Raw genomic sequence first — 72,089 nt, forward strand, 5'->3', positions numbered from 1 at the left:
CACACTCCAAACTCCATTATGGCCAAGACCAAAGAGCTGTCAAAGGACACCAGAAACAAAAGTGTAGACCTGCACCAGGCTGGGAAGACTGAATCTGCAATAGGTAAGCAGCTTGGTTTGAAGAAATCAACTGTGGGAGCAATTATTAGGAAATGGAAGACATACAAGACCACTGATAATCTCCCTCGATCTGGGGCTCCACGCAAGATCTCACCCCGTGGGGTCAAAATGATCACAAGAACGGTGAGCAAAAATCCCAGAACCACACGGGGGGACCTAGTGAATGACCTGCAGAGAGCTGGGACCAAAGTAACAAAGCCTACCATCAGTAACACACTACGCCGCCAGGGACTCAAATCCTGCAGTGCCAGACGTGTCCCCCTGCTTAAGCCAGTGCATGTCCAGGCCCGTCTGAAGTTTGCTAGAGTGCATTTGGATGATCCAGAAGAGGATTGGGAGAATGTCATATGGTCAGATGAAACCAAAATAGAACTTTTTGGTAAAAACTCAACTCGTCGTGTTTGGAGGACAAAGAATGCTGAGTTGCATCCAAAGAACACCATACCTACTGTGAAGCATGGGGGTAGAAACATCATGCTTTGGGGCTGTTTTTCTGCAAAGGGACCAGGACGACTGATCCGTGTAAAGGAAAGAATGAATGGGGCCATGTATCGTGAGATTTTGAGTGAAAACCTCCTTCCATCAGCAAGGGCATTGAAGATGAAACGTGGCTGGGTCTTTCAGCATGACAATGATCCCAAACACACCGCCCGGGCAACGAAGGAGTGGCTTCGTAAGAAGCATTTCAAGGTCTTGGAGTGGCCTAGCCAGTCTCCAGATCTCAACCCCATAGAAAATCTTTGGAGGGAGTTGAAAGTCCGTGTTGCCCAGCGACAGCCCCAAAACATCACTGCTCTAGAGGAGATCTGCATGGAGGAATGGGCCAAAATACCAGCAACAGTGTGTGAAAACCTTGTGAAGACTTACAGAAAACCTTTGACCTGTGTCATTGCCAACAAAGGGTATATAACAAAGTATTGAGAAACTTTTGTTATTGACCAAATACTTATTTTCCACCATAATTTGCAAATAAATTCATAAAAAATCCTACAATGTGATTTTCTGGAATTTTTTTTCTCATTTTGTCTGTCATTGTTGACGTGTACCTATGATGAAAATTACAGGCCTCTCTCATCTTTTTAAGTGGGAGAACTTGCACAATTGGTGGCTGACTAAATACTTTTCCCCCCCACTGTACATTTAACATGAATTAATCGTAAAAGACTGATACTTGATGCATGCCAGAACCCAGTTGTCTTTGGTGTGACCACCTCATCTGTTCCTTCAGAGGGGTTGGGTTAAATGCGGAAGACACATTTCAGTTGAATTCAGTTGTACATCTGACTAGATATCCCCCTTTCCCTCCCCCTTTGCCTCCCCCTTTGCCTTCCCCTTTCCCTCCCCCTTTCCCTTCCCCTTTCCCTCCCCCTTTCCCTCCCCCTTTCCCTTCCCCTTTCCCTCCCCCTTTCCATCCCCTTTCCCTTCCCCTTTCCCTTGCCCTTTCCCTTTCCCTCCCCCTTTCCCTTCCCCTTCCCCTTTTACCTCCCCCTTTCCCTTCCCCTTTTACCTCCCCCTTTCCCTTCCCCTTTCCCTCCCCCTTTCCCTGTTGACTTCTGTTTATTTCCATTCCCATTCCTCACTCCTCCCAGCCTCGCTCTATCTCTCCCTCTCTCCTCTCTTTCCCCAGACTAAGCTTGGGGCTCTCCCTCCTGATCCTTTCCTTCCCATCTATCACTTCATCTCATCCCTCTCTGTCTGCCTCTGATATCCCCCTTCCTCCATCCCTCTCTTCCTGCCTCTGTGTGTAAGCAAGAGAGAGCAGGTTGTTAAACATTTTTCTTCCCCCTAATTGTTTTGACTGGGCTGATTGGCATCCCGATTAGTCCCATTGATTTCCTGGTGCTAAGTGCATTGATTTTTACATTTCTTATTGATCCCCGCTCTAAATCTCCCACACACTCACTCACACACAGTCTGGCTGCTCGCAGAGGGAACGAGGGAGTGAAGAAGAGAGGAGGAGAGAGGGGAAGAGAGAGAGGGTTAGGTAAACACACCGGCCAGAGACACTGCAGTGCATTAAAAGTGAGAGAAACAGAGTAGGCAGAACTATATGAGAGATAGATAGATAGATAGATAGATAGATCCTGGATAACTGGACACTGCAGATGGTGTGTGTGTGAATTTAATAGGAGACCTTTGTCTGTGAAGGTGCCTTATGTTCCGACTGTGGCCCTGTGTTATAGTGGAGCCGCTTACATTACATGGATATTACTGTGTCATTGTTAGTGAAGGTGGTGCCATTAATCAGCCGTGTGTGTGTGTGTGTGTGACTTTTACTTGGCTTTTATGCCTAGTCTCAAATCCTTCAGTTGATAGTGTTTCTTTATTTAGCTACGGTTAAAGTACTTGACCAAAATTGTGATAACCTTTTTCTAAAATAATTTGCTACTTTTCACATGGTGAAGTCGTTCCTGCATGGGCCTGAAAAGCATGTATGGCAGTCTGTCTTTATGGTATGGAGTCAGTCTGTCTTTATGGTATGGAGTCAGTCTGTCTTTATGGCACAGAGTCAGTCTGTCTTTATGGCATGGAGTCAGTATGTCTTTATGGCACAGAGTCAGTCTGTCTTTATGGCATGGAGTCAGTCTGTCTTTATGGCATGGAGTCAGTCTGTCTTTATGGCATGGAGTCAGTCTGTCTTTATGGTATGGAGTCTGTCTTTATGGCACGGAGTCAGTCTTTATGGCACGGAGTCAGTCTGTCTTTATGGCACGGAGTCAGTCTGTCTTTATGGCACAGAGTCAGTCTGTCTTTATGGTATGGAGTCAGTCTGTCTTTATGGCACAGAGTCAGTCTGTCTTTATGGCATGGAGTCAGTCTGTCTTTATGGTATGGAGTCAGTCTGTCTTTATGGCACAGAGTCAGTCTGTCTTTATGGCATGGAGTCAGTCTGTCTTTATGGCATGGAGTCAGTCTGTCTTTATGGTATGGAGTCAGTCTGTCTTTATGGCATTGAGTCAGTCTGTTTTTATGGCATGGAGTCAGTCTGTCTTTATGGTATGGAGTCAGTCTGTCTTTATGGTATGGAGTCAGTCTGTCTTTATGGTATGGAGTCAGTCCGTCTTTATGGCACAGAGTCAGTCTGTCTTTATGGCATGGAGTCAGTCTGTCTTTATGGCATGGAGTCAGTCTGTCTTTATGGTATGGAGTCAGTCTGTCTTTATGGCATTGAGTCAGTCTGTTTTTATGGCATGGAGTCAGTCTGTCTTTATGGCACGGAGTCAGTCTGTCTTTATGGTATGGAGTCAGTCTGTCTTTATGGCATGGAGTCAGTCTGTCTTTATGGCATGAAGTCAGTCTGTCTTTATGGTATGGAGTCAGTCTGTCTTTATGGCACAGAGTCAGTCTGTCTTTATGGCATGGAGTCAGTCTGTCTTTATGGCATGGAGTCAGTATGTCTTTATGGCACAGAGTCAGTCTGTCTTTATGGCATGGAGTCAGTCTGTCTTTATGGCATGGAGTCAGTCTGTCTTTATGGCATGGAGTCAGTCTGTCTTTATGGTATGGAGTCTGTCTTTATGGCACGGAGTCAGTCTGTCTTTATGGCACGGAGTCAGTCTGTCTTTATGGCACAGAGTCAGTCTGTCTTTATGGTATGGAGTCAGTCTGTCTTTATGGCACAGAGTCAGTCTGTCTTTATGGCATGGAGTCAGTCTGTCTTTATGGCATGGAGTCAGTCTGTCTTTATGGCATGGAGTCAGTCTGTCTTTATGGCACAGAGTCAGTCTGTCTTTATGGCATGGAGTCAGTCTGTCTTTATGGCATGGAGTCAGTCTGTCTTTATGGCATGGAGTCAGTCTGTCTTTATGGTATGGAGTCTGTCTTTATGGCACGGAGTCAGTCTGTCTTTATGGCACGGAGTCAGTCTGTCTTTATGGCACAGAGTCAGTCTGTCTTTATGGTATGGAGTCAGTCTGTCTTTATGGCACAGAGTCAGTCTGTCTTTATGGCATGGAGTCAGTCTGTCTTTATGGCATGGAGTCAGTCTGTCTTTATGGTATGGAGTCAGTCTGTCTTTATGGCATGGAGTCAGTCTGTTTTTATGGCATGGAGTCAGTCTGTCTTTATGGTATGGAGTCAGTCTGTCTTTATGGTATGGAGTCAGTCTGTCTTTATGGTATGGAGTCAGTCCGTCTTTATGGCACGGAGTCAGTCTGTCTTTATGGCACGGAGTCAGTCTGTCTTTATGGTATGGAGTCAGTCTTTATGTCATCAGAGGTGTGTAAAATGCTGTAGCTGCTGTTTACATTGTGGTGATGGTGACGGGACTTCTGTTTGCTCTGCTACCAAGATAAGATTAGAACATACACACACACAGACGATGAGACTAGACACCTACCTAATGGTCATTCTCCCTGACCGCTCTTCCAAGATGAGTATGGAAAATGTATGCACTCACTAACTGTAAGTCGCTCTGGATAAGAGCGTCTGCTAAATGACTAAAATGTAAATGTAAATGTAATGAGAACTGAGAACATGCAGACTCAGCACAAACACACACACACACACACACACACAACCTCATCACACTCATTTAAACAGCCTCAAAACACAAACACACTAATAAAGATGCTCATGGTAAAATACCTGTTTTTGCATAAATGCACTTACATACAGCACAATACGTTTTCATTCTGTGTAACAACAGCAAGACAAACAGTTCTACATTTCCCAACACAAATCTGTCGCCCCCTGAACTCTAGTGTCGCATTGGGATAATTTCCACCCCGGGGCAGATTCTTTATTTCGTTGCTTCCGATTGTTTCTATCTCTGTAAAGCGCTGGTTGCTTTGCTGATATACTGCAGTGTTTATTACGGCTCCCCGTCTCTCATCCTCTCATCTGTCTACCTTCTCTCCCTCTCCTCCTCTCTTCCCCCTTCTCTCCCTCTCTTTCCTCCTCTCTTCCCCCTTCTCTCCCTCTCTCTCCTCCTCTCTTCCCCCTTCTCTCCCTCTCTCTCCTCCTCTCTTACCCCTTCTCTCTCCTCTGTCTCCCTTCTCTCCCCTCCTTCTCCTCGTCTCTCCCCCATTTTGTCTCCTCTCTTCCCCCATCTCTTTCTGCTCTCCCCCTCTCTGTTTTGTCCAACGACACTGCCCTCTCCTCTCCCATCTCCATCTCCTCCTCCCTCTCCCCCTTCTTTCTCCCATTGCCTGGTTCCCGTGTGGATAGGTTAGGTTAGGGGGGGCTGGCTGGCTGGCTGGAGCAGCAGCCTGGGCCAATGACGTGGTGCGACATGTAATCGTGGTGCTGGAGAGGAAATCAATAACTGAAACGATGAGGGGCGCTGGGCTGGGCTGGATTAACGTCAGGGGGCCAAGCAGGCCAGGGGGGTTTGGGGGGGTGCTGTGGGGGCCTTGGACTGGAGATGGGGGTTTGGGGGGATCTATGGGAGGAGTTGGGGAGGGGGGAGGCAAATGGGGCAAGATGTACAGTCCTCAGCCTCAAGTCCTCAGACCAGGTCCCAATGTACAACGTGCCTCTCTCTGTGCTTTTCCTACCAGGACCGACTACACAGATGAACTGCAGGTCCCATATATGCCAATAGAGAAGTTCTACTGTATCTGGTTGGGCTAGAAACAGCTAGTGAACTACTAATATCTCCCTGCCTTCTCTGTCTAACTTTGCCCCAGAGAGGACAGTGTGTGTGGAGTCTGAGAGAGAGAGTGTGTGTGGAGTCAGAGAGAGAGAGTGTGTGGAGTCTGAGAAGAGAGAGAGAGTGAGTATGTAAGTCAGCGGCAGGGTGTGGCCCTCAGTACTGCCAAGATCCAGATAATAAATATCTGTAATAAATATCATTATTATTGGGCCAATCTCCCACGATAACGCAGCCTCAGTGAAAGATGACACCGGGGACTTGGCTGGATATTGGCAATATATCAGCATTGATTATTGAAAGTGCTGACAGAGAGAGGGAGGCAAAGTTAATAAAAACTAATAAAAAAAGACAAGGAAAACAGGAAGAACAAGGGCTTTAGATGGACTGGCTGCTTATTCACTATAGAAGGAGGAGGGGAGACAGACATGGGGATCAGGAGTGTGTGTGTGTGTGTGTGTGTACTTTCATTCTTGTGTCTCTACATGGAGTATGTAAGTCTGCTGTATGTTCACACAATATTTATTTCCCAGTGTTTGCTTTGTGTCTTCAGTTCGGCGTAGTAAAGTAACGCTAGATACTGCAGATCAGCACACACACACACACACACACACACACGCACACACACACACACACACACACACTATATAACACCATGCATCATGTCCATATTATCTTGACTAATCTATACATCAGGTCAGCATATGGATTTGTGTGAATTTTGCATCTTCTCTCTGTTATTGTATGTCCTACACAGCGGAGTGATAGATGACGTGAGAGGTCTGGGTTGGTGCTAGGTGGTATTGGGTTGAGACTTGGCAGTGTCACAGTGAGAGAGTATTGTTCATTGTAATGTGGTCTTGTTACCACTCTGATGGAGGCAGTAACACAACTGTTGCCTGATATTGATTTGGGGGCATGGGTGTTATTGATGAGTGAGAATTGAATTCAACCAGCTCATTTGTCAATGTGACATCACCATTTAACAATAACCATGACATAGTATGCACATGGACAGTATACACAGACAAGTACGTAGTCAAACACACACATCATGCACACATTCAGTACACACTCACACACAGCTCATACATAGTTACACACTTTTTTTGGAAGCCTCATGGGTTCTTTCCACCAAGCTTTCTGTTCCTTATTTCTGCCATAATTGCCAGAGCATTTTTTCGTGCCTTCTTTGAAGATTAAAATGACGTGCTATTACTACAAGCACAGTAATATACTAGACTAGAGGATAGACGGGGCAGGATGACCAGACTATATGTGCTGAATGTGTAACCGTTACGTCTAAGTGAATATGATTAAAATATACTGTGATATTTCAAGATGGATATACAAATATGACATTTTTAGGAACATTCTGCATTGTATGAATGACATTGGTGAATGATTGAATTTGCTGTCAATTTTGTTGGATGTTATTTGTTTTTCCTGTATGCATAGATGAAGCTTTTATTTATTGTTTAAAAACATCTCATTTATTTTTAGTAAATCAAAATCCCGATTATAAATAGCAATATATCGTTCTACAGAGAAAATGCCAAATGAAATAACCGTTAATGAAAACATGTTATCACACACAAAGTATGCAACATTTATTAAAAAACAACAACCTTGTAATCAGCCTGGGCATTTCTTTTCTATCCATTACTGCCAATTTAAATGGAGAGAAAATTATAGACTTTTGCACAAATTAAACAATCAAATCTATGTATTTGTAATAACAGTGTCATACAATTGTAATGAAATAAAACATATCTAAGATCCCATTTCTACCACAATGGGGCCAATAATCATGTAATCCCCAATATTGAAATTGGCTTCAGATGGTGAAACGTGTAACAGGAATACAGCCAATAAATGTACAGACAGGTTTGGAATAACCACAAGAAAGTGTGCTAATACTATTGTTTTACATAGATTGTACATTCATCTAAAATGAACTATACCTCAAAATATGCAACATATCATGTTAGGGGAAAATATGCCAATTTTATGTAATTATCTTCAGGTTATGAGTGAAATGCTTTCTTTAATCATGATCAAACAATCCTAAATGAAAACTATTTTATTGAGTATCAAGCATCCATATAGCCATTACCATACAGTACCATGCAATAACACCACAGTACAGAATAATAACACTGACAATGACTCCATTCCATTTCGATCTCAGAGGTACCCTGGCGGGTAGGAGCGTTGGACCAGTAACTAAAAGGTTGCTGGATCGAATCCCCGAATCCCCTTGAGCAAAGCAGTTAACCCACTGTTCCCCGGGCGCCGATGACGTGGATGTCGATTAAGGCAGCCCCCGCTGTTGGGTTAAATGCGGAAGACACATTTCAGTTGAATGCATTCAGTTGTACAACGGACTAGCTATCCCCCTTTCCTTCTTCATTAAAACAAGAGAAAATAAAGATAGAATGAGAAGTGCCTCTCTCTTTTCTCTGTGTGACGACGTATCAGTCCTATCAGTGGACAATCTGTCCCAGGCCGTCCGGGCCCTGGTGAGAATGGTCCAGAGCAGAAGGGGTTATTGGATAGTGAGGCCCCCCATGGGTATTCTCTCTGGGCTCCAGGGGTCCATGGAGGCCCCTTGGTAGGGGAGGTCTGGAGCAGCCTCCCTGCCTGGGCACTATCACATAGAGAGAGAGGAGGCACAAGGACTTACAGAGAGAGAAGCTTTGTATTTGGGCCAGGTGTAGTCCCGTGTAGCTCAGTTGGTAGAGCATGGCGTTTGCAACGCCAGGGTTGTGGGTTCGTTTCCCACGGGGGGCCTGTATGAAAAAAACCATGTATGCACTCACTAACTGTAAGTCGCTCTGGATAAGAGCGTTTTCTAAATGACTAAAATGTAAATGTAAATGTATATGCCTTAGGCTCGACTACTGTTTGCCATGGCAAGAACAATACACAGTATAGTTCTTAGATGTATTGCAAAGTATGAAATAAGTGTCTGTCTCTGTCTGGCTGGCTACTTACGTTTGTATAATTTTTTTGCAAAAGTTTGTTTGCAGGTAAATACTGAACAAGCAAGTGCCAAAATGTAATGAGAGAAATGTTTTAGTAAGGTGCATATGGGAGTGGGTATTTTGGGTATAGCTTTGGGTAGGACACAGAGTTTATTTTGTTGCGTGTCAGCTCCACATATGACAGATGACATCCGATGACATTTCCAGATAAAGGAAAGAGAAGAGTTGGATGGAGGAGTGCCAGGAGGAGGATTGGGGGGATGCTGAAGGTGTTCCCCCCCTCATCCTCCCATCCCCTCCAACACCATCTTATTTTCCCCTCCTTCAATCTCACACACCCTACCTCTATCCCTCTCTCGCACAGACGCGCACAACCACACTACATTCTACAAGAAATAATTGCTTTTGTCTGGAAGGAGTTCGGGGAGGAGGAGGGATCGGGGCGCGCGCGGCTACCTCTGTTCGAAAAGGGGGTGCGTGAAGGACAACTAGTCGCTTCTCTCTCCTTCCCTCCATCCTCTTCTCTACCACATCCCTACTTCCTCTCGTTGGACTTGCGGATGTCATCTGTCATACGTGGAGCAGAGAGAGAAGGACAATAAACCTTGTTGTATTGTGGTGTATTCGGAGGTAGAGATGACGGCTGGAAAGAGGACACATTTCTCATAGTTAGAAACTAGCACATATCCCAGGCCTGCCGTGAAACCAAAAGGTTGAAGGAATAATCATAATAATCATCATAATAATAAAAATAGTAATTGTAGTAATATTAATATTAATAATAAACATATTTTATGACTATATCGATAGGCCTATGTTTTTAAAAATTAATCAGTCATAAAGTTTAACATTTCATATTTAACTGGTAACAAGAGGCCTATAGACTGTGAGGTGTGTGGGGGGCAGAGGTCTTACTCAATGCTATTGATTTGCCCGTATTGACTTAGATGTTTGAATAGATTTTTCTGTTTAAAAATCTATATCGACAATAATCTAGTGCATAGCGTGGTAATTGACAACGTGTTAAATATCGGTCTGGCATGAGGGAGGTGAGGCGATGAAATAGAGAAAGAGGGCGCGCGCTACGTGCACGGCAATACTTCAAGATGTTGTGGGGAGGCCTGCGGGAGGTGAGATGTTGGTTGAACCGGTGCTCTTCCGCGTGCAGCCGGTAGCTATACGGCCTCTGCTGGCCTTACCGGAGTGGGATTTTGCTCATGGTCAAACACCTTACCTGTAGCAGATGACGTTTCTCCACATAGAATAGTCGCATCTTCTGAGTCACAGGAATTATGTTGATTAAGTTAGATCATGACACGTCAGTAATTTTGAAGTTGAATAAATTGTATTAGCCGAATGGAAGCCTTTTAAGAAGGCCCTGTGCGTAATGGTCATGGCTGCAGGGAGGAATTTAAGCAGCCATGCTTTGTTTTAAATGCTTATAGCTGGTCTCACAATGCCTTTGCCTAAACGTATAGGCTAGATGCATATGACTGTTATAATGATTGTAGAACATTGTATATGGGTGGCAGAAAGCACCAAGAAAGCATTTATAGTGCATTAGCCAACGAAGGTGGTTCATAACAAGTGTTAACTGTCTGAATTTTTAAGGCTGAAAGATTCCTTCATGAAAAGATTCCCTCACGCAATTCCATGAGAGAAAAATAAACATTTCAAACATGATTTGATTAAAATATAAATATTTATCATAGGTCTTATCATTCTAAACAAAATGCATTTCAATAGTTAACATTTGCAGTGATGGGAAAAAATGTAGGCTATCAACTTTTGTCGTATTATACACCGAACAAAAATATAAACACAACATGTAAAGTGTTGGTCCCATGTTTCATGAGCTGAAATAAAAGATCCCAGAGATGTTCCATACGCACAAAAAGCTTATTTCTCTCAAATGTTGTGCACAAATTTGTTTACATCCCTGTAAGTGAGCATTTCTCCTTTGCCAAGATAATCCATCCACCTGACAGGTGTGGCATATCAAGAAGCTGATTAAACCGCATGATCATTACACAGGTGCACCTCTAACATGTATTGTTTTGTCACACAACACAATGCCACAGATGTCTCAAGCTTTGATGGAGCGTGCAATTGGCATGCTGACTACTGGAATGTCCACCAGAGCTGTTGCCAGAGAATTGAATGTTCAACCGGCCTTACAACCGCAGACCATGTGTTTGGTGTTATGTGGGCGAGCGGTTTGCTGATGTCAACGTTGTGAACAAGAGTCCACCATGGCGGTGGTAGGGTTATGGTACGGGAAGGCATAAATTACGGACAACGAACACAATTTCATTTTATCGATGGCAATTTGAATGCTCAAAAATACCGTGACGAGATCCTGAGGCCCATTGTGAGGCCCATTTTTTAAAGGTATCAGTCATGTGAAATCCATAGATTAGGGCCTAATTGATTTATTTCAGTTGACTGATTTCCTCATATGAACTGTAACTCAGTAAACTCTTTAAAATTGTTGCATGTTGCGTTTATATTTTTGTTCTGTATAATAACATACTGTATGTGCCTATTGGTTGGCTTCTCCAGTTATGTGTGATCTCAGTCTCCCAGACAAGCAGTAATGTAATGATCACCATTCGCATCATTATAGCATGGTCTTATTAAGAGGAGTCAGAAATCAATACAGGATACCTTTAGCAGCGGTGGTGAAAACGAGGGAGAGGCGGTTGGGAGGAAGGATTGAGCGAGGGAGCAGAGACAGAGAGAGAGCGGAGGGGGGGGGGGGGGGGGGGGGGGGGGTAATGTGTGAGTAGCGGGTGCTCTCTCGCTTCAATGTTGCAGCCAGCGTAGTGGCAGATCACTAGAATACTGGAGGGAGCTGGGTCGAGTGAGCTATTGGGGTTCCCAAATATCTGGGACAAACAGGCAGACAGAAAGACACACAGGCGGATGGACGGAAAGATAGGCAAGTGCTCCGACAAGAACGAGAAACGTAACGGATATTCAGATTTATTTTTATGTTGTTTCCGTTCTTTATTTATTCATTTGGCTTTATTTATTTATTTATCGATTGATTGCGTTTTAATTACTTCCTTGTGACAGGGAGTGAGGGAGGAGGAGCGTAGGCCAAGCTCGCACGTTAGGTAGCCTTTCCAAATGTTTATTTATTTCAGTTGATTAGCGTAATGCAGCTATTTTACATATATTGTAAACACGCTTCGCTGCGTTGTAGCCTGCGTATGGGTGAATGTGTGTGTATATAGCCTACATTTTACATTTACATTTTCGTCATTTAGCAGACGCTCTTATCCAGAGCGACTTACAAATTGGACATGTGAGGGGCAGTGAGAGAGTGCGATCAGCTATAAACCAAATAAAGTAGATTAACCAAAAATAACAAATCCAAATAGACAACAATAATTGTTGGCCTTTACGCACACCAGCGTGGCTCGGGTTTCGTCTGTTTTTATTGTAATATTATCCATTTTATTTACCAGCGCAAACCAAAGCTAACCCCAGTGAGTGATGCTAAGAAATTAGCGACTGTTACGGTGTCTGTTCTCACGCCTGTCGATAGGAAAACAGTGGGCTAACATTGAGAGTATGCTAATATAAACGCATATAGGAGAAATAGAACGATTAGGCTATTGTATGGTTACTTACAGTTGCCACGGCATACGAGAGAGACAGAAGCAAAAATCTGGACATAACCACAGGCTTATAATAAAAGTATTATTACTATATTAGTCCTGATAGTTTTCTTCTTATATAGTAGTGGGAGTTCAGTTGTGGTTCTATCCGTCTGTGTGTTGGGTCTGGGCTGTTTCCTTAGCTGCACACTCAAGGGAGCACCATATATATGTTCTATGCACATCCAAAAATGTAAATAGAGCTATCCAGCATAGCCTACATGTGCACGCGCCATCAACTGGTAAGCCAAACAACGAATGTTCTAAGTGTTCGATACCAAATATATTTCAAACGGACGAAGATACACAGAAGAGGAAACATCTTGTCACAATATTACTGAAAAATTATATTAAACAAAACCAGAAGACGGAGGAAGATCATGTTTGTTCCCTTGCCGGTGCCGTTCATGTTTCAGAGAACTGCCCCTGACCTCAACGCCTGGCGTCTCAAGTCCGCTTTGGCTCTACGTTCCGACTCCGGTAAGACATTTTCCGTTATTCTTGCCATGTCGGTGAGGCTCAGTCATGCATACACGCCCCATCTTAACGACTCCCATGTAGCGCGCTTTTCGGTGCCGATTATCCACTTGGAACTGGAATGTGCTCTGGGCACTTCTGTGTTGAAGGCTGGAATATACTCCTCTTCTCTCCTTGTTTAAATGTGTAAATAAACATACACATAAGTCCATAGTTTAAAATTAGACTGCAAATAATTGCGCGCAGACGTCCTTTTCTCCATTCCCTTGAAAGAACACGTGCGCGTAATGCGCGACGGTTCCATCTTGTGTTTATTTACGTTCCTTTTCTCTTGGTGATGTATCCCTCTTCCCAGTGTGTTTTCTGTCCCCTCTCTCCATCCTTTCCCTCTCCTCGGCGCGGTACGCCTGTGCCTCAGCCTCCTTCTCTCCCGAACTACCCTCTCGGCAGGCAGGGAATATTCATGCAAACTTATCGATCCTGCGGAGATCGATTCCTGGGCCGGTGGAAGCAGGGAGAGGGGAGTGAGAGGCAAAAATACGGTGAAAGGAGAAGGACCGTGAACGAGGAGACGGAAGAATGCTGTCTTTATTTCGTTTTATTTCACTCATTTTCGACAGTGTGTGTTTATCTGTGTTGTGAATTAGACATTGGACTGGCATTCGTCGAATAGCCCTCCTCTGTCTCAATTCCATACAATGTTTATGTGTGTGTGGATAACGCCTTTATTTCAGTAGCCTAAACATAACAGACATTGATTTCTCAGGACCACGTTTGTCTGTCCCGATGCTTGTCTGCGTGCGGTGTCAGCGTGGCTGGTCGCTAAACCCGGCAGGGGAAGGCGGGACCATTGAGACTGGGCTGGGGAAGGGGAGGGCGGCTGGGGCGCCGTCTGCGTTTCATCTGCGCTGAAGCGGAATAAAAGGACGCATGGTGGGAGCAGCCAGCCCGGCTTCCGTGTGTCACTGCCGGTGTGTCACTGTGGCTTCCTCTAGCTCTGGAATTAGGCAGCCGCCCAGACGTGAAACAACAGCGGTATACAGCTTTTCTCTTCTCCTCAGTAGGGAGGGGAAGTATGCGTAATGTCCCTGATCTCGGTGTGTATGTATGTGTATAGGCAATAGGGAGGGGGTTGGTGGAAAATACCATATGACTGCACTGTGCGTTTATGTTTCACCTCCCCGCTGTATTAAAACGATTCAGAATGCATACACATAATGCCTGTCACGGTTTAATGGTGCATAAATACAGCTTGGTGTGCACCTTGGACGGTGGCTGCGTTCTTAAAGAGATAGGTACCCATTTATCTGTATAAGACTATATTTTTCTCTCTTTTTCCAATGTGTAATTTTCAGATCAGTTCAAATCCATTTGATTTCAGAAAGGCGAGTTTCTCTCCACCTTCATTTACTATCTGTCACTAGAAGAGTGTTTATACACCATGATGTAAAGATGAGGGGATGTGTGAGAGAGAGAGAGGGCAGAGGGGAGCGTAGAGGGACGAGAGCGACCTGTTACCTAGGTGTATCTCTAGAGATAGCACACAGAGGAGAGGGTGGGGGAGGAGAGGAAAGGAAGGACGGAGAAGCGAGAGCGGGAGCGGGTACTGGGAGGAGGAGTTTTCGAGCTCCACACATTGAAAAATGGCGAATCTTAGAGTGAGATAAAAAAAAATTGAGAAAGCGGGAGAGAGAAGCCGGTGAAAGTAAAAGCAGATTACAGAGTGAAAAATGAGGCTGGAGAGGAAAACCTAGTTTGAGACTGAGAGGTGAGGGTAATCTGTACCAGAGCCATTATGGTAGGAAAGGCATCTGCATTAGGGTGTACTCATGTGTTGTGTACAGTTTGTTGGCCTATAGTAGTCAATGTGACAATAGTGATGGATGATATGTTGCTAATTCTGTGCTCTCCCTCATATTTAGTTTATTCTCTATCGTATACAATTCAACATAACCTATTGCCACACACACACACCTGTACTTTTCATGTTCTTCCCACATTACATAGGCCTCATCTCAGACCCTCTGGGGCTTACCTACCAACACAACAAGTCACATAGCACACTAACCATCATGTAACATATTACACATGTGTTGGACTGTTGTCCAGCTGGGTAGCCATTCATTCCCAGTGATAGTGGTTTTGTTCTATATTTAATGGTATTGTGTCTGGGACAACAGTGTATAGTGGGAAAGGGGATACTTAGTCAGTTGTACAACTGAATGCATTAACCCAACCCCTGTGAATCAGAGCGGTACGATCGGCACCCGGGGAGCTGTTGTTGGGGATTAATTGCCTCGGGGATTCGAACCGGCGACATTTCGCTTACTGGCCCAACGCTCTTAACCGCTAGGCTACCTGCCACCCCTGTGTAGCGTAGTACAGAGTAAAGTGGTTTGTTAGACCATCACCATTAACCGCTGCATGAAACTTTAATGTGACCTGCACAAGGACTGGCAGGTTTGCTCTAGTAGGAATGGGCTTGATATGATGGAATAGGACTGAAACTGTAGCCTTACATTAGTTTCCTTTACACACACACACACACACACACACACACACACTTAATTCCACTATTTTAGCTTCATACACTTTGTGGCTGTAGAGCCATTAAGCCATGGGGACACAGATACTGCTGTAGTCAATATCTACTGTCTATGCTATGGTGTGTATGCATTTCTGTTTCATATGATGTATGTCAATAAACAAGCTATAGTTTTACATTGATATTTGTGTCAAGATCCTGTATGCCCAATGGTACAGTATATGTTTGTTTCTGTGCTTGTGTGTAGTGCCGGCACGTGTGCTTGCCTGTATGTCGTATGTATGCCTGTATGAGAAATTATTTGATTGTGCATGTAGGCCGGTGCATATGCTTACATGTGTTTTTGTGTGTCTGTGTCCGAACCTGCACGTGTGTGTGTATAGATCGGAGCGTGGTGGGGAGTGTGTGAGCCCCAGTGTTAACATGATTGCGAATGACAAAATGTCAACCTGGGTTTGTTAGGAACATAATGGGGAATCAATAGACACAAGAAAGATGTCAATACTACATGCTTTATAGCATTAAGGCCACTGCTCCCCCCCCCCCCCCCCCCTCTCTCTCTCTCCCCTATCTTTTCTTCCCTCCCTCCGTCTCTTCCTCTATCTGTCTGTGTGTGTGTGTGTGTCTGTGTGTGTGTGTGTGTACGTGTGTACGTGTGTGTTCTGTTATTAGATTGCAGTATGATGGGCCCACAGTCAGTCGTCAGTAATGCTGTGCTCTAGTCTGGTCTGGTGGCAGAATGCTGCTAGTCATAATGAAAACAGACATGTGGATGTTACAGAGCTCTCTATTATGGCATCACACAGATGCTCTTGACATGGATAACCTCCCTCACTGTCCCCAGTAGAGGATGTCTGAGTCAAGAGCTCTGTTCACGTGAAGAAAATGTGCAGTACACCATACACAGGGAATGCAGTGTGTGTGTGCTTGTGTGTGTGTGTGTGTGTGTGTGTGTGTTGTAGACTCAGACTAATGTAGTACCAATGCTGATGAAGTCCCCCATTAGCAGCAGTCAGTGGTATTGAGTTTCTCCCGCACACACACACACCCATATGCATGCCACCCCCCACACACACACACACACAATAACACACACACAGCGAGGTATTCTATGTATGGTGGGTCAGTGAGTGTGTCCAGTGAAATACATCCCAGCATTAGTTCTAATCAGAGACAGGGTGAGCAGGCCACTTAATCAGACATATCCCCCTGGGACCAGGGGAGAGAGGGGGGAGACAGGGGGGAGAGAGGGGGGGTCCAGGCTCTTAATCAACACATCACCACGAATACCCTCAGACATGCTGCTTTTACACCTCTCTCTCTCTCAGATTGAGGGTTGAGTGTGTGTGTTTCTGTGTGTTTGTGTGCGTGTGTGCGTTATGTGTGTGGTCGCGCGTCGTGTGTGTGTTGGTCAACCTCTGATAAGTGTGTGAGGTGAAGGAGAGGCATACACCACATGAGTCCAATCACACAAATCAGAGAAGTCCAGAAACTATTGGAAATCAATTTTCAGCGTGTTGACTTGATTGTATGTGGAACACACAGATTTGTTGACTGTTGCCTCTTTAAAATAAGTAGAAAAAGGAAGAAAGTCATACTAGAGCCTGTCCCTTATTCTCCCAAATAAATATTTACCCTGAATGAGATTTAGCCGGTTAGATGGATAAATGCAATCATTTTTAATTTTAAAAAATCAATAAGGCCCACTAGGCCAACCGAGATGACTGAACAAAGATATTGCTGTTTTTCCACTCCGCTGTCTGTTTTGTTGTTGATTGCTGGTGGTTTTCTCTCCTGCCACTGGCCCGTGTGCCGGTGCATTTAGATAATAAAAATACCAATAAAGTCCGGAGTTTTGATTGGGTCCCACCCCCCAGCCCGGCACGGCCTAAATCAGGGGTCCTCCTCTCCATTTCATTTAGCTGATAAGATTTATGATTATGAAGAGGTCCTATTAACCTCTGCGGTTCGTCTGCTGTCCTTCAGTCTATCTGCCTGTGTGTGTGTGTGTGTGTTGGGGGATACTGCTATGTAAGAATGTGTGAGGTGTTGTGGGGAAATTACATTGCTGTATCAGAGAGAGATCTTCGTCAACCATCACCAGCCAATGTTGGGCCTTCTCTCACACGCATACACACACACACACACACACACACACACACACACACACACACACACACACACACACACACACACACACACACACACACACACACACACACACACACACACACACACACACACAAACCTACATCCACACCCACACCCACACTGAATATACCAATAATTTACAAAAAGGGAAAATTCTCCAATTTTTTCTCTCCACATTTCCTTCTCTCCTTTATCCCCTCTGTCCTTCCTCTCCTCTGTCCTTCTCCCGACGGGAGTGCGCTGTCCTTGAATTAATCTGTTGTACGCTTCCCTCCTTTCTTTCGTTCTCTCTCTTTTTCCCCTCTCAAACTGTTGTAAGCCTTCCTTCTTCCCCCTCTCATGTCCTCCTAATAGAACATTATCTCCCACATGCTTTCTCTATTGTACTCATTTTCCTCTACCTATATTTCTATCTTTCTCTCTCTCTGAGTTATGGGGAGAGTTGTGGTATTCAGCCTATAGTAGATTCATACAGGTTTTTGAACTGGCCACACTTACATTCACCAGTTGGTTGCCAAGATTAGGAAGGAAAAAATGGGTGAGACCCCTCCTTTTTCTGTACAAGGGGTGCACCCCATGGTCCCTTTGTCTGTTTGTGAAGTGGGGCTGAGTCGCCGTGCATGGCACCATCTTTTTCACCCTTCTCAATGTCTCTCTCTCTCTCTCTCTCTCTCTCTCTCTCTCTCTCTCTCTCTCTCTCTCTCTCTCTCTCTCTCTCTCTCATCCCCCCTCACTCTCCTCTGTGGTGTGGGGAGCAACAGCCTGGTTGCCAAAGTGACTGCCGGACACATTAAGGCCTATAAAAGCACGGGCAGCGGTCGCACTCTTAACCGTGAGTCAGAGGTAGTGTATAAAAGTGTGTTTAAATGGTTCTGTGATTACACAGGGACAGCCAGAGATAGAGGTAAATAGCCAGGAAAGAGAGAGAGCGAGAGAGAGATGGGGGGGCTCCATCTTTTCTCTAATAAGAGTGGAAGAAATAAATAATAAAAGAAACGGAACAGATTTGAAAACAAAAATGGACAAAACAAAAATATCCCCTTCCACCACACCCCCCAGGCCCCTCCCCTCTCTTTCACCCCTCGTTCCTAATTGGCCACATGCTGCCTTGAGTGACAGGTGTAATCATCAGTCAAATTATGATGGAGGGAGAGAGGGGTGGAGGCCGGGGGGAGGAAGGAGGGAGAAGTGGAGGGAGAGGAGATTGAATGGAAGGTTCTTTGATCAGACGAAAGGAGGAACGGAGGAGAGGAGCAGAGGAAAAGAGGGGGAGACCAGAGGAACAAATGGAGTTACATGGAGACCTGCTGTCTACACCTGTTGCTCCATTAGACTGCCACACTAGCACATTCTACACAATAGTATGACACTTCATTAACCGGCGACTAGCACTACGATTCAATAGAGACTACAGCCATTATACACTAACAGCAAACACAGAGTTCTACCACCACTACTCAAACACGGCGCTGTACAATGTCACCATAGAAATCCACAATAGTAACCTGTAGTACATATCAAGCTTGGGCGTGGCGATACAGTATACCCAAACTCTTTGATTTCCATTAACCAAGTTAAATTAAAGATGTCAGAGTATTTCAGTAGTCTTAGTGAGCCCCAACCTGAGCTCATCCTAATGAGGTTTACAGTAATTAGGAGTTGTAGTGAGAGAGGACTTTGATCCCTGCTCTGTGCAGTGGTATTAGCGGTACTTATTAGCAGCTTATGAGCTAGTGTGGCCATGCTCTCTCTCTCTCTCTCTCTCTCTCTCTCTCTCTCTCTCTCTCTCTCTCTCTCTCTCTCTCTCTCTCTCTCTCTCTCTCTCTCTCTCTCTCTCTCTCTCTCTTGCTCTCTCGCTCACTCTCTCTCTGTCCTCTCTCTCTAGTCAGATCCTATTAGGCAGCTGAACATACACGCTGAATTGGGAACAGGGAGATTAGGAAACTACACACACACACATATTATTTTTTCTTCTGAGAAAATATTCCTCTAACTCTAACATTATCGCTGTAAATACCCCTCTCTCTCTCTTTCTTTAATTCTCTCTACATAACACTTCCTCTTCCCTCTCTTCCTCCGTTTCTCCCTGTCTTCTCCTCTCTCTCTCCCACGATGGAGTGATTATTGAGAAGATGTTGCAGTGTTCAGCGCTCGTTGATGAAGTCTGCCTTTGTCTGTCTGTATTGCCCTGTCGCAACCAGGACACCGCTTATAGCAAAATCAATACACAGAGTAGGAGAGAGAGAGCGAGAGAGAGAGACAGATAGAAAGTGAACGATTGATGGAGAGAGAACCCCCCTCACCTCCCATTATCCCACACATTGTTAGTATCAGTAGTCTACCATCAATGTTGATACAATTAGTATATCGAATAGAAAATCACTGTCAGTAGCACTGTTTTTATGGTCAATGTAATGTTAGCCTCTTGTGTCTAGATCAGTGTGTGTGTTACATACAGTTGAAGTCATTAAAACTCGTTTTTCAACCACTCCACACATTTCTTGTTAACAAACTATAGTTTTGGCAAGTCGGTTAGGACATCTACTTTGTGCATGACACAAGTAATTTTTCCAACAATTGTTTACAGACAGATTGTTTCACTTATCATTCACTGTATCACAATTCCAGTGGGTCAGAAGTTTACATACACTAAGTTGACTGTGCCTTTAAACAGCTTGGAAAATTCCAGAAAATAATGTCATGGCTTTAGAAGCTTCTGATATGCTAATTGACATCATTTGAGTCAATTGGAGGTGTACCTGTGGATGTATTTCAAGGCCTACCTTCAAACTCAGTGCCTCTTTGCTTGACATCATGGGAAAATGGTCCTCTGTAGCTCAGCTGGTAGAGCACGGCGCTTGTAATGCCAAGGTAGTGGGTTCGATCCCCGGGACCACCCATACACAAAAATGTATGCACGCACGACTGTATGTCGCTTTGGATAAAAGCGTCTGCTAAATGGCATATTATTATTATTATTATAAAATCAAAAGAAATCAGCCAAGACCTCAGAAAGAAAATTGTAGACCTCCACAAGTCTGGTTCATCCTTGGGGGCAATTTCCAAATGCCTGAAGGTGTTCATCTGAACAAACAATAGTACGCAAGTATAAACACCATGGGACCACGCAGCCATCATACCGCTCAGGAAGGAGACACGTTCTGTCTCCTAGAGATGAACGTACTTTGATGCGAAAAGTGCAAATCAATACCAGAACAACAGCAAAGCATCTTGTGAAGATGCTGGAGGAAACAGGTACAAAAGTATCTATATCCACAGTAAAACAAGTCATATATCTACATAACCTGTAAGGCCGCTCAGCAAGGAAGAAGCCAATGCTCCAAAACCGCCATAAAAAAGCCAGACTACGGTTTGCAACTGCACATGGGGACAAAGATCGTACTTTTTGGAGAAATGTCCTCTGGCTATAATGTTTGGCTATAATGACCATCGTTATGTTTGGAGGAAAAGTGGGGTAGCTTGCAAGCCAAAGAACACCTTCCCAACTGTGAAGCACAGGGGGTGGCAGCATCATGCTGTGGGGGTGCTTTACTGCAGGAGGGACTGGTGCACTTCACAAAATAGATGGCATCATGAGGAAGGAAAATGATGTGGATATATTGAGTCAGTCAGGAAGTTAAAGCTTGGTCGCAATTGGGTCTTCCAAATGGACAATGACCCCAAGCATACTTCCAAAGTTGTGGCAAAATGGCTTAAAGACAACAAAGTCAATGTATTGGAGTGGCCATCACAAAGCCCTGACCTCAATTCTATAGAAAATGTGTGGGCAGAACTGAAAAAGCGTGTGCGAGCAAGGAGGCCTACAAACCTGACTCAGTTACACCAGCTCTGTCAGGAGGAATGGGCCAAAATTAACCCAACTTATTGTGGGAAGCTTGTGGACGCCTACCCGAAACTTTTGACCCATGTTAAACAATTTAAAGGTAATGCTACCAAATACTAATTGAGTGTATGTAAACTTCTGACTCACTGGGAATGTGATGAAATAAATAAAAGCTGAAATAAATAATTCTCTCTACTATTATTCTGACATTTCACATTCTTAAAATAAAGTGGTGATCCTAACTGACCTAAGCCAAGGAATTTTACTAGGATTAAATGTCAGGAATTGTGAAAAACTGAGTTTAAATGTATTTGGCTAAGGTGTATGGAAACTTCCGACTTCAACTGTATCTGTCCGGTGTGGCCTTGGTGTTGTGGTGGTGTGGATGCTAGGAGGACAGGACTCTATCAGTGGGACGATCTGCCATGTGTATGTATGAGCTCACCTCTCCCTGCCTCCACTCCCCAGTGGGACCAAGTGTGCGGGGAGGAGGAGGGGAAGGAGGAATGGGGAGAATGGAGAGGAGGGGGCTGTTGTGTGAGAGAGGCACAGCTGGGAAATGAGAAATGCCCCCCCCCCACCTTAACTCACACATACGATACACGCACACAAACATACACATTCCTGATCCCCATCTCTTTATCCTCCCCTCAGGAAGAAGAAGGGAGAGGGGGATGAAGGGAAGGGAGGGAGAAGGGAGAGGGGGATGAAGGGAATGGAGGGAGAAGGGACAGATACAGGCATTAAAATTCATGGCTTTTTTTTCTTTTTCTGCTGAAAATCAATAGTGTTTACTATGAATGAGAGGAACAGTGGACAACAGCAGTGCCCGGGGTAGAGGGAGGGAGAGGGAAAAGGAGGAGGAGGAAGGGGGGATAGAGGGAGAGGTAGGGAGGAGGAGGGTTGACTTTATTACTATAAGCAGAGTCACCAAAGGCCAAGGTTAAAGACCGGTGTGCGCAGGGAGAGATAGAGGGATAGAGAGAGAGAGAGAGAGAGAAAGGCATTGACTATAAATATGGATACAGAGAGAGATACTCTAATACATATTTACAGTGTTCTCTCACTAACTCACTCATGCAAAAATATGTCACACAATACTAAAGTGACTTCTGATTCAGTCGGTCTCCCACTTTCTTTTCAACGTTTTCTCTCCCTCTTGAATGCTTCTTCTCTCCTATTTTTTAGCCTGCATCTTTCTCAAATCAAATCAAATTGTATTTGTCACATGTGCCGAATATAACGGGTGTAGACTTTACCCTGAAATGCTTGCTTACGAGCTCTTCCCACTGATGGCGAACAGGGAAACTGGACATGTTTTGCTGAATGATAGATTTGTGTTGGGTGGTTGCACATTGTGGATGGTGGGGGAATGTTTTGTGTTGTGCTGGGTAGGTGCTCTGCACGGGGATAGGGTGTGCGTGCATGCATGAGTGTGATGAAATAACGTTGAGTAAATTCATGCATTATGGAGGGAGCAGGCGGGTGACAGAGAGCGGCTGAATGTGAATGGCTGCCTGCCATGCACTAAGAGTTCAGGGCCAATCTCACCGTGCTGCTCCGACATTACCATAGATCTACATTACCACAGATCTACATTACCATAGATCTACATTACCAGTCTCACCCTGAAAGGCAATATATGTATTATTCAGCATTTGATATTGATCAGATATTATATTATGCATACCAAATATATATTGCATATATATACAGTAGGCAGGCTATTTGATAGGTACAGTATATGATGGAGCTTTGATAGTGTGTTGCTTTGTTTTGAAGGTGGAGGGAGTTTGAGTTTTAGAGAGTTGGAGACTTCATAAGTGTGGGTACAGATATAGGTGAAAAGAGTTGTGTATGTCTGCGTCTGAACTGGCAGGGTGAACTGAAGTTTACTCAGGTCAAAAAGGCACACAGTACTTGTCTGTGTGCATGACTGGATGTCAGCAGCTCTGTGTGTGTGTGTGTTTGGCCTCGCTCCAGTGCATCAATAAACCAGAGCGTAGTTTGAGAGTCAGTGAGTGATGTTTAACTACCGTTCCTCAAGGAACCTCGCAGCACTTTCAGGCGCCACAAGGGGGCCACAGGCCAGGGGGATCTGGGGAGACAGTGACCAGTACAGGGGAGGGAGGGCCAGCACACAGGAGAGACCAGTATTTGGGTTCATAGAGGTATACAGGTATGCTTTATTTCCCCTCTCCTCTCCCACTTTCTCTGTTCTCTCTTTCTTCTTTATTCATGTATCCTCTATTCATATGCCAACTTTCCATTTCCATCTTTCTTCCGCTCGAATTTTTCACCTCCCCTTTTTTCTTTGCCCCCTCCACTTCTTACTAATGTATCCTAATCTCTCTCTCTCTCTCTCTCTCTCTCTCTCTCTCTCTCTCTCTCTCTCTCTCTCTCAGTAGTCTGTTCCCTTAGCGACCGTTTCCAAGGTGCCCATTCCCAAGGGCTGTGGGAGGGATTCTGTGATGACAGGCATGCATAACTATACACCTGTAATCCCTGCAGCTCTCTCTCTCCTCCTTTCTCTCTATTCTACCATTCTTCTTCTTTCTTTCTTTCTTTCTTTCTTTCTTTCTTTCTTTCTTTCTTTCTTTCTTTCTTTCTTTCTTTCTTTCTTTCTTTCTTTCTTTCTTTCTTACAGTATTATTATTTACCACTGCTTCAATCTACCCTTTTTGAACTGTCTTGACAGAATGGAATTAAATTGCCAGTAGGAAAATTCCTCCAATTTGTCTGAAAATACAATATTGCTTTATTGTTACAACCAGACTTGTAATGTTTTTACAATATCTTTTCAATAGCTATTGGGAGGGAGGACAGTTGAAATGGCCTCTATTCACAATGTACAGAACCCCTACATCTGCACCATGTTTAAAAGGTCATTTGTCAAACCTGACATTTTGTGCCCTTACCTAAAGGTCGGCTCAAGAATCCTTCTCGCTTTCTGATCCATTGTTTTATCTATGTGTGTTTTTGTGTTTTAGTATAAAGTTGGCTGATAACTTGTTTTCAGTAGTAAGTGATCTGCCAAAAGCACTCTTCTCCAACCTCAGTCAGTGTATCACTTAAAAATGTTGAAGGACAGCAGCCTCATCCAAACCAAGCCCGTTGCATTTCAACTTGCATGTCTGTGTGCGTGTGTGTTGGTGAGCATACTTCTGATGCCATGCCGAGGGTCGGGGTTGCCTGGTGATGGGATCGGCATCTGTAGAAATGTGAGGGTTAACAGGAAGTGTGTGCATGTGTGTAGTAGGATGATGTGTGTGGTAGGAGGAGGTTTTCACTCAGCGTTGGTTGTCGCCCCTCTGTTCTCCTTTTGTTCTTCTGACATTCCTCCATTTTGTTTTTGTGTCGCGGAGGATTGAACCAAAAGAGGCCCCACAGCAACACCCCCACTTCCACAACCCCTGTCATGTTCAAATCTCTCTCTCTCTCTCTCTCTCTCTCTCTCTCTCTCTCTCTCTCTCTCTCTCTCTCTCTCTCTCTCTCTCTCTCTCTCTCTCTCTCTCTCTCGCTCTCTCACTCTGTCATACTTTCTCTCAGGGAAGGTGACCAAAAGCTTGCTCAATTAACTTAGAGGGACATTTTTATAGCCTTGACTTTCTCAACTCTCTCTGTCTCTATTGATCTAGTCATAGTTTTCTCAGACTCTCTCAGTACGGCCCCCGCTCTAATCAATACAGATAATTGTCTGCTCTCTCTCTCTCTCGATGCCAAACATAGACCGCTTCCTCCTCCTCTCTCTCTCTCTCTTTTTTATCAATGAACCCTGGTCTTCCCTCGTTCCCACCCCCCCAGTCGGGGATTCCCTAGCCTAATTACAGGAGATAACCTGCTTTCTTAACCGATTTTGCCCACCCTCCCTCCCTCCCTCCCTCTCCCTCTTTCATCGATTACTGTGAGAGTTTGCCCTGCCCGCCCCGCCTGCCCTACAGATGTTAACATACTATACGGTGGTGTTGTGGTTTAGTTCCGTTCTATCCATTTCGACCGCGCCTGTGTGGGTGGGGTTGTTCACCATGGTTCTCTGGTGGGTCTCAGTCAGGAATCCACTTTATACACAACAGGAAGACCAGTGACCCCTGTAACAACCACACAATCTGCAAAGTTCTACCCAGGCCTACCCAGGCCTATTGATGATGATAGTCACCTAGGAGAGATCTTATTCAGTAGCTTCATGCACTCAGGCCATACCATAGAGCCGGGTTGTCAAACTCATTTTGCCCGGGGGTCGTATCGTTCTTCAACGAGGTCCGGGGCGGCCGCACTGAACATTTGTTATTTTTATGTTTTATTTATTTAACCTTTATTTAACCAGGAAGGGCTCATTGAGATTTAAAATCTCTTTTTCAAGAGCGTCCTGGCCAAGATAGGCAGCACCAAGTCATTACAAAAAATTACAGACAGACAACATGAAAAACTACAAGTAATCTAGTAAAAAACCATTCATGAATTCACAAGAGTATAACAATATCAAAAACAGCAAATTAAAAACATTGACAGGTCAGGGAATCAGCCTCAAAATCCTTCATCAAAGATTTAAAAACACCAATCGGGACAAGTTCTTCCAGTTTAAAATTATTTTGTAAGGAAGAACTTGTCCCGATTGGTGTTTTTAAATTTTATATATCCTGGCAGTCAAAATGTGTCAAATATTTTCCTCTATCCATAGTTTTTTACTCCCTTACTGCCTAGCTTCCATTTAGGTGATTATTAGTGAGCTGGACACAGTCAAGTGTGAATGTAGGTCCATTATCATTTCTACACAGTTTCCATTTGGTTTTAGTCATTTAAAATTATATTGAGTTCTTAAAAAAACATAATACTCAAACCACCCACGGGCCAGATTGGACCCCCTCAGGCCGTATGTTTGACACACCCCTGCCTTAGAGGTTCCCATGGCCAGAGTTTGGTGCTATAATAATAACATTACTATAATGCTATAACATTGGATTGTCCTTTGTAGCGGTCTTCTGGTGCCAACACAGAACCCCTTTAAAAATCTAACTCTCAAACCAACATTTAAATTTCAGCTTCAGGAATTTTACTTTCAAAATGTTGCCTTCCCAACCAGTGAATTTATCTTGACAGGGAAGTCACTACTAACTGATGAATCATTCACAGATACAAGTGAAAAAGAGTTGGACTTGGTGCTGCATATATTCTCACCCCCCCCCCCCCACACACACAAAATAGACTAGTGTATGTTCAATAAAACATTCAGTCACCAGACAGACACCAGAGCAGGGCTGTATTAGGTCTAGGTCTACATGTGTGAATGTATTCATGTCAGTAGCAGACATCTACTCCCCTAGTGTGTGTGTGCTTGTGTGTGTGTGTGTGTGGATACACTTATCACTGAACACAAAGACATACATCCACCACACAGCTAGGACTTAATATAAAAGCTGGAGGAAATCTAGGCTTACTGTTTATTCAAATAGCACATATATCTTTTCATATTTTCCACACAGAGATTGCTCAGGTGATAGTGTGTGTTGGTCATGTCAACCAAGCAGCAAGTGTGATGATGAATTTGAACTGGATGAAAACACTGCAGACTTCTTCACATTGTAAAACTAAAAACTGTTATATTGTGAGAATAGTGAATAGAAAGCGGTAGCTAGCTAAGTTGATTGACAGTGATTATACTGTACCATTTCAAACAGTTCCATTAAGTCTGGAGGCTAGGCTCAGGTTTACATATGTGTGTGTGATCAGTCAGCCTAAGTAGGGCTTAGAGAGAGCCAGCAGGACAGGAGAGGTGAGGAGCATCGCTCTGGGGGGAGACAGCAGAGGACTCTCCCCCCCGGGGAATAGTGGACCCTCACCCCCTCACCCTCCAGCCCTCTGGTCATGGACTTGAACCCGGTGGCCCTAAAGGCAATCTGTTCCGCTCCTCAGTGACATGTGAAGCGCCACGCATGTCCTTAATGGATAAACAGACTGGAGCTGTCCCTCTGTTTGACAGGTTGGTTCTGACTAGTTGGTTCTGACCAGTTGGTTCTGACCGGTTGGTTCTGACTGGTTGGTTGGTTCTGACCGGTTGATTCTGACTAGTTGGTTGGTTCTTTCCATACGGAGGAAAGAAAATAGGGATTTGGAATCTGTTGGTTTATAATGGTATTCTGGAGTTGAATTGTAGAAGGATACTGCATGAAAATGAATAAAGCATCTCAATGGGCTTTAGAGAGACATACCGTACCCAGGGTCATTATGTAGTGTCTGTGTGTGTGTGTGTCTGTGTGTGTGTGTCTGTGTGTGCGTGTGTGTGTGAATTATGCATGTTAGGGCCTGCTCATTCTTCACGTTTGAAATAAATAATTCTCACCTGCCTCAGAGAGAAATAAAGGTATTGAAGGAGTATGGAAACATGGAGAGGAGAGGAGAGGAGGAGGCAAGGACCATTATATAGAAAGATTGAGGAGAGGAGGAAGGGATGAGTGGGTGATATATTCTCCTGTCTTTTTAAAAATATTTATGCATCTTTCTTTTGGTTGTTTGTGTTTGTGGAGGATGACTTATCAGATTGAAGCTCCATTCAGGCCTTCAGTCAGCCAGGGGAAGCAGGCAGACGCCTTTCTCTCCTACCCTTTGGAGAATAGGAGCCTTGAATTTGAATTTCAGAGTCAGGGAGCGAGAGAGAGGGAGGAGGGGGTTGAGGTGGGATTTGAAGCAGGCGTCGTTGAGAAAGGGCCAGCAGTGTGCGTCCCTCCCCCTCCCCCCTACTAGGGGCCCGATCGATACCAACTCAGAGCAATAAAGCTTTCCCCCTGTCATCTCAGCAGAATACAAAGCAGAATGGAGAGAGAGGGAGAGAGAGAGAGAGAGGGAGTGAGTGAGGGAGGGAGAGAGTGAGGGAGGGAGAGAGAGAGGGGTGAAAAGCTGTTCCGCTAGCCAGACCAATTTCCTACCCCCCTCAACCCACAACCACCACTCCCGCCCTCCTTCGTTCAATCGCTCTTTCTCTCCTCTCCCAAATGCACACCATGTCCCTGTGCTCAGACTGTAGAAGGCTGATATCTCTCCATTATAACTAGAACAGAATATATCAAGACTACAATAAGACACATTATTCCTCTGATTATCACAGGGAGAGATGGAGAGATGGAGGGAAAGGAGAGGTAAAACATCCAGAGAATTGGATGCATGAATGGTGAGCAAAGAACATGATAGTGGTAGGATAGAATAAAGGGAGGGAGAAAAGATGGGACAGAAGGTAAAGGAAGAGGGGGAATAGGGGATGGGGATACATGAGGAAGGATTACACTGAGAGAAAGATGGATGTACTGATAGAGGTAGAGGGGAAAGAGGTATATTGATGAGGAAAAGCGGGGGGGGGGGGGGTCAAACAGCAATCCCTTGAATTGAGAGCCAATTACAGTAATTGTAATCTAGATTCAAAGCAGACAGCTACAGCAGTGATACACACACACACACACACACTACACATTATGTGTAGACACTTAGGCAGACAGACAAAAGACAGGGAGAATGCGTTCTGTTTCCGTATACCTCTGTTGTGTGGATGCTTGTGTGTGAGAGAGGGTCGAGGTGTAAGTGTATTGTTTGTATACCTGTGAATGTGTGTGTGTGTGGCTGTGTTTTCAGTGCGGCACATTCTCTCTCTATTCTTCTCCATTGAATGGCAGCACAGGAGTCAGCCGCCAATCAGCCCTTGTGCTGCAGACAATTTAATAACATTTCTCTATGCTGACCCCCACAACGCTACTGCGTGTGTGTGTGTGTGTGTTTCACCTCAATCCGGCACCCAACGCCCCTCTCTCGCCCCCTCTACCTTTCCCTCTTTCTTTTCCCCTCTGTCTCATTCTCTCCTTTATTGGAAGAATATAGTGTAAATCCTTCATCTCTCATGTTTCTCTACCTTTATTGTCCCCTCTCTCCATCTCCTCCTCTCTGTCTCGCTGCACCCGTTCACCGGGATACCTGCTCTCTTCCCTTCTTTCTGTCCTCTTCTCTTTCAGCCCTCTTTTCTGCTAGAACTCACCACTCAATCTATATGTTCTTACATCCCTCTACCATCCTAACCCATCCATAACTCCTGAGTGGCGCAGTGGTCTAAGGCACTGCATCGCAGTGCTAACTGTGCCACTAGAGATCCTGGTTCGAATCCAGGCTCTGTCGCAGCCGGCCGTGACCGGGAGACTCATGGGCGGCGCACAATTGGTCCAGGGGAGGGAATGGCCGGCAGGGATGTAGCTCAGTTGATAGAGCATGGCGTTTGCAACGCCAGGGTTGTGGGTTCGATTCCCACGGGGGGCCAGTATAAAAAAAATATATATATGTATTCACTAACTGTAAGTCGCTCTGGATAAGAGCGTCTGCTAAATGACTAAAATGTAAATGTAATCCTCTCTGCTTCCTGTTTGTTTTCGCCTTCCTTTTTCTAGACCATTTTCTTTGCCTCATTTCTTTACCTCCTCTCTGTCTCTGTCTCTGTCTCTGTCTCTGTCTCTGTCTCTGTCTCTGTCTCTGTCTCTGTCTCTCTCTCTCTCTCTCTCTCTCTGTCTCTCTCTCTCTCCCTCCTTCCTGCATTTTTCTACTGTTATAGCCTCATTTTGCCAACTCTCTCTTTCATCATCTCTCTCCAAATCCCTCTTTCTCTTTCTTTCTTTCTCTCTCTCTCTCCCTCTTTCTTTCTCTCTCTCTCTCTCCCTCATCCCGCTCTCCCACCCTCCGCCCTGTGCGTTCCCTGGGGAGGTCAGTAATAATGGTAGTGATGGAGTGAGAGAGGGAGGTGCGATTATTGTCTTGTCGGGAGTCAGACGAATCGATCGGCCCAGAAATATGAGGCGCGAGAAAGAGCCGCTGTGTCAGATACAATAACCACCAGCTCCCGGGGGCTTAGACACACACACACACACACGTTCACTGACGCAAACACACACATTTCATACACTGACCAAACACACACATTCATTTATACAGACAAAAACACATGCATACACATAAACACATACACACCGACATCCTCTCTCTTTCATTAACACACAAATGTATATATACTCGTTTCTCTCTGAGAACTGACAGGCAGGCAGACAGGATGATCATTCATATGGCTTGATATCAGATATACAGTGACACTTCTTTATTCATAAGTTTTCCTCCACACATGTAGACAAGGACATGATGATAAAATCTCTCACACACTGCTCACACACGCATGTATAAACAGAAGTAAACACACGGGCGTGCACACATACACACCGAGACCTTTCGCTGCTGTTGCCTGGCAACGTGTGTCCAATCAAGGTGCAGAGCAGTGTCCAGTGATGTCAGACCTGCTGCTGACCAGCAGAGAGAGAGAGGGAGAGAGAGGTTGTTAGTGTATGTAGTGTAGATGTGGATGCATACAGTGAGGGAAAAAAGTATTTGATCCCCTGCTGATTTTGTACGTTTGCCCACTGACAAGAAATGATCAGTCTATAATTTTAATGGTAGGTTTATTTGAACAGTGAGAGACAGAATAACAACAAAAAAATCCAGAAAAACGCATGTCAAAAATGTTATAAATTGATTTGCATTTTAATGAGGGAAATAAGTATTTGACCCCTCTGCAAAACATGACTTAGTACTTGGTGGCAAAACCCTTGTTGGCAATCACAGAGGTCAGACGTTTCTTGTAGTTGGCCACCAGGTTTGCACACATCTCAGGAGGGATTTGTCCCACTCCTCTTTGCAGATCTTCTCCAAGTCATTAAGGTTTCGAGGCTGACGTTTGGCAACTCGAACCTTCAGCTCCCTCCACAGATTTTCTATTGGATTAAGGTCTGGAGACTGGCTAGGCCACTTCAGGACCTTAATGTGCTTCTTCTTGAGCCACTCCTTTGTTGCCTTGGCCGTGTGTTTTGGGTCATTGTCATGCTGGAATACCCATCCACGACCCATTTTCAATGCCCTGGCTGAGGGAAGGAGGTTCTCACCCAAGATTTGACGGTACTTGGCCCTGTCCATCGTCCCTTTGATGCGGTGAAGTTGTCCTGTCCCCTTAGCAGAAAAACACCCCCAAAGCATAATGTTTCCACCTCCATGTTTGACGGTGGGGATGGTGTTCTTGGGGTCATAGGCAGCATTCCTCCTCCTCCAAACACGGCGAGTTGAGTTGATGCCAAATAGCTCCATTTTGGTCTCATCTGACCACAACACTTTCAACCAGTTCTCCTCTAAATCATTCAGATGTTCATTGGCAAACTTCAGACCATAGTCACCAAGAAAACAATTGGTAACACACTACGCCGTGAAGGACTGAAATCCTGCAGCGCCCGCAAGGTCCCCCTGCTCAAGAAAGCACATATACATGGTGCTTTCTTGAGCAGGGGGACCTTGCGGGCGCTGCAGGATTTCAGTCCTTCACGGCGTAGTGTGTTACCAATTGTTTTCTTGGTGACTATGGTCCCAGCTGCCTTGAGATCATTGACAACATCCTCCCGTGTAGTTCTGGGCTGATTCCTCACCGTTCTCATGATCATTGCAACTCCACGAGGTGAGATCTTGCATGGAGCCCCAGGCCAAGGGAGATTGACAGTTATTTTGTGCTTCTTCCATTTGCGAATAATCGCACCAACTGTTGTCACCTTCTCACCAAGCTGCTTGGCGATGGTCTTGTAGCCCATTCCAGCCTTGTGTAGGTCTACAATCTTGTCCCTGACATCCTTGGAGAGCTCTTTGGTCTTGGCCATGGTGGAGAGTTTGGAATCTGATTGATTGATTGCTTCTGTGGACAGGTGTCTTTTATACAGGTAACAAGCTGAGATTAGGAGCACTCCCTTCAAGAGTGTGGTCCTAATCTCAGCTTGTTACCTGTATAAAAGACACCTGGGAGACAGAAATCTTTCTGATTGAGAGGGGGTCAAATACTTATTTCCCTCATTAAAATGCAAATCAATTTATAACATTTTTGACATGCGTTTTTCTGGATTCTGTTGATGTTATTCTGTCTCTCACTGTTCAAATAAACCTACCATTAAAATTATAGACTGATCATTTCTTTGTCAGCGGGCAAACGTACAAAATCAGCAGGGGATCAAATACTTTTTTCCCTCACTGTATGTGTGAAATAGAAAGTTTGAATTTAAAGGAGATTGAAGCTGGTTGGAAAAAAAAAGTGGTGTGATGAGAGGAAGAGAGAGAGGGAGATAGAGGTGGGCCTGGTGAAAGAGGAGGAGGATGGAGAGGAAGAGAGAGGTAGAGGTGGGCCTGGTGAAGGTGAAAGAGGAGGAGGATGGAGAGGAAGAGAGAGGTAGAGGTGGGCCTGGTGAAGGTGAAAGAGGAGGAGGATAGAGAGGAAGAGAGAGGTAGAGGTGGGCCTGGTGAAGGTGAAAGAGGGGGAGGATGGAGAGGAAGAGAGGTAGAGGTGGGCCTGGTGAAGGTGAAAGAGGAGGAGGATGGAGAGGAAGAGAGAGGTAGAGGTGGGCCTGGTGAAGGTGAAAGAGGAGGAGGATGGAGAGGAAGAGAGAGGTAGAGGTGGGCCTGGTGAAGGTGAAAGAGGAGGAGGATGGAGAGGAAGAGAGAGGTAGAGGTGGGCCTGGTGAAGGTGAAAGAGGAGGAGGATGGAGAGGAAGAGAGAGGTAGAGGTGGGCCTGGTGAAGGTGAAAGAGGAGGAGGATGGAGAGGAAGAGAGAGGTAGAGGTGGGCCTGGTGAAGGTGAAAGAGGAGGAGGATGTAGAGGAAGAGAGAGGTAGAGGTGGGCCTGGTGAAGGTGAAAGAGGAGGAGGATGGAGAGGAAGAGAGAGGTAGAGGTGGGCCTGGTGAAGGTGAAAGAGGAGGATGGAGAGGAAGAGAGAGGTAGAGGTGGGCCTGGTGAAGGTGAAAGAGGAGGAGGACAGAGAGAATGACAGAGAAAGATACTGCACCATCATTTACATTCTTACATGTTAATTAATACAGATGATTTACTATCCAACTGACCATGATATCTCCTCATCCTATAGCCAAGTAATGATAACACTTTCTCTTTCAGTCTACCATTACAGTGATGCTCTGACAGAGTTCTGTCTGTCTAAACTAGCTGGACTGTGTGTGTTATTATCTGAGTCTTGGTAGAGACAGATGTTATCTTGTTTTCACCCCCGCTGGTTTCCATACACCCCCTAAACCTCTTACACTCCTACCAGTACAGTTTATAATCCTGGAGCTCCACACGCACACACACACACACGCATACACACACACACACACGCACACGCACACACACACACACAGTGGTGAGACAAACACACATTGTTGGTCCAACACCAGGGTAAAGATGAGGGATGTGTGTATCTGCTCTGGGCTCCCCCTGTGGTGGCTGTACAATAGAGCTCCAGAGAGATGTTGAATGGTCCCTGTACTGACCCATTCTGGACACCTCTCCTTCCCTCTCTCTTTATCGCTTTTCCTCTCTCCCCCTCCCTCCCTCCCTCCCTCCCTCCCTCCATCCCTCTCTCTCTCAGTGACAGCAGAGTGATTGATGTTACTCAGAAGGCCCCAGCCTCCCCATCCTCCTCCCTGGGGTCCCACTATCAGATTGTGTCTGTCTGATTTTGTTTTTATTTCTGTGTATGTGTTTTTATACCGTATTAAAATATATATAGTTAAATCGATACAATTTCATGAATAACTGAGTTATTATTAATCAAATACAGCAGTGTGTTGCTGAAATTCCATGAAAGGATCATTTCTTTATTTGCTGTTGTATGTCACTGTATTGGTTCCGAATCATTATGTTATTATATAACATCTGTGATATTGTGTCACCCAAATAAGGGCGTCTTACCCCAGCATCCTCAGATTAGCCAGAAGGGAGTGTCGCTGGGTCTGGTTGTCATGGTAACCAAGGCTTAGACCTCCTCAAAGGCAGGAAGGACCCCCTTATCCCTGAACATGACACACACACACACACACACACACAGGGGAGAGGAGGGATAGTGGTAGTAGGGCCACGGCCAAATCCAGTCTGCCCAGACGACCTCTGACCCATAGACACCCTCACGCAGTCTGTCACTGTCTCTGGACAACCATGACTGCTGGGGTCACCACCTTTTACCACACATACACATACACACACGCAAACTTGAGAGCTCTCCATCGATAGTTTTTGAATTAGTGAAGAATGAGAGAGAGAGGAGAGAGAATGAAAGAAAGGGAGAGAGAAAGAGAGCGAGAGAAAGAGAAAGAGGGAATGAAAGAAAGGGGGGGGGGGGGGGGGGCACAGTTCCCTCTTCTTGGCCTTGGATGGATGCTACCTGCATCTGTAAGTGGAATTGATTGTCAATACTGCCCCCATGTGGCTGAATCATGCTACTTCAGAGAAACCCATATTTCCGCTGTAGTAGTGAACTCAAACTGGTTGGTCAGCGGTAGTGCTGCACTTACTCAATTTTTCCTCTGTTGGAGGAGTGGGGCTGAGTGGTGAGAGAGGTTGTGGTTTGTGGGGATGTTGTGATGGCTCACATCTCCCACCTCATGTGACAGCGAGACCTATAACAGAGACACAATCTGAGTAGGTAGAACCGACAAATATAATGAAAACTGTTGAGCATGTAGATGACATATTTGGTAACACTTGACTTAAAGTCTACAGCAGGTATAATGCTATATCACTTGTTATAAGCATGTATGAGCCTTTGTAATGTATTATTGTATGGTATATGATGTGTTACGTCTCTAACTGGCCAGGTAGTGCACTGCAAAACATTTAGATCTCACCTAGATATCTCTTAGAATGCATTGACTTGACGTCTTACCAAGGTAAATTATCTTAGGGCACAGGCAGATAATTTTGCTGATTTTAACCTAAAAAAGGCTTGATCCAAGTGGGGTAAGATACATTATCTTATTTCAAGATATTTGATCTTAATAAGACATCTTACCAAGACAAATTATCTTAGTGTACTGACATTTTGCTTACTTTAACCTACAAAAGGCTTGACACAAGTCAGACTCAGAATATCTTAAAACAAGACAAATGATCTTGATGCATTTCCTGGGTAAGCAGAATCAACTTGAAACAAGTAAATGCCTTTTCTGGGTGAGCGAGATCAACTCAAAACAAGTAATTTTCACTTAATTATCTCAATACAATACAAAAAATCTAGGTAGAATTGAAATGTTTTGCAGTGTGACTGCGGTAGTGTCAGCCGTAGGGTTGTTTTTCTCTGAGCTGTGAGTGACAGTTTCCAGCTACACTGTTACTTTCCACTTATGTCTTCCCCCTCTTCTTTCTCCTCCTCTATTTCTTAGATCTCATTCTCTCCCACTCTTTAACCTCACGTGTCCCCCTTTCTCTTTCTTTCTGACCCCACTTCCTACTCTTTTTTTGTTTACTTCCTCTTCTCTCTCTCTCTCTCTCTCTCTCTCTCTCTCTTTCTGTCAGGATGTGGGGAGGGGGTGGGGCATGTGTGGGGGCGTGGACAACAATGATTTTTATCACTCCTCTGTTGGGTCGAGTGAGTGAGTGAGTGAGTGAGTGAGTGAGTGAGAGAGAGAGAGAGAGAGAGAGAGAGAGAGAGAGAGAGAGAGAGAGAGTGTGTGAGAAAGAAAGAAGAGGCCACACACACTCAGACATTTGACCAGGACAGTAGCTCTAGCAGTGATGGACTTCTGCAGTATGTGGTTGCCAGGTGAGTGTCTGTGCCTCTCTCTGCCTTCATTAGCACAGCCCAATTAAGCTCGCCGTGTGTGTGTTTCTGTGTGTGTGTGTGTGCATCTGTCTGTCTGTGTGTGTGTGTGTGTGTCTGGGCTGAGCCAGTTGATTAGCACCGCTGGGTCTAACGAGCATGGCTAATTAGAGCACATCAAAAAGAGGGAGCTGGATGGAGGGAGGTGAGGAGAGGATGGATGGAGGAGAAGATGGAGGGAGGAGAGGATGGAGGTGTGGATGTCTGTCGTAGGCAGAGAGAAAGGTCAGACATGTCTCTCCAGGGTGGACAGGGATGCAGTGTGTGTGTGTGTGGGTGTGTTTTCTGTACAAGTATTTGCTATCTCTTATCCATCCCTTGTCATTACAACTGTTTAAACAGAGAACCTAAAGGTACACTTGAGTTATGTGTCCTACATAACAGCATTAGAAGTGGTCTTCAGCTACATATAGATGGTAATGTTTTAATGTCAAATGACGACGTGATAGAAATAGTTTCTCAAAAATACATTCACAGGAAGTGATTCATCAATAACAGAAACATCTATCAACCAATGTCAATAGTATTACTGAATGTCATGAATAACCAGGTGTAGATAACATCACAGAGAACCATTTACGGTATGTGCGTGCATATTCATTTGATGGGAATGATTCATGTGATGAAGCATCTTGTGTCACTTCTCACATCGACGTGGACATTGATGAATAGAGCTTTTTAAAATCAACCCCCCTGTACATTCCTGTACCATGGTGACGGGATGACACATCATATTATGGGGTCCATGTAGTAAAGAACGAGGTTACTCAGGTGAACTACAGTGTCTCATCTAGGCTTTGTATTACACACAGACAACACAGTTCATTGTCAGTATTCATTGTGAATATGCCAGTCATAATGTTAGGGTTTCAGTGTGCCGTTTGTTAACTGCACAGGATTATCACACCTGCCAGAGTGTCCAATGACTGTACAGTGTTTTCATTGAATGATTACATAGCAATAGTGAAATATGAATGGAAAGTTTAAAAGTTTCATCAGGAGACTTCATTTCCCAGACCCCCCCTTGGCGCCAGAGTGATCTCCTTAAGCAGGAAATTAAGGTTCAGTTGATGTCAGTTTCACCCAGAATACCCCTGGGAGAACACACCATAGAAACAGAACACATAGAACATGTCATGAAAAGGCATATCATGCTGTGCACTATGCAACCGTATACAGCAGTATACTTTACAGTTTGAGAGACTATCCTATCTTGACATCCATTTTTATTGCACATACATACATCTATTGGTTGAGTGGTGGTAAGGCTTCTGAGAATAGCTTCTCTGCTTCCAACTGCAGCAAGAGGAGAGACTATAAAGGCTGACACGTATCAGTAGTAATGTGTTTTACAGTAGGGCAATTAATATGGCGGTTTGACGTAATCAGAGAGAATGTTGCCAGTGGTGCGATAGTACCATAATATGGGCCTACTGAGCCGTTCCTTATGTATCAGAGTGAAGGTAACCATGTATCAGATGGATCTAAACCACCACCAGAAAGCTTCAGCTACTACAGTTTTGCCACTGTCACACGATAGGTGCACATGTTAGTATTATTACAGCAACTATAGTATGACGTGTGTGTGTGTGTGTGTGTGTGTGTGTGTGTGTGTGTGTGTGTGTGTGTGTGTGTGTGTGTGTGTGTGTGTGTGTGTGTGTGTGTGTGTGTGTGTGTGTGTGTGTGTGTGTGTGTGTGTGTGTGTGTGTGTGTGTGTGTGTGTGTGTGAGTGCGTGCGTGCGTGCGTGTGTGTGCGCGTGTGTCTGTGCGCGTGTGTGTGCAAGTAGGGCGGCAGGTAGCCTAGCAGTTAAGAGCGTTGGGCCAGTAACTGAAAGGTTGCTGGTTCGAATCCACGAGCCGACTAGGTGAAAAATCTGCCCTTGAGCAAGGCACTTAACCCTAATTGCTCCTGTAAGTCGCTCTGGATAAGAGCGTCTGCTAAATGACTCAAATGTAAGTTTGTATGTCCCAATGTGTTGTGCGACAGTGCGTGTCAGTGTGTATGAGAAAGCAGTAGAGTAATATTAATAGTTACACTGACAGTAAGTGTTGGGTTTAGCACTCTGTGTTCAAGCTGGTGTGAGCTAGGGGAAGTAGAGGGGGGGGAAGTGAGAGAGACATACATCACACCATGATGCACTAGCTGTTCTCCAGGCTACTGTATATACACTACTAACCTCATATACTACCCTCACTACATACAGTGCCTTGCAAAAGTATTCATCCCCCTTGGCGTTTTTCCTATTTTGTTGCATTACAACCTGTAATCTAAATGGATTTTTATTTGGAGTTCATGTAATGGACATACACAAAATATTCCAAATTGGTGAAGTGAAATGAAAAAAATAACTTATTTCAAAAAATTCTACAAAATTAATAACGGAAAAGTGGTGCGTGTATTATGTTATGAAGGGGGGTGAATAGTTATGCACACTCAAGTTTTATGTTTTTTTGTCTTATTTCTTGTTTGTTTCACAATACAAAATATTTTGTATCTTCAAAGTGGTAAGAATGTTGTGTAAATCAAATGATACAAACCCCTCAAAAATCCATTTTAATTCCAGGTTGTAAGGCAACAAAATAGGAAAAATGCCAAGGGGGGTGAATTCTTTCGCAAGCCACTGTACCACTAACACTGTCTTCCCACACTACATACCACTAACACTGTCTTCCCTCACTACATATCACTAACACTGTCTTCCCTCACTACATACCACTAACACTGTCTTCCCACACTACATACCACTAACACTGTCTTCCCACACTACATACCACTAACACTGTCTTCCCTCACTACATATCACTAACACTGTCTTCCCACACTACATATCACTAACACGGTCTTCCCACACTACATACCACTAACACTGTCTTCCCACACTACATACCACTAACACTGTCTTCCCACACTACATACCACTAACACTGTCTTCCCACACTACATACCACTAACACTGTCTTCCCTCACTACATATCACTAACACTGTCTTCCCACACTACATACCACTAACACTGTCTTCCCACACTACATACCACTAACACTGTCTTCCCACACTACATACCACTAACACTGTCTTCCCTCACTACATATCACTAACACTGTCTTCCCACACTACGTTTTTTATTATTTTTATTTCACCTTTATTTAACCAGGTAAGCCAGTTGAGAACAAGTTCTCATTTACAACTGCGACCTGGCCAAGATAAAGCAAAGCAGTGCGATAAAAACAACAACACAGAGTTACATATGGGGTAAAACAAAACATAAAGTCAAAAAATACAACAGAAAATATATATACAGTGTGTGCAAATGTAGCAAGTTATGGAGGTAAGGCAATAAATAGGCTATAGTGCAAAATAATTACAATTAGTATTAACACTGGAATGATAGATGTGCAAGAGATTATGTGCAAATAGAGATACTGGGGTGCAGATGAGCAAAATAAATAACAATATAGGGATGAGGTAGTTGGGTGGGCTAATTTCAGATGGGCTGTGTACAGGTGCAGTGATCGGTAAGGTGCTCTGACAACTGATGCTTAAAGTTAGTGAGGGAGATAAGAGTCTCCAGCTTCAGAGATTTTTGCAATTCGTTCCAGTCATTGGCAGCAGAGAACTGGAAGGAATGGCGGCCAAAGGAGGTGTTGGCTTTGGGGATGACCAGTGAGATATACCTGCTGGAGCGCATACTACGGGTGTGTGTTGCTATGGTGACCAATGAGCTAAGATAAGGCGGGGATTTGCCTAGCAGTGATTTATAGATGGCCTGGAGCCAGTGGGTTTGACGACGAACATGTAATGAGGACCAGCCAACAAGAGCGTACAGGTCACAGTGGTGGGTAGTGTATGGGGCTTTGGAGACAAAACGGATGGCACTGTGATAGACTACATCCAATTTGCTGAGTAGAGTGTTGGAGGCTATTTTGTAAATGACATCGCCGAAGTCAAGGATCGGTAGGATAGTCAGTTTAACGAGGGCATGTTTGGCAGCATGAGTGAAGGAGGCTTTGTTGCGAAATAGGAAGCCGATTCTGGATTTAACTTTGGATTGGAGATTCTTAATGTGAGTCTGGAAGGAGAGTTTACAGTCTAACCAGACACCTAGGTATTTGTAGTTGTCCACATACTCTAGGTCAGACCCGTCGAGAGTAGTGATTCTAGTCGGGTGGGCGGGTGCCAGCAGCGTTCGATTGAAGAGCATGCATTTAGTTTTACTAGTGTTTAAGAGCAGTTGGAGGCTACTGAAGGAGTGTTGTATGGCATTGAAGCTCGTTTGGAGGTTTGTTAACACAGTGTCCAATGAAGGGCCAGATGTATACAAAATGGTGTCGTCTGCGTAGAGGTGGATCTGAGAGTCACCAGCAGCAAGAGCGACATCATTGATATACACAGAGAAAAGAGTCGGCCCAAGAATTGAACCCTGTGGCACTCCCATAGAGACTGCCATAGGTCCAGACAACAGGCCCTCCGATTTGACACATTGAACTCTATCTGAGAAGTAGTTGGTGAACCAGGCGAGGCAGTCATTTGAGAAACCAAGGCTATTTAGTCTGCCAATAAGAATGCGGTGGTTGACAGAGTCGAAAGCCTTGGCCAGGTCGATGAAGACGGCTGCACAGTACTATCTATTATCGATCGCGGTTATAATATCGTTTAGGACCTTGAGCGTGGCTGAAGTGCACCCATGACCAGCTCGGAAACCGGATTGCATAGCGGAGAAGGTACGGTGGGATTCAAAATGGTGTAATCACTAACACGGTCTTCCCACACTACATATCACTAGCACTGTCTTCCCACACTACATATCACTAACACTGTCTTCCCACACTACATATCACTAACACTGTCTTCCCACACTACATATCACTAACACTGTCTTCCCTCACTACATACCACTAACACTGTCTTCCCTCACTACATATCACTAACACTGTCTTCATACACTACCTATCACAAACACTGTCTTACTACATATTACTAACACTGTCTTCCCACATTACACTACATACCACTAACACTGTCTTCCCACATTACACTACATATCACTAACAATGTCTTCCCATATTACACTACATATCACTATCTTCCCACATTACACTACATATCACTATCACTGTCTTCCCACATTACACTACATATCACTAACACTGTCTTCCCACATTATACTATATACTGTATCACTAACACTGTCTTCCCACATTACACTACATATCACTAACACTGTCTTCCCACATTACACGATATACTCTATCACTAACACTGTCTTCCACATTACACTACATATCACTAACACTGTCTTCCCACATTACACTATATACTGTATCACTAACACCGTCTTCCCACATTACATTACATATCACTGTCTTCCCACATTACACTACATATCACTAACACTGTCTTCCCACATTACACTACATATCACTAACACTGTCTTCCCACATTACACTATATACTGTATCACTAACACTGTCTTCCCACATTACACTACATATCACTAACACTGTCTTCCCACATTACACTACATATCACTAACACTGTCTTCCCACATTACACTATATACTGTATCACTAACACTGTCTTCCCACATTACACTACATATCACTAACACTGTCTTCCCACATTACACTACATATCACTAACACTGTCTTCCCACATTACACTATATACTGTATCACTAACACTGTCTTCCCACATTACACTACATATCACTAACACTGTCTTCCCACATTACACTATATACTGTATCACTAACACCGTCTTCCCACATTACAGTACATATCACTGTCTTCCCACATTACACTACATATCACTAACACTGTCTTCCCACATTACACTACATATCACTAACACTGTCTTCCCACATTACACTATATACTGTATCACTAACACTGTCTTCCCACATTACACTACATATCACTATCACTGTCTTCCCACATTACACTATATACTGTATCACTAACACTGTCTTCCCACATTGCACTACATATCACTAACACTGTCTTCCCACATTACACTATATACTGTATCACTAACACCGTCTTCCCACATTACATTACATATCACTAACACTGTCTTCCCACATTACAGTACATATCACTGTCTTCCCACATTACACTACATATCACTAACACTGTCTTCCCACATTACGCTATATACTGTATCACTAACACTGTCTTCCCACATTACACTACATATCACTAACACTGTCTTCCCACATTACACTATATACTGTATCACTAACACCGTCTTCCCACATTACACTACATATCACTAACACTGTCTTCCCACATTACACTATATACTGTATCACTAACACCTTCTTCCCACATTACACTACATATCACTAACACTGTCTTCCCACATTACACTACATATCACTAACACTGTCTTCCCACACTACACTACATAATGTATCACTAACACGGTCATCTCACAAACAGACCTGAAACTCTTTGAGGTGTGCTCGATTTAGCTTGTAGTTTGCACTTTTGTGACTACTCCATTTGTGACTACTCAATTGCTTCCTCATATCTGAGTTGTTCGGACTAAATTAAGATGTGGAGAAAGTCCATCTATTTTAGAGGGATCCTTCCTGTGGTTAGATCTGAAGTGCTGATGGGCATGTCATTGGTGAGGGACAGCCAATGGACATTTCTGCCTGACCACTGCTTCCCCTAGCAGACCCTGTGTCTGCAGAAAAAAAAACTCCTGACTGTCACAAGTACTGTACTGCCCCTGCCTTCCTCTGTTCTGTGTTAACCAGCCTGGATATAGCTAGTTCAGACATCTGGGCCTCAATGGCCTTACCACTATTGGTTTTCATTGGTTTGGTTTAACTGATTCAGATCTGTGTTTCCAGGCAACTGGACTCTCTGGCCAATCAACAACATTAGTCAATCATTTAACTACTGGGGAGAAAGAAAACCCAGCAGCTCTACAGACATTGAGGCCTGGTATTGAATAGCCCTGTTGCTAAATAACCTCATCCATAGTAATTGTTGGTAAATGTGTTCAGTGTCTCACTACTGCCCCCTATTGGTTGGTAAGTGGTCCTCATCAGAGTATGTGAGCTGAGCGGTCGGAAATCCTGCTCATAGCTCATGGAGCAGCGCTCCACTCTGGCCGTCAGTGTCCTTTCCAACCGCTCTGCTAAAAAAAACGCTTCTCGCTCACAGGAAAAAAAAACTGCTGCTCCAAATTCGCTCCATTCATTAAAATCCCAATTTAACCAACACCCATCTATTTTTGTGACTACCTGGACCTACCAAACCAAATGATTTGAATGAAAATTATATTAATAAACATGAAAAGGTGAATGTGAGAAGCGCTCTTAATTTTAAATTGGCTACATGTCATATTAAACAGCATATAAACACTCTAGATAGGTCAGGAGCCAGACAGGGAGCCTAAGAAGGAATGGAAATTAATTATTTAGGCTATATTACTTACATTATTTCAAGGCTATAGCCTACAAAGAAATACATTGTGAAGCATTTGCGAGAGCGACACTAGGCTGGTAGGGAGTTAGTGACATCAAGCGCACAACATTTAAACAACATTTTGCTGTATTAAATCGTTATAGTCTATAAACTGCGCATTTAGGCTGTGACTAACCTACACATTCAATGGAAAATGCCTTATTAGGCTCAGTCTACAGTGCCTTTGAATTCATTTTTAGAAACACCAGTTTGGCCAGAGTCTGTGGCTTCAGGCTCATGCGATGGTGCCTGGAGAGCAGGCCAGCAGCGGAGAATATCCTCTCAGCGCTTGCAGAGCCACTTGGGATGCTGAACACCCTTTTGGCCAACCCAGGCTGGGTAGGGATGCAGAGTTTATTTTCTATAGTTAGGCCTAAAGGTTTTTAGGCAAAATAACCCAATCAAAACGGAAAGCTCCTTAAAAGTTGAAATATGCCAATGATGGCCTATTGTATAGATAATATAACAAAAATAAAGGAAACTTTTAAGAGATCTGATTTTTTGTTTATAAATACTTTGCTACAATGACACACTTAATTAGCTACCCACCTTGTTCCTTTCTTTTAGCATGTGCATGTATTAAGTAAACCAACATGCTTTCAGGATATGTGTCTTTTCAGATTCCACAATGATTCGTTAGTTGTGGATATTATATCACTACACTCCCTCTCTTGCTCTTGGTCCTTATCTTTGTAAGTCACCTTGATTTTGCACCTGTGTGTTTTATCAATTTCTTTATGAGCATATTTAGCGAACTCCATGACAGTAGCTAAAGCAAGGGGCTATAGCAGCAGATAAGTAGCCTACAAATGCATGCTGGGACGGCATGCCCTGAGCTCCTGAAGTGAGCGCTACTGGAGCGAAATTGGAGCGGGTGAGAAGGCCGACGCTCCAGCCTTTGGGAATCTTGCTCCGTGCTCCAGTCAAATTGGGCACGCTCAGCTCCAGCGCCGCTCTGCTCACATACTCTGGCCCTGCTCCATAGCCCAGACGCCAGTACAAGGGAAGTATCTTTAGTGCTATGCCATTACTCATATAGATAATAACCTGTTACGGACATATTAGCCTACTTAGTCTGTTGGTTGTATTGTGTTATTGTGTATTGTCGTTTCACAGTTTAGTTTTGTTATGACAACTGGGTTTTGTCATCTTTGAGAATAAAATTAATGAGCATTTATCTTACTCTAAGCACTCATCCTTTATATTGGAACCGAGAGAGGGGGGGGGGGGGGGGGGGGGGGGGGGTGATAGAGAGAACTGGGAGGAAGGGGGAGAGAGAGAGAGGAATGTTTTTAATAATGCAGGTGGCAGATGTAATTAGTTGGTCGTTGGGTGGATTTGCATGTTTTCATAAAAGGGAAGTTGGTGTGAGGGAGGGAGGGAGGGAGTGTCAGCAAACATGACTGTCTGTCTGTAGATATTGTGGCTTCTCACAAAATAAGCGGTAGTTAATACAGTAACTGCCAAATAAAACATCTGTTATGGTAACTTTGTTTAAAAATAACTAACTTAACATAATTCACTTCAATATCAGATTTTATTTACAGTGAATTGTCTACCCCTCACCCCCCTCTCTCTCTCACTCTCTCTCTCTATATCTTTCTACCCACCCCAACCCACTCTCCTATTCCACCCCCTGTTCCTCCTCTCTTTTTCCCTCCATCTCCCCCTCCCCCTCACTCCCCTCGACTCTCAGTCCCAGCCCTGACTGACTGTCTGTACAGTAGAGAGGAGAGGAAGTGTTGTGGTGTAGTATAGTGTGGTGTGGTGTAATGTAGTGATGACTCTACAGTGAGTAACATCAGTATAGAGGTGTCTAGTAAGGCTCTGTTCCCACTCAAACCTCTATAGGGCCTATTGTTAGACCAAACAAACACCTCTGTACATATAGGAAATAATGAATGCAGGCTTCACAGCAAAAAATATCACTGTATATACAAAAGCCAATACTGCGGTGTGACATCATATTTCAGCGCCTGTAACATCAGCCAAAAGCCTTTGCATAATCATCTGCACTCTCTGTCTCTCTCCTTTCTTCCCCTCCTCTCTGTCTCTCTGTCTCTCTGTCTCTGTCTCTCTCTCTCTCTCTCTCTCTCTCTCTCTCTCTCTCTCTCTCTCTCTCTCTCTCTCTCTCTCTCTCTCTCTCTCTCTCTCTGTCTCTGTCTCTGTCTCTGTCTCTCTTCCTCTCTTTCTCTGTCTCTCTCTCTGTCTCTCTCTCTCTCTCTCTCTCTCTCTCTCTCTCATAGATATCAGGATGTCAAAGCCAGTAGCGGTTGAGAACACAGGGGCTGACTCTCCAATGGAGAGCACAGGTATTTGTCTGTACGTGTTAGCGTGTGTGTGCATACCTGCATGTGTTCGTGTGTGCATATGTGCATGCACGTGTGTGTGTGTGTGTGTGTATGCCTACAGGTGTGCATGTGTGTGTATGAGTAATTTCTAATTGTTTCCCCCCCCCCCACACACACAGATTCAGAGCGGAACGGTCCTGACTCGAATCATCAGGTTTGTGTCTGCTTGGTTCTTCGGTCTCTCACTTCACCTACATTTCAGTACTGATATCACTGGTAATATACCTCTAGGAAACATAACAATCAGTTAGTCATTTTCAATGGTGACCATCATGATCTGAATAACACACACATTAGGTCTGAAAAGTAAAAATGACTGACAACAAGTAGCCTAATACCAAGCCACAAGCATCAATACAGTAGTGCAGTGTGTTTCCCAAATCTGGTCCTGGGGACCCCAAGGGGTGCACATTTCTGTTTTTACCCTAGCAAAATACACCTGATTCCACTTATCAAAGGCTGGATGATGAGTTGCTAAGTGGACTTAGGTGTGTTGGGGTCCCCAGGACCAGGATTGGGAAACAACGCAGTAGTGCATTATTTTTTATTATCATTTATGCTTATCTGTACTGATGGTATTTGTCCTTTTTACAGGTTCAACAGATGAAAATCAGTCCCTTTCCCCTTTCTCCAACCCTCAGCAGCAACAAGGTGTGTGGGTGTGTATGTGGGTGGGTGTGTGTGTGTTTGTGTGTGTTTTGTGGGGCCACACTATAGAGTATTTTGCCACATTTGCATACAGATTGACAGGTATGCAAAACAGTCAGACTAGCCAGTTTGGACATGCCCATTCCAGGAAGAAAGGATGACTATCTCTCTTTTCTAAAGAAAAGGAAGGCACCTTTCTGTTTGGCATGCAGGTTACCACAGCAGACAGAGCAGAACAGTCAGCTAACGCAGACTTTTATCTGTTGGCCCTTCCTTTAACTGTATCCCTCGTTCTCTCTCCTCCTCTCAGAATAAGATGGAAGAGTGTGGTGAGATGTCCCCGGGTCCTCCTCCACACCACAGCCACGCCCCCTCACAGACGCCCCTCCCACACACACAGCTCATGCTGACCGGCTCCCAACTGGCCGGGGTAAGACAAGAGAAGAGGAGGCTTAACAAACACACATTGATGCACACTCACAAAAACACAGACACATCCTTGTGGTCTGGGTTGAGTTCACTGCTTTTTTCCTTCTTCCTTTTCTCTGCTCTTTCCCATACCCTCTGCAACTCTCTGCTCTTTCCACCCCCTCTCCCTCCCTCCCTTTCTTTTTCTCTCTGTCCCTCTCGCTCTCTCTTTCTCTGTGTCTCTCTCTCTCTCTCGCTCGGTGTCACTTTCTCAGTTGACCGCTCTCTTGCCAGCTCAGCAGCAGTTGTTACTGCAGCAGGCTCAGGCTCAGCTTCTAGCTGCAGCTGTGCAGCAGTCTGTTCAGCAGTCCAACGCAGCTCACGCAGCTCACGCAGCCCACGCAGCCGCCCAAGCCAATCAGCAAGCTCAGGCAGCCGCAGCAGCCAATCAACAGGCCCAGCAGCAGCAGGCGGGACAGACAGGGCAGCAGGGCCAATCACAGCCCCAGGGACAGGGACAGAGCACACAGCAACAGACAGGTCAACCTGTCCCTGTGCCGCCCACTCATCCCCAGCTCACCCTATCTCAGCCAATCCAGCTCACCGCCCAGGTACTGACAACCCATCACAAGGCCACATCCTGGTTGGGAAGAGGTGGGGAAGGGTCTTGATTCAGGAGCCAGTCTGGGATCCTCAGTTTGTATTGATCTTTTTTTAAATCGCTCGTGTTGCTCTGCTGTTCTTTCAGTCTTTTCTCTTGGCTTCTATATGAAGGGGTTGTTTTCCTTTGTTCTCTGTACATGTGTGTTCTCTCCATCTCTGATCCCTCTGCTCTCTCCTCCTGTCTCCCTGCAGGACATCCAGCAGTTGTTGCAGCTGCAGCAGTTGGTTCTGGTGCCAGGACATCACCTGCAGTCTCCTCAGTTCCTCCTCCCACAGCACCAAGGGCAGCAAGGTGAGCTCCTCGCACTAGCCACTACCACTGGTCCTATTCTATTGGGACAGTGCCCTGAAGATGGGCTGTAGATGTTCCATCTATCAACAAACAGATTTCATTTATTTATAAGTGCCAACTGTTGACAACCATTAACAGGTTCTTCAACTGTCTAGCACTAGAATGCCTAGCATTGGATTCTCTGATTGACCATGGAGCTTTGTGGAATATTACATGTGTTGGTTGATCACATAACTGATCATAGGCCTACTGATTCCCTCTCTTCTTCACTCTCAGGACTGCTATCAACACCAAATCTGATTCAGCTACCTCAGCAAAACAATGGGAGCCTCCTGTCCGCTCCCACCAGGCTGGGGCTCCAAGCACAGGTAGGCCCACTGAGGAAACACCCAGGCTTTGAGAGAGGCTACAGTCTCTGACTCTTTCCAACAAACATCTCGTCTCATCATTCTGTCATATCCAGTAAACGCCTCTCTTCTGCTACATAATTCTCTCTCTCTTTCGCTCTCCCCCTCTCATTCTCTTTCTCCTCCTCCCCCTCTCCCCCTGTAGAGAGACAAGGCAATGGAGGGCAGTGGGGTCATGACCTCTGTGTCCTCTGTGACCTCTCACCCCGAGGAGCCCAGTGACCTGGAGGAACTGGAGGTGTTCGCCCGCACCTTCAAACAGAGACGCATCAAACTGGGCTTTACACAGGTACGCCTTTCTGTGTGTGTGTGTGTGTGTGTTCGTGTGTGCGTGTGTGTGCTAACTCTCTGTTTTACTCCCTCCCTCTCTCTCTCAGGGTGACGTGGGTATGGCCATGGGGAAGCTATATGGGAATGATTTCAGCCAGACTACCATCTCTCGCTTCGAGGCCCTCAACCTGAGCTTTAAGAACATGTGCAAACTCAAACCACTACTGGAGAAGTGGCTCAATGATGCAGGTGAGAGGGGAGGGTGGGGGATGAGAGAGAGGAGAGGGAGGGAGGGGAGTGGAGGGGCGGGGAGAGAGGAGAGGAGAGGGAGGATGGGAGGGGAGGGGAGGGGAGGGAATTGGTGAAGGAGAAAGGTGTATGACACTTTGAATCAATCAATAAATCAGTTGATTAATTAACCAATCCCCAAATTGCACTAATCTGTAGAATGAATGTAGCCTTGAGTTAATTAAATTATATCTGTAGAATGAGGATACCAGTTTGTGTGATTTTAAATCAACCCACTAATCAATCTCTCTGTTTGACAGAGACCATGTCCACAGACAGTACTATGCCCAGCCCCAGCTCTCTGTCCTCTTCCTCTATGGGCTTTGAGGGCCTGCCGGGCCGACGCAGGAAGAAGAGAACCAGCATCGAGACTAACGTCCGCGTGGCCCTGGAGAGAGCCTTCATCACGGTGAGAGACATGACATATCACTGACATAAGGCCTTCATAACACTATCATACAGGAGTCATAAATCTTAAGTTGACATAACATCTACATGGCTCGTTCCGTAGTTTTTCCCCTCTGAAGAACACTATATCACTGTGATGTCAGTGAGGTGATATAAGGCTAAGTGTGTATTAGTACTAATGTGTCCATCTCTGTCTCTCCCGTGTGTCAGCAGAACCAGAAGCCTACCTCAGAGGAGATCCTGTGTATCGCGGACCAGCTCAGCATGGAGAAGGAGGTGATCCGCGTGTGGTTCTGCAACCGCCGCCAGAAAGAGAAGCGTATCAACCCCAACAGTGCCACCCCTCCCCTGCCTGGCCAGCCACCCCAAGCCCCACCATCACACAAACCCCCCTGCTACAGCCCACACATGGTATGGCCTGACCTGCACCCAGCCTCTCCCTTCTTACACCCCCCATATAGCCTTACATGGTATGGCCTGAGCCGCATGATCCCTCTCTCCTAACCTTACCCATCACAATTCTCCCCCCTATATGAATGTTGACTCCCGCATGTCAAATAAAATAAAATAAACTGTTATTTGCCACATGCGCCGAATACAACAGGTGTAGACCTTACAGTGAAATGCTTACTTACAAGCCCTTAACCAACAATGCAGTTTTAAGAAAAATAAGTGTTAAGTAAAAAATTAATAAATAAAATAATTAAGGAGCAGCAGTAAAATAAAATAACAGTAGGGAGGCTATATACAGGGGGTACCGGTACAGAGTCAATGTGCGGGGGCACAGGTTAGTCGAGGTAATTGAGGTAAAATGTACATGTGGGTAGAGTTAAAGTGACTATGCAGCTCAGTTGGTAGAGCATGGCGCTTGCAACGCCAGGGTTGTGGGTTCGATTCCCACGGGGGACCAGTATGAAAAAATGTATGCACTCACTAACTGTAAGTCGCTCTGGATAAGAGCGTCTGCTAAATGACTAAATTGTAAAATGTAAAAAATTATAAACAGAGAGTAGCAGCAGCGTAAAAGGGGGGAAGGCAATGCAAATAGTCTGGGTAGCCATGATTAGCTGTTCAGGAGTCTTATGGCTTGGGGGTAGAAGCTGTTAAGAAGCCTTTTGGACCTAGACTTGGCGCTCCGGTACCGCTTGCCGTGCGGTAGCAGAGAGAACAGTCTATGACTAGGGTGGCTGGAGTCTTTGACAATTTTGAGGGCCTTCCTCTGACACTGCAAGGTATAGAGGTCCTGGATGGCAGGAAGCTTGGCCCCAGTGATGTACTGGGCTGTACGCACTATCCTCTGTAGTGCCTTGCGGTCGGAGGCCGAGCAGTTGCCATACCAGGCGGTGATGCAACCAGCCAGGATGCTCTCGATGGTGCAGCTGTATAACCTTTTGAGGATCTGAGGACCCATGCCAAATCTTTCCAGTCTCCTGAGGGGGAATAGGCTTTGTCGTGCACTCTTCACGACTGTCTTGGTGTGTTTGGACCATGATAGTTTGTTGGTGATGTGGACACCAAGGAACTTGAAGCTCCCAACCTGTTCCACTACAGCCCCGTCGATGAGAATGGGGGCGTGCTCAGTCCTTTTTTTTTTTCCTGTAGTCCACGTTGAGGGAGAGGTTGTTATCTTGGCACCACACGGCCAGGTCTCTGACCTCCTCCCTATAGGCTGTCTCATTGTGATCAGGCCTACCACTGTTGTGTCGTCATCAAACTTAATGATGGTGTTGGAGTCATGCCTGGCCATGCAGTCATGGGTGAACTGGGAGTACAGGAGGGGACTGAGCACGCACCCCTGAAGGGCCCCCTTGTTGAGGATCAGCGTGGCAGATGTGTTGTTACCTACCCTGTCATGGTGGATGTTCTTCTGCACCCCCTGTTCTAGTGTGCAGATGGTACTACCCAACCTGCATTGCTATTACACATTAATAATCCCATTGATCCCGTTTTCTATTAGATACAGCTATGTATAGACACTCTTTTAAATATACACTCTCCCCCTCTTTTTCTCTTTTTCTTTCTCGCTCCCCCTCTCCCTCTCCTGTTCTCTGTATCAGATGTCCAGTCAGCTGTCCAGTCAGCTGTCCCAGGCAGTGACCAGCCTCAGCACCACAATGACCACCATGTCATCGTTCTCCCCTCTGACCCCCAGTGGTCCCACCCACTCATCTCTCAGCTCCGCCTCCTCTCCAGTGACTCCTCCTCCTCGCAGCACAGCCAGCCCAGCCCCTCACAGCCACAGCACACTGAGTCTCAACACAGGGTGAGGATGCACCTGCATACAAAGTGTACACTTTGGTCACTGTGCTTCACCATTGGTTCAGTACTCGGTTCACCTGCAGTTTGCAGCAAATGTTTATCAAACCCACACACACATGATTGACACACACTGATCCGTGACACTGCTCCTTCTGTGCAGCAGTACTTTCTAACCTGTGTGTGTGACTGTGTGTTTTGTGTCCACAGCTTATGGCGTATGGGTAAAAAGAACGGTGACGTGTCTAACTACATCACCGATTTTGCTGCAAACTTGAGGTGAATACGACAGAGACACACGTACACACTCTCTCTTACAGGAATATGATCGTCCGCACACAAACACAACGTCCACAAGCAAGCGTTTGGATTTGTAGCTCCCAAACAAGATATGAATCAAGATGGTGTGTTTGTATCTAACCTGTGGGTTTCTCCTGCAGTGTGTCTGTGTTCAGGTCTCTGAGTCTCTGTTCTGTTGTGCTGCTAAACCTGCTTCTCTCTCTCTGTTTCTCCTCTGTATGTAAATGGTTTCCTCCTGTGTGTGTGTGTGTGTGTGTGTGTGTGTGTGTGTGTGTGTGTGTGTGTGTGTGTGTGCGCGCGTGTAACACAGGAACACTGTGATGGGAGTAAACACAGGGAACCAGGCTCTGAACCAAGCTCTCCTCAGCAACAACCCTCTGGCTACTATACAAGGTGTGTTAGAGGGAGATAGAGGTGTAGAGGGAAGGAGGGAAAAGAGAGGAAGAGGGAAATAAAGGAGGAAGTGAGAGAGACAGGGGGAGAGAAAGAGGGAACAGGAGGGACAGTAATTTGAGGTACAAAGTGATAGAAAAGGTAAAGAATACTAGACAGAACGAATGACAGAGATGATTAGAGAGGGAGAGTTAGAGTAGAGGAGATGAATCATAGTGATAGATCATCTGATGGAGGAAACTGGAGAACTGGTGAGCAGGTCTATGACAGGGATGTCCCATCACTCCACCATGTTCATCCCCATCCCCATCTAGAACTGTGTATGTGTGTGTGTGTGTGTGTGTGTGCGTGCGTGTGTGTGTGTCTTTAGTCTGTCTTTCATGATTTTTCTCTCATTCATCCACTTCTTCATTTCATCTCTATAGTAAATGTAGTTATTTCACAGTAGGTATAATGACGTTAACTCTCATCTCTCTCCCTCTCTTCTCAGCCCTAGCAGCCAGTGGTGGCCAGCTGCCCCTTTCCAGTCTTGAGGGGGGCAGTAAAGTGTTGCTGGGGGGTGCAGGGGGGCAGGGAGGGGGTCTCCAGTCCTCCTTCTTCCTCAACCACCCCGCTTTCCTCCACATGGGCCAGAATCCTGGTGCTGGATTGGTCAGTGCTGCCTTAGCCAAAGCCTCCCAGCCCTCCCCCTTCCCCTTCACCAGCAGCGTAAGCCCCACCCCCTGCTCCCCCTCTCCTTGCTCCAGCCCCGCCTCTTCCTGCAACTCCGATGAATTGGCGCACAGCCCATCCTCGCTGGGAGGGGCTAAGATTGAGTGACACAGCCAAGCACCAATCAGAGAGGAAGAGGAGAAAGGAGGAAACGACAACCTCGCCTTTCAACCAAAGCTATCTCTTTCTCTCTCTCGCCCTACTTCTGTTTTTTCACCATCACGCTCTCTCTCTCTCCCAGTCTTTCGATGCCAAAAATACACCGAATGAAAGAGAGGAGAGGGGGAGGGACAGAAGTGAAAGGGGGAGAAGGGGGGAAAGAGGAAGATTGAAACCAAAAATCTTTATCTATCCAAGGTGATGGAGGAGGCATCGTGGGACTGTTTTGTCAATAATGAGCGATATCGCACCTCTCCTTTCTTTCTCTCTTTCTTTCCCTGGAAAATAAACCAATGACAAATAACAGGAATAGAGATCGAATCGCGTGAACCAAAAATGACAAAAATAAACATTACTGTGTGTTTTTCGGGAATGGTGGCAAGGACAAAAAAAAGAAAGAAGTGAATGACTTTTGTTGAAAAGCTGCGGGTCTGAAAGAGGAAGAGATGGGAGGATGATTTTAAACCAAAAATGTACCTGAGTAGGAGAAGAGGAACACACGATGACAAAAAACGACAACCATACCAAAATCCCAGAAACCAAAAATACGGAAGGAAAAGCTTTATCCAAACGACTTGTACATACTGATCCTATCCAGGACTAGGACTTTGATACTGCTACACACACACACACACACACACACACACACACACACACACACACCCATAATATCCACAGCCGATCACATTCATCCATCTGATCAGTCATCCACCCATCATGTCTGTCACTCACTTTCACTGCAATTATGTTGTTTATATCTGATATTTGTTATTGTTATAAATGGTTGATACTGAATGAGCCAAGCTTACAGGTGTCTCTGTTTGTGTTTTCCTACCTCTGCTTCTCTGAGTATCCTATCCTATCTCCCCCTTGCTTTCCAATAGTTTACTGATAGCGTTGGAGTCTGTCATCATCATCATTATCTTGTGCCATTCACTTCATGTTGTCAGAGATAATAATAAGAGACAAGAGGGAACAAGAGATCAGGCTTAGTGTAGCAGTTTCCAGCCTTGATAAAAACCTCTCTCTCTCCATAAATACTCGCAACAAATGACTCACTTGATGAAATAATATTAGACTTATATTAGACTCAATGTAGTCCTTGTGAATGGCCAGTCCACCATGGTGACAGTATGAAATTGAGCATGATTGGAGATTTAAACTAGTAACAATTTGAGGCGAGAAAGAGGTAAATGAATAGATGTTAGTTTAGTCATGGACAGGTTTCAGTCTTACCTTGTCAATCAGCCATCTGTCTCGACGCGTAGTAGAGAAACAGAGATCAAAACCTGTTTAATGTTTAACATCCCTCCATCCATCCCATTTCACTGTCATTTTCCACCCAAATCTGCCATTATTACACTTTTGAAACCAAAGCATATGTTACTCTTCAGAGGAGTCTGCCATGACATTAACACTCACATACTGTAGGGGTTGGGGACACACCCTACCCCTCCCACTGAACCCCCCCTAGTTGACCCCTTCCATCTCCTTACGCCCGAGAGGGTCACTTCAAAAGGACAGAACCCTCACCCAACAGAAAAGGGGTGCATACAGGGAGGGGATCAGATGGTGCGATGGGGTCAAACATACAGAAAGAGGGGATGTCAAGTTTTTGTAAGAGGATACCAAAAATACAAACCAAAAACCAAACCAAGGAACGTCAGAAACAAACCAAAAAGAAACACAACCAAATATGGATGGGGGGGATGAGGGGAGGAGGACAGGTGTAGGTTTTTACAGACTGGAGCCGACACGTCTGTCTGTTATCCAACTAACTGGGCTTCAGTGGCCCACTCTAAACTGTGTAGCACAGATGAACAGATGGATGGATAGATTGACGGACAGATAAGACAGATTTCCTCCCTCTCCCCTGTCTTTCTTTCACTCCAAACTCAGCTCTTCTTCTCTGGTCCTGGATGGAGAAATCTCTAATGACCTCATTGAACTGAATCTTCTAAATCCGTTTTTTAAATGTTTCTGTTTGTTGGTTTATTTTGTATTTTATTTATTTGCTGTGTCTCTTGATGCTGTTTATGTACTGTTCTTTAGTGCTTACTCATTTGGGATAATAATGTATTCGCTTACTACAAGAGCTCCTTATTTTTTCGTAGTTGTTCTAGAGATTTTTATCAGGTGGTTGGAAAAATACTGTGAAAATTTAGCTTCCAGATTTTTATTAGATAAAAAAACACTTGACTGTCTTGTCAGAAAAAAGACACAGAAAAAGTCCAAAACAAGAGTTGAAAAGCAAAATGTACACACCAAACCAAATACCAAACCAAATACCAAACCAAACCAAACCAAAAAGGCAGGAAGGAACTAGAGATGGTCCAACTGCTCTCCCTGCCGTTGCATTGGGGCTCACACATATGATTGTGTCAATTTATCTGAAGTGTGTGTGTGCGTGCGTATGTGCATTGTGTGAGGGTGCGATATTGGGTGTGGTGTGTGTACACGCGTTACAGAAAGAATTCAGTGGAGTTTACAAAGATGTCCTCTCTTGCACGTTTAACCCAGTTATCACAAACACACTCATACTTATATATACACACACACACACACTTTGGCAACAATTTACAGTAGAGTTTAAAATGCATCCAAATAATATTTGGTTTGAGACACAGAAATACAGTTGACAAATGAGAATCATTAATTAACTAATCTATTTTACATGTGGGGGTTCTAAACATGAGGTGAAACCTTTTCTCAACATTAACTCTTAGACAGAATGTATCTGTTAGTGCTTCTATAGATTTTGTAGAAAAAAAAGATCTATGTTCTAATGCTTACTTATCGCTAATGTATTGAAAAACGTACAAAAAAGAAATTGAGAAAAAGATCTTAAAAAACGTTGATGATAATGACTTGATTTTAGACCAAAAATGTTAGCTCTCTCTCAATATATATTTTGTATATTATTTTTATTTGTCGGATCATTTAGGACTTTTGATTGTACTATTTATTCATCTTAGGTTTAATCGATTTACACTTATATTGATTTCTTCTAACTATTTATTTGTTTATTTATTTATCTTTTTACAGGGGATATATTTTGGGGTATATATTTAGAATATACTGTATATTACGGGGCTGTGACCAAAAATCCTGCTGAAGTACCTTCTCACCTCTTCAAACCAAATCAAACCAGATACATGCAACCACAGGTCTCACGGGGCCTAGGAGAATATTTGTTTGGCCACAGACTCCTTCTCTTCTTCCTCACTGAGACTACTCTTAAAGCTCTTAAAGGGGTGGGGGTGAGCTCACTGAGACTACTCTTAAAGCTCTTAAAGGGGTGGGGGTGAGCTCACTGAGACTACTCTTAAAGCTCTTAAAGGGGTGGGGGTGAGCTCACTGAGACTACTCTTAAAGCTCTTAAAGGGGTGGGGGTGAGCTCACTGAGACTCTTTTAAACGGATGGGGTGAGCTTACAGGGGGCAGCACTGTGTCTACATAGGGCACTTCGGTACGACCACCTAACAGCGTTTTCTCAGACATTGCAGGGCAGGGAAAGGTAATGGGAATAGGAACATCAGCTTCATATTGATGTAAATTTGAGCAAAATCAATGTTTTCAGGTGTTGAATGCTGTCTTTCCTAAATATGGGATTAATTGTCCTAATGATAATGATATTACTAGTGAACCTTATTGTATTCTTTATGAGTAATGACTGTGGTGAGATGAGAGGGGACAGAGCATCTGGGTGTTTCTGGCTTTATGTGCTGTCTTTTGATGTTGTGTTTAGTTTAAGTGGGGATAGGGAGTCTCAGTAGGGTTCTCTACAGCCTTACTACAGTCCAGGATTGTTACTGGAGACCCCCCCCCCCCCCCCCCAGGTCGGATCAAACCGGTCATGAGTAAAACTTTTAAAACATTGGATTAATAAATCTCAAAGCTTTAGAAGTGTAGTTTGTCCCCATTGTGATGTATACCATATGCTTTGGACTAATCAGGATAGAGGGGTTTATAGCCCGGATGTACACTTAGTCAGTGCCGCCTATAAGATAGTATTGGATAAATAGTTGTATGTTTGAATATAGCCCAACGGTTCTGGAAGAGAGCTCCACTGACAGGGATGATCAGACAGGCAGGTTGACTTAAAGATACAGTGCTGTTCCCTCACAACCTCTCCTCTCCTCATGAGAAATACACTGAAAGCTTTAAACAGCTACCAAACCAAAAAACGAGTGAGAAGATGCATTGACTGGGGCAAAGGAACGTGACAGATGGACTTGTTTTCTTTTCTTTCTGGTTTTTCTTTTCTTGATGTTAGTAAGTTTTGTTTTCCACATCTGCTGTAGGATGTTAAAGAGAGATAGTTAATCATATACCTCATATACTCTGATGATAAACCAAATAGATGAAAGCTTTAAAAAAGGTGGGGTTCATGTGGGGATCGGGGTGTGGGGCGGGGCTGTGTACGTGTGTATGTGAGTGTGACCATGGATGGCCAGAGCGAGGCTTGGGCGCGGCAGAGTTCAAGGTCAATAATGGGGTCAGAGTAAGGGGTCACATTTCCTGTGCCCCATCCAAATCAGGAGACATTTTGGGTAGCAAGTTGCATGCCTGCCCTCTCGCTGTGGTTCCCAGTCCACTCACCCACACACCTTCCTCTCCGTCTGTTCTGAAGAACAACCCCCTGCTCTGTACAGCCCTCTCTCCATCCCCCTCTCCCCTACTGCTCCCTCCCTGCTGAAACCAAACACTCTCCAAGTACAAGTTTTCCATAGGCACAGATCTAGGATCAGCTTACCTTCCTCTAAATCCTAACCTTAACCATTGAGGGCACATAACACTGGCCTTAGGTCAGTATCTATGGAGCAACTTTGTCCTACTCCTTAACACAAAGCTTTATTACAGGGGCTAGCCTCTGGGTACCCAGCATCTTTAGGTGATTGGCTGGATGTTGTGTTGTTTAGGTGATTGATTGGATGTTGTGTCCATCAGATATGTGTGTGGCAGCGAGCGCAGAGGGGTAGGTGACTGGGGAAAGGCTGAGACTGTGGTTGCTAGGAGATGCATGCATACACTCCCCCAAGGTAGAAGTCCCTCCTTTTGGCCGTGCTCTTTCCATCTATAATGATGTGTAGGCCAGTTTAGGTCCTCTACGTCCTGGTAGGATGCTTCTGTGGATCTCAGGGTCTTAAGGATCACATGTAAAGTGCAGGTCCTTTCAGTAGGGATACCCCCCCCCCCCCCCAAGAGAATGATACCAAAGTTTATGCCCTACTGTTGGATATGGCACCATGCACTCACTCCCTAAAACCCTATTGTCTACCAGTGTCTGCACTGTTGGAGCTAGGAACATAAGCATTTTGCTACACCCGCGATAACATCTGCAAAATATGTGTATGCGACCAATAAAATGTGATTTGTCCATTCAGAGACTACACCTCTCCTATAGACTGAGTAGTCTCCTGGCCATAGGCACAGATCTAGGATCTGTTAACCTTTCCCTAATCCTAGTTATTAGTGTCGGGAGAACACAAAACTGACCTTAGATTAGCACCTAGAGGCAACAAATCCTACTCCCTCTACTAAAGCCTGGGTCAACATTATCACAGCAAAGTTTAATCTGGAAGAACATCTCTCCAGACTTTTTCGGCATGAACTATTTTGTACATTTGTACAGTCTGGACATCAAAACATTGATTCAGTTCATGGATTAATTCCTTGTAGTCTCAGCGAAGCACCTTAGCAACCGTGTCAAATGAGAAACAAAGGAAACTGTGAAATGTAGGTATCGATATTGCAACCTGGGATAGACGTAACATAGTCAAAGTAAATCCGGGACAGTGAAACAAGTATGATATGTTACGTTTGGTATGAGACCAGGCTGGAATTTATTTCAATTGGAGCAGAACAGGCAATGATTAACAGTTTACTGATAGATGACAGAACATAGTGTAGATGTCAAGGCAGGAGAAAGCAAATGGGGACAGAAAGACAATAGCAAGAGCAAAGAAAACATAAAAGGAGGATGACTGAAATTCCTCGAACCTACTCACTTCCACACTCCCTCTCTTTCATATTTTCTTCTCTCTTCTTTCTCTCTCTTGTACAATACAGCTTCAGTCCAAAGTTCCTTAAGCAAGACAGCAAAGTCCGATCTTACAGAATAAAACCAAAGAGTTCGACATTACTCCTCTCTTTTACAGACAGCCACTGCATCCCTCTTTCTTTCTCTCCTGTCTATTCATATATTTTCTACTTTAAACCCCTGTCACCTAGTAATCCAGTTTCTGACCTCATCTATCTTAAGGGAAATATCAAAGATAATAATAATAATGATAATTAAGATAAGGATGATACAAATGTATATTTTTAAGTATTTGTCATTGGAAAATTACCTTAAGCTTCTCGTAAATATGATGGTGATGATGACGATGATGAAGACTATAATGACGTTTCTCTTGGTTTCTCTGTAGCTGTTCTGATCCTCTTTGACTTTCCTCCTTTTCGCTCGTGCTGCCAGAGTACTGCTGATGATCCCATGATCCTCTCTGAGTTTGTTGACCCTGTCCTTTTAGGTCGGTCGGTCGGTCGGTCGGTCGGTCGGTCGGTCGGTCGGTCTGTCTGTCTGTCTGTCTGTCTGTCTGTCTGTCTGTCTGTCTGTCTGTCTGTCTGTCTGTCTGTCTGTCTGTCTGTCTGTCTGTCTGTCTGTCTGTCTGTCTGTCTGTCTGTCTGTCTGTCTGTCTGTCTGTCTGTCTGTCTGTCTGTCTGTCTGTCTGTCTGTCTGTCTGTCTGTCTGTCTGTCTGTCTGTCTGTCTGTCTGTCTGTCTGTCTGTCTGTCTGTCTGTCTGTCTGTCTGTCTGTCTGTCTGTCTGTCTGTCTGTCTGTCTGTCTGTCTGTCTGTCTGTCTGTCTGTCTGTCTGTCTGTCTGTCTGTCTGTCTGTCTGTCTGTCTGTCTGTCTGTCTGTCTGTCTGTCTGTCTGTCTGTCTGTCTGTCTGTCTGTCTGTCTGTCTGTCTGTCTGTCTGTCTGTCTGTCTGTCTGTCTGTCTGTCTGTCTGTCTGTCTGTCTGTCTGTCTGTCTGTCTGTCTGTCTGTCTGTCTGTCTGTCTGTCTGTCTGTCTGTCTGTCTGTCTGTCTGTCTGTCTGTCTGTCTGTCTGTCTGTCTGTCTGTCTGTCTGTCTGTCTGTCTGTCTGTCTGTCTGTCTGTCTGTCTGTCTGTCTGTCTGTCTGTCTGTCTGTCTGTCTGTCTGTCTGTCTGTCTGTCTGTCTGTCTGTCTGTCTGTCTGTCTGTCTGTCTGTCTGTCTGTCTGTCTGTCTGTCTGTCTGTCTGTCTGTCTGTCTGTCTGTCTGTCTGTCTGTCTGTCTGTCTGTCTGTCTGTCTGTCTGTCTGTCTGTCTGTCTGTCTGTCTGTCTGTCTGTCTGTCTGTCTGTCTGTCTGTCTGTCTGTCTGTCTGTCTGTCTGTCTGTCTGTCTGTCTGTCTGTCTGTCTGTCTGTCTGTCTGTATTCCATGTCGCTCTCTGTGTTCGTTGGGCAGAGGGAAAATAGCTACATATTACAACCGAAAATATGATGTGTATGTGGGAGAATTCTGTAAGAGACGTTAAGGAATTCCAGACTTCTTTGAAAGTGATTGTATCTGATGATGGTTTGGGGGGGGGGGTTAATAAACGGAGGGAAAACGGTCATAACTGCTATAACTGTTCTGTGGAAATAAGTCCTCTAGGTGTGTGTGCGTGCTTGTGCGAGCCTCAAAATTGATCTAATCTGTTAGAGAAGCAACAGGTTTGTAAAGTCAACATGTAGTTAATTTCCCTCTGTCCAACCATCACCCTTTGTTGTAATGTTTCCCTATCTATTTTAGTGTGTGTGTGCTCATCCTCCATCTCATCATTTGTTCTACCCTCCTGTGTCTTACATCATGTGAGCAGTCCTCCTCTTTTCTCTCCCTCCTTCCTTCTCTGTCTCTCCCTCCCTTCTTCCTTGTGGTAGCAACTTAGCCTTTTACTGTATTTATCTGGAGAAAAAAAAAACTAAAAAAAATATCTCTGCTTGTTCATAGTACAGTGTTGTTAATTTTAAGTCATTTTTGTAACTGAAAGTGTTTCATTCATCCAAATAAAAACAGGAGACAAAAACTGTACAGATGATCCTGGCCTCTGGTGTCTTTAAAACAGTACACTCTAGATCACTTTCTCATCTCTATTATAGTTCTTGTTTTAGAATTTTTGTCTCGCATTGTTTTGTTCTAGCACTGTGAAAACCCTTTGCCCTGAAGGTCTTAAAGGAAATTCAGCTCAACATGCTCTAGCAGTAGGCCACCACTAGGTGGAGGCCTCAACCTGATTATCAGTGACAGACCAACAACTGATGATACCCAGCAGATGAGCAGTAGTCACGCAGCAGACCTGGACAGAGAGGAGAGGAGTCTGACGCTCTCTCTCTCTTTCTGTCCTTCTGTACTGAGTCATAGGACATCTGTTGATTGACAAACATCACTGACTGTGTTTGGCCCTTTCTCCGTCTGTCGCTCTCTGTCTGTCTGTCTGTCTGTCTGTGCGTGCGTGCGTGCTGAGTGTGTTTGTGAGTGTGTGTGTGTGTGTGTTGTGCGTGGCATGTGAGTGCGTGCTGAGTGTGTGTGCGGGTGTCGTGTCTACGTGCAACAGTAGGAGGTGGAGGACTCTGTGTGGTAACAGTATGTGAGTATGGCAGCAGCTTTCTGACGCCCACCGCATAATGACTCACTGATCATGGTGTGTACATAGGATCATATTACTATGGTGACAATCTGGGCCCATATTGACCGATGGAGTCGGCCAGAGTGTCAATCAGTGCATCCAATTTAAAGGTCTTCAGGTCCCTTACCACCTTTGTGATGCCCTGTTTAGGATGGTAAGGATCCAAAGTGTAGCAAAGGTAACCCTAGTTTGGATATATTATTGTGACTTGCTCCCTCTCAGTCCTTGAGAGGATAGATTGGTTCTAGCACCTGTCAGTCATCTCTCTGAATGCTCTTCTCCACTCACGCTGAGCCTCAGTCAGCTCCCTCCTGCTGCTCCCACCCCCTCACCGTACATATAGCAGTTCGCCCGCAACTAGGGTGGGCACAGAGAAGGCCTGGAAGCACGCTGACGCTCTCATCCACACAGTGGGCACAAGCCTGGAGTCACGCACACACAAACAGAACCATACACACACACAAACAGAACCATACACACACACAAACAGAACCATACACACACACAAACAGAACCATACACACACACAAACAGAACCACACACATGGATAGGGCACAACAGGGAAACCCGTCCACCCAGGCATTACACATCACTCACAACACCCACAGTACAGAGAAATCCACTCCAGTACAGTAAGCAGCTCTGTTGAAACCAAGGCTGTACCCCTCAACACTGATAGAAATGCCAACAGAACACACTACAGGACTACAGTACAGTCAACCTGATATGGTTTAGAACAGCACTGCACCCACACTGGTGGGTGAGACCTAGGCTGGTTCAAATACTATTTTTCAAATTATTTTTCAGTTAAACACCAAAGTTAACATCACTCACAATGATGTCTGTTTCCTTTCCAGAAAGGAAACAATTGAACTGGTTGCTTCGTTTAGAATAAGCACATTTAGCGCGATTCTAAACACAGTATGCTATACAGTCACAACTTAATATGTTAGGTTTTTTTTAGCATTTACTGTACAGTACACCATAACTCTCCACAATACAACATCTACAAAGGAAATTAATCAATATGAACATAACTAACATGTTACATCAGCACCCACCACAAATGAACCCATTGTACAGAACATTTTTTTTAAACACACACAACACACTCACACAGGAGAGGAATCCACAACCCACCCCTGCAGCTATGACACATTACTACACCACCCACAGCCATGCCCGGGAGAGGGAGGCCAGCACACACCAGACTCACCAGTGGAACACAGCAGTTCCATGTTCCAGTGAGAGCAGCCCACCCCTAGACTGCCACTGTATGACACATAGCTGAACCACCCACAGACCTGCTGTCTACATGCCAATGATGCCACACAGCACAACCAGACACCAAGGAACCATACCAAGGACCAGGGTCCAAACCACAGCCTCCTAGTCTTAGACCATTCTATCTGAACACACTCTGACTGGCTCTGAGAGCATTAGATGAACAGGGCGTATGTTTAATTTGGTAGTGGGGTGCGGGGGTGATGAGAGGGGTGTAATCCGGTAGGAGGGGGTGAGGGGCTATGAGAGGGGTGTAATCCGGTAGGAGGGGGTGAGGGGCGATGAGAGGGGTGTAATCCGATAGGAGGGGGTGAGGGGCCTTGTGGCACGGCTCTGATGGTGTGATGATGAGTAATTGGGGATGAAAGGAGGTGGGAGGGGGGCAGGCACTGATTGGATCTGACCCAGACCGCTCTCTCTCTCTCTCTCTCTCTCTCTCTCTCTCTCACACACTCACTCATTCATTCACTCACTCTCTCACCCAGCCAGCCCATCTGAGGAGAGGGTTTCACCCAGCCAGCCCATCTGAGGAGAGGGTTACAGTAGCCTGATCTAATTCTAGGTCTGCTATGACATGTGTAGAGGATATAGGGAGGGATGTGGATGAAGAAATGGAGAAAGGGGGGGTAAAAGGGAGAGAGGTGAGTGAGGGGGACGGAGGTAGAGGATGATACAGTAGAGGAGAGGGGTGGTTTTGAGAGAGGAAGGGTGAGAACAATTTGGTCAATGAGGGGTTAGAGGGGGGCGAGAAGGAATGAGAGGGGGAGTAAGAGGGTGAGAGAAGGGAAGCGCACAGCTGTGCCAATAGGAAGAGTTTGTTCCTCTGTGAGATACAGGAGACACTGTCAACACACACGCTGTGCTCAATATAGCAACAGTCACAGTGCCAGGCATACCTCTCTCGCTCCCTCTCTCTCCTTTTACACCCTCTCTGCCTCGCTCACGTTCTCTCTCTCCGTCTCTGACCACACCGCACGACCTTAAAACTCCCAAATTAACTTCCTACTTTCTATCTCTCCTTTCTTTCTACTCCACCGCTTGTCTGTCAGTGTCATGTCTTGTTGGCTAAATGAACATGGTCTTTCTGCCATTAAAGTCCCAGTGCAGTCCAAAACGTGATTTTCCTGTGTTTTATACTGTACATACTGTACTGCCACAGTATGAGATTGGAATGATACTGTGAAATTGTGAAAATTATGATAATGCCCTTTTAGTGTAAGAGCTGTTTGAAAAGACTGCCTGAAATTTCAGCCTGTTTTGGTGGGATGTAGTTTTGGCCTGTCTGGTGGCATCACCAGCCTAAATTGGTTAATAGACCAATAAGAAAGAGTTCCAAACTTCTCTGCCAATAACAGCTCGTTTTCAGTTTTCCCTTCCCCACTCAGACCACTCCCGGAAGGTCCTAGCAACATTCTGCTTGAGAAATTGCTCTTTGCTAAGAAGCTTATTTGTTTATTTTTGACAATTTTAATTGAAAATAATCACAGTAAGGTGCTTAATTGTTACCCAGAAATGATTTGATATTGGGATAAAAAAAACAGCTGCATTGGACCTTTAATTCTCTCTTACTCTCTCTCTCTCTCTCTCTCTCTCTCTGTGTATTACAGGCTTGACACGCTGCCAGACATTGGTTTAATATAACACACATTCTCTGTGCCTCTCTCCAGCGCTCACATTACCCTCTCTTTCCACCTCCCACCTCCCCATTTTAATACGGTCCACCCTGCACACTTTTTCCAGACTTTACAGACTGCAAAATGAGCTGTTTGTTCTTTACTAGCTCGGTCATTGCCATGGTAATCCTACATTAAATGTGTGGCTTTCTGTCTAGCTCTAGGGCAATGAAAATAGTGCCCAGGGCTGGTTTTAAGCTGGCATGCATTGGAGTGCCAGTGCTACATAGAAGCAGTCTTCTAAAAGAGAAAGTCAGGTGTACTTTTGTGGGTATACTAGGATACATATTATGTGTGTGTGTGTGTTTGTGCATGCATGGATTGTTTGCATGTCACCGACAGAACTCAATCTGTGACATTCCGTTTACAATCATCAGAATATCCGGCATTGTTTACTTCCTCAATTATCAGGCCTTCTTCTCCCCACCTTAACCCCCTACTGATGCCCCTCTCCCCACCTTAACCCCCCTACTGATGCCCCTCTCTCTTCCGCTCTGTTACTTCTTCTTCACTGTGACTCCCCCCCTTCTCTCTCCCCCTCCTCCACCGCTCACTGCGGTAATCCCATTACTCATGTGCAAATACCAGCTGGTAGAGAGAGGGAGGGTAAAAAGGGAGGCAGAAAGAGAGGGAGGGAGAGAGAGAGGAAAGACTGAAAAGGGGACAGAAAGAGACAGGGGAAAGGGAGAGAGGATGGAGGGTGAGAGGGTGAACATGAAAGAGAATAAGAAAGAGAGAAAGTGAGAGAATAGTGAAAAGGGAACCGTTAGAGACAGGGGAGATGGATAGAGAGGGAGGGGAGATGGATAGAGAGGGAGGGGAGATGGAGGGAGTAGAAGAAGGGTGAGAGAGTGAACATACCACAGGTAGGGAGACTACAGAGGAATTCTCCTGCTGGACAATGTTGACTGACACACAGACATACGTACAGACAGACAAACATCAGATTGGTAGAAGATGATAGAGGCCTTAAAACTTGACCCTAGAAGGAGAGAGAAAGGCAGACAGATAGACAGACAGAGAGAGATGGTGTGATCCTGACGGTTGGAGTGGCAAGCTTGAAAATAAACAAGTTATTTGATGACAAAGAGCCCATTGACTCTCTCTCTCTCTCTCCACTTCTCACTCTTTTTCTCCCCATCTCCACTTGCTCTCATCACTTTTTCACCCTCTCTCTCTTCTTTCACAGGGGCATCAACCGCCACCCTCCAACACCCCGGCAGCTTGTTGTCCTTTCAACTACCAACTCTTTCATTCTTTCACCTCCTCTACTCCTTTTCATCTTCTTTAACCCTCTTTCCAAGTCCCCTCAAAAGTTGGTCTCTCTCTTTCCAAGCTCAGGTGTTAAGAAGTAGAAATTAGAATTATTATAATAATACGGTAACACACTGATTGAGAAATCAAGGTCAAAATGATCATAGCTTTTACCTCTTAGGACTAATATCCCTCCTTGTGTGTGTGTGTGTTTGACGTCATCAGCCATATGAATCATAGCATATTACACCATATAATGCCAGGTATTTGGCCTAATCCTGGTTGATTTCCACTGTTAGCTGTAGGCCTAATATGTGTGTGTGTGTGTGTGTGTGTGTGCGCACCTGTGGTGCAATGCTGAGTGGGGTACCACACCCATTGTCCCTGGTAATTACAGAGTTATCTGTGTTGGAGCGCCACAGACAGACCAGGGAAGGCATTTGGGCTCACTGTATATTCAGTCCTGGCTCTGGGAGACCCACAGGGTGTGCAGGGCTTTGATCTGGCCCAGCACACTAACACTGCCGTATGGGCTACGAGCCTGAGCTCTCTACGGGTCTGTAGGTTTTCCTAAATCAGGGTGGGCCAACCCTCTACTGAATAAGGAGTGTTAGAGACGGGCTGGAAAAAAACCAGCACAACCTGTATCTCACTAGGAGTATAGGGCTTGCCACCCCTATTTTAAAGGTAGAGGGATGTTTTGGTGTAAGTCCCTCAGGTTCATCCAGGGTTTGGGGGTTTGGAGGGGGGCGACTGGGGGTGAAGGTCTGGGGGGGTATGGTCTGGTGATATTGAAGGGGGGCTGGAGGGTCTAGTTCGGGAAGGGGATCAGCGGGTGATGTTTGTGGGGGTTGGGGGGTGCCCCAGTCCCCCCAAAAACCTAATCTCTGTTCTCTTTCTTTCACCATCTCTCTGTCTTTCTCTCCACAGCGTCTGTCTGTCATTCCGATTAGGAACGGAGGGACTCTCACCAAGCACGGAGGGAAGAACAGGATAAAAAGCAAGGAGCGAGAGAGGGAAAGAGAGAAAGAGGGAAGATTAGGCAAACCTGTGGGAAAGCATGAAGATGTTCTAAAATCAGGATCTGAGGAATGACTCTTTCAGATTAACACGTCCTTAAGAGTAACCGTGGCTGAAAATACTTTATTGTCATGGAATATCAATAGCGATAAATCAGTACACAACCAAGAGCAGTGACTTCCATCATCATTCACCAGGGCACCTTCAATCAGTAGTTCATCCAAGAGACTGCACCAATGTGGTTGTGTTTCCACTGCCTAAAGAGAGATCTGTTCTATCCAGCCAGTCAACGCAACACCAGTTGTAGAATGCATGTTACTACACAATAACAAAGTTGTGAAAACAAATATTAGGTCATTTTTACTCAAAAATATTTTTCCACACATTATTCACCTGATAGAACCAGGACGCTCTTGATATTGGCATGAACGTCATTGGCACAGTCCTTGTGCTTTTATACTGACAAGCTGTAATTAAAAAGATGACAAGTCTGGTTGACTTTGAATTCAACAGTTGTTATGAAACATGATCAGTGGGTTTTCTGTAAAAACAGTCTGGAGAATGTGAGTAATGCATTATGTAGTTCACACAAGTACATAACCTTGAGAGCATTGTGAGACTTGAAACTTGACATGTGACAAAGACTGAGGGATGGAGAGAGAGGGAGAAAAGGAGAGGTAGGCAAGGGAGAGGCGGCGAAGAACAGAATGAGAGGAAGAATGAGAAAGAGGTGTAAGAGAGAGAGAGGGGGATGACGGCACAGCAACAGAGAGTAGTGGAGTGGGAGAGAAAAATAATACTCAAACTCTTTTGCTTTGGCAATATTTAAAGCACATTGAATTGAAAAGGGAGAGGGGGGAGGAGAGAGGGTCGGGGGAGGAGAAGAGGATGAAGATGGAGAGAGAGAAGTGGAGGGCATTGGAAAGAGTGAATAGAAAAGAGCGAGGAGGGAGAGAGAGGTGAATGATAAACAGAAGAGGGACAGCCGGCGAGAGGGAGGAGGAGGACAGAGGTGGGGGAGAGGGGTGGAGGGTTGGAGGGAGGCACTGTGTGTGTTTATCAGTGTTCAGAATGTACTGTGCTGTAGATTTCACTGAAAATGTAATCTCCTCTACTTGGGTCATCATAGAGCACCTTTTAAGGGGGGGGGGGGGGGGGGACACAACTGCACACACTCATACACATGAATGCACACACATCCCTGACTCTTTTCCTCTATTCTTCTTCTTCTTCTTCAACTCTCGCTTCTCCTCTCCCGCTCCCTCTCTTCTCATCTCTCCAACCATACTTCCTCTGTGAAGGGCTTGGGGTATGCTGAAGAGCTCTTCAAATGAAAGAGCGATATGGAGATAGGATGAGAGGTGGATGGACAAAGAGAGGACAACAGAATGAAACTGAAAGAGAAGACGAGAGAGAGGAAGTTTATTTATTTTCCCATTTGTACTTTAACTATTTGCACATTGTTACAACACTGTATATATACATAATATGACATTTGAAATGTCTTTATTCTTTTGGAACTTCTGAGTGTAATGTTTACTGTTAATATTTATTGTTTATTTCACTTTTGTTTACTATCTACTTCACTTGCTTTGGCAATGTTAACATACGTTTCCCATGCCAATAAAGCCCTTAAATTGAATTGAAATTGATAAGAGTAGAGAGACAGAGGCAGAGAAAGTGAGTGAGGACAGAGAGGAAGAGCGAGAGAGAGACAGAAAGAGGGGGGGGAGAAAACAATGCAGTGGCTAATGTTCCACTAGATGTGGTTGACAGTGAGTACGGGCGTGGGAAAACACTAGCCTGGCCCTTCTGCTCAGGAAGAGACAGGACGGGATGATGCTCCCAGTTTCCTGGATTTGGGAATGCTGCATCCCAGATAGAACCTCTCTCCCAGCACTCTGATGCTTATCTGGGAAAACAGAGTACGTTTCCTGCCCTCCTGAAGAATGGCCAGTGGAGGACAGAGAGATCCTGTTTGTAAATCACACCATGGGAAGAGAGTGGCTGAGAGGGGCAGAGAGCGACTAAGATAGGCTGTGTCACCAGTGTTATAAGGAGATTGTTTACTTTGTTTTACACCGCAGTGTTATCCTGTTGATGTCCCTGTGCATTGGTCTGTGTCACACACACACAGTAGATTTCCTTTGCTGTACTGTTCTTATGAGCAGCTGGGGTTGTAAAGAGGGCCCAAGAGACACACTTCACCTGCCATGTATGACGCCACCTCTCTCACATGCACTTGTTGACTATGTGACAGTTCTGCATCAGTGCCACACACAAGCACAGTGACACAGACTAGTGCCTGAGTGACAGGACAGAAGGTTGTATATATGAAATACTTTCTCCTAGCTAGCTGATGACAAATATAGCGAGCTGACGCCATGCATGTAGGCCATGAAGCTGGACATTTCATAAGGTGATAAATCTTATATTTCGGATATGATCGCCTCTCGGTTTGAGGCAGCCCACATGGTGTTCAATGGAAGGCCTACGCTTCCTAAAAGGTCCGAAACCGGAGGTGGCCATGGACTATCCCATCACTGCCACCAAATGCAGCAGGGAGGTGTAGTAGGCCATGTGAAATACAGGGGGAGGTCTGTGAAAGTTTGGTTTGGTTCCTGTTGCAATATGCTCAGTGTTATAATGCCTTGTGCATTTGTACAGTGATTTAATAATCTGGCCACATCAAGAGATCCAATTACAATGAAATTAAAAGTTATAAGAAAGTGCCTACGATTGACGTAAAAGGACGTGATGACGTCCTTCTCGCTCTAGAATCGCGGATATGATGTCACCACCGCAGTGTGGCTGTGGCGGTCTCCATGGCGACGCCGCGTGCTGCAGCAGTGACGCTACCTTGGCTCGTGGTGAGTGGGTGTGCCCCGCCCCTTAGAGCCCCCCCTCTCCCGGTCGGTGTGGGCGGCCCCGTGGGGAGAGAGCGAAACACTACACCCGAGAGAGAGGAACCGGGGAGGAGAAAGAGTAGCCACAGAGTACAGAATGTGAGTGAGTGGAGGAAGAAAACAAGTCTAAAGAGAGGACGACTGCTATTCTACAGAACGGTTCTTTTAACGACAATATGTCAAATAACGGGGAAGATGCGATTGAGATGGAGTAAACAACAACTCGACCGTTAGTGAAAGTATATGCAAACAAGGAAAGAGAAGGATTTTTGGTTCGTATGCTTGTCGGGACGGTTGACCGTGTTCCGCTGCAACTCGAACAGGACAGGCGAAGTTGCCGTGGGACAAACAGCAATGAGCTACATCAACTGACTGCGATTCGTGGAAAGTAACGTTACTTCGATTGCTACAGTTGGGGAAGGGGGTATTGGGAAAGAAAGTGGAAGCAAAGGGGCCCGCGACTGGAGCAACGGCGGAAAGTTTGTAACGTTAGCCAGTTCCCCCTCCTTTTTCAATTCCGAACCAAAGGAAGGGCTCAGAGGGAGACGACTTTTCCTTCCACTGACGCTACTGTTTTGACTTGAGTTCCATCAAGCTCGCTAGCTAACGTTAACTAGCTTGCAACACTCAAAATGAAAACCCCCGGAGATTCGGGTAAGTTTGTGCAAAACACAAGTCGACCACTTTCGCCTGGATGAACTTGATCATGAACTTGCTGGTTATCTTCGCCAGTTGTCCGGTCTGTTATTGTCAATTATTAGGTGGTGCACAAAAGTCATGCAAGTTGTCAAACACATTTAACTAGTTAGCAAGCTAGTTAGCTTGCTAACATTAGCCGTGCATTTGACAGTTAACAAGCTAAAAGCTAGCTAACGTGAGTTCATTGTATTGTAGCAATAGTATTCAACCAGTTTTCCAGTTATGTTAGATACATTGATACAACTGAAGTTGATGCAAGTGTTGTTTATACTTACTGTGTCTAGTTTGCTGGAAATATGTCAATGTGGATTGATTGTCGACCTGTTGATGTAGCTGACGTTGAGTTGGTTTTGCCGAATTTAGTGAGACATTCAAAATGGAAGCTTTTGCTAGCGGACATCCACTTTAATAATCGAAAAGGAAACGATTAGTTGAGTTAATCATATGAACCAGAAACTTTGTATGGAAGATTGCACCCAGCTACCGGGTTTGTTTAGGAGTTTTGTCACTTACAGGGTGTTGCTTGTTTGTCATCCTATGCATCCCACACAAGTAATGTATTTCTCCGCTGTTTGGCCGAAATTGCTTTTAAATATGTGGCCACCTTCAGGATCTATTTTATCAAACGTCAAATGTTGATATTTTATTTATGCTCCTGTCATAATCTGAATCTGATTAAATCGTGCTTTGTTTGTCTTGTGCTTCAAGAAGTTCTGCAAAGTAACTGCACTGGCTCAGCGGTGGAATGTTGCGGAATCCATGTTGGGATTTTCCCCTCACCCCGTTGGTTGTTCCCTTTCAATAAAGTCTCTGGCCAAGTTTTCGAAGCTCTTTAAATCACCACAATTCACTTCACCGTTCAGATTAACTTCGTCATTCACACAATAAATAGATTTAGTTAGACCCGTGAAAATGCAAGTGAATTATTTTTGGGTTAATTTTGCGAGGACGCCATACTTGGTTAGTTATTAAGGCCGCCGAGCTAGAGTGACGGGTGAAAGTTTCAATGGAGAGGGACTGTGTCATTTTTGACGAATCGAAAAACATTAGAATAAATCCTGCCGTTTCTGATATGCTTGAAGCTTACAATAACGCTTTAGGCATATTTCTAGCAATAATTAAGTTTTTATCTCGCTTTCACTTTAGTGAGAAAAAAAAAAGTTATGATCAGTGATGTAGGCAGAAATTACCGTGTGGCTGGGACTGAGTAAAAGTGACTGGCCCAACATTTTTCATTTAAGACATGATAAATTGACCGAGATGCACCACAAATTTCCCATGGCATACCAGCCCGTTGTTAGGCCTGTTGCCAAGTAGGCAGCGCAACTACACACATTGCAACCGCTGACAAAACAGACCAACTATCATAGGTGGCGCTTGAGTTAAAAACAACCTCGTCTTCTACGTAACCATCTAATCTGGAGACAAATTGTACAATATGACGTCCATCTTCAGATTGAGGA

At 44.9% G+C, this 72,089-nt stretch overlaps 2 protein-coding genes across 3 annotated transcripts in view; both read left to right on the forward strand.

The window, feature by feature from the left end:
- Window positions 1-12,745: 12,745 nt before the first annotated feature.
- On the forward strand, window positions 12,746-53,046 carry LOC311107894 (POU domain, class 2, transcription factor 2-like; the record flags this gene model as incomplete). Its single annotated transcript, XM_084150485.1, has 16 exons — window positions 12,746-12,845; window positions 45,790-45,855; window positions 46,014-46,048; window positions 46,489-46,545; window positions 46,853-46,972; window positions 47,226-47,561; window positions 47,806-47,905; window positions 48,182-48,273; window positions 48,458-48,601; window positions 48,690-48,831; window positions 49,131-49,279; window positions 49,492-49,689; window positions 51,348-51,541; window positions 51,745-51,813; window positions 52,145-52,227; window positions 52,718-53,046. The coding sequence occupies 16 exons, from the start codon at window positions 12,746-12,748 to the stop codon at window positions 53,044-53,046; spliced, it is 2,214 nt and encodes a 737-aa protein (XP_084006611.1).
- Window positions 53,047-69,982: 16,936 nt separating this feature from the next.
- Window positions 69,983-72,089, forward strand: part of LOC311122357 (ETS domain-containing transcription factor ERF-like) — a 34,285-nt gene continuing 32,178 nt past the window's right edge. Inside the window, exon 1 of one of the 2 annotated variants that reach the window (XM_084158059.1) lies at window positions 69,983-70,581. In XM_084158059.1, the coding sequence (XP_084014185.1) occupies window positions 70,560-70,581 (22 nt within the window). In that variant the 5' untranslated portion in view covers window positions 69,983-70,559. The remainder of the gene's footprint in view (window positions 70,582-72,089) is intronic. The other variant, XM_084158060.1, reaches the window with a different exon arrangement.

The sequence above is a fragment of the Coregonus lavaretus genome (genome assembly GCF_964263955.1).
Source record: "Coregonus lavaretus genome assembly, chromosome: 3".
NCBI lineage: Eukaryota > Metazoa > Chordata > Actinopteri > Salmoniformes > Salmonidae > Coregonus > Coregonus lavaretus.